The sequence below is a fragment of the Actinia tenebrosa genome, unplaced genomic scaffold (assembly GCF_029948245.1).
Source record: "Actinia tenebrosa isolate PJP-AT-01 unplaced genomic scaffold, QUT_ActTen_1.0 PGA_scaffold3__52_contigs__length_22856419, whole genome shotgun sequence".
NCBI classification, from domain to species: domain Eukaryota; kingdom Metazoa; phylum Cnidaria; class Anthozoa; order Actiniaria; family Actiniidae; genus Actinia; species Actinia tenebrosa.
The window spans coordinates 2,890,404-2,961,865 of NW_028292580.1; the positions used below are offsets into that span (position 1 = coordinate 2,890,404).

Genomic DNA, 71,462 nt, shown 5'->3' on the forward strand with positions numbered 1-71,462 from the left:
GTACAACCGTCAAACAAAGAAATTATGCTCAAGGGAGTGTCGTAACTCCAATTTCTCTTTCCCTCGAATGGCACATGATCTGAAACGGGAAATAAGTGAGTTCTATAAAGATTTTTCTTTCTTTTTCTTCATGAAAGGATTTGTTGTCAAAAGTTCTAATTGTTTCAAGCGGAGGTTTAATCACTGAGAACATTTTTCCCTTTGTTTTAGCGGTAACAATATTTTGAGTTACTTTGACAAGCCGAAAAGGAAATGTTCTTTAAACTACACCGAGAATTTAAATTCTCTGTGTAACAAAGGTACATTGACCTTTGAGGAACATGTAGTGTTGCACTGCGGATATTATTCAAATTGACGTAATGAATGCAATCATTGCCAAAAAAAGAACAAAGTGGCGTCCCCTTTTTTCCGAGATGCTGATCACAGCTTCAGCTTTCAGCTTGCACTGATTTAGACAAATAACATAGCCTGCTGAACAAGTGTCAAAAAAAAAAAAAAAAAAAAACGCCATGTAAAGCCTAAAGGGGATTTGATACATATGCATGAAGCTGCTGAGATACGCCAGCAATTTCTCTCGTTCTGGTAAGCTTTAACGCAGTCCTAGCTAATTTGTTGCAATAATCTACAGTGTCTATCATGCACATTACATGCTTGTATTTTAAACATCAATTTTACAGAAATATTCAAGGAATAGAAAATGCGCGCGTTTTTGATTGGCGGAACAAGAGGCACAGCATTATTTAAATCTACGATCAAACATGCTCTTTAAAGCTAAGAGTTTTAATTTTAATTTTCTATTTATTGCAGAAATAGGTAAAAGGGAAGCCAAAGCAAGAGCTGAAGATGAGTGGCCGAAACTAGAATGACGACAGGGAAGAATTTAAAAATGAATTTAGGGAAATGAAAAAAAAAATTTTTTTTTAAACATGGTTGAAACCGAACAGTTGAAAAATGAAGTAAGATATTTCAATGAAAAATCTCTAAGGCAGGAAAACGACTTGAACAGATACATGGCTAAAACTGATGAGCTTGAAAATCTCGAAATAAGCTGTGCATAGGTCAGTTGTGCCAGTTTACTTTGAGAAAGGAAAAGATTACAAGCAGCCACGTCTCAGATATATTGATAAAGACATTGAACAGCTGTATGAAACTAGAGACGATCAAAAAGAAGCTCAAGAAAGGTGGACGAAATTGCAAGCGGACAAGATTGATCCAGATGAAAATAATGTTAAGAAAGTAATTGACTTCATGGAAGACAAGTTGAAAGAGAGGAACATAGAGGCCCATCCTTGTCCGTTGAACGAAGAAGAATTACAGGATATTGCAAGTAATTCACCAGGTCAGGATCAGCAACTTTTAAGAAAGGTGATCCAATTACATTTCACACACTTAGTTGCCATGGCATTGAGTGAAAGAAACAAACTTTCAGCTCTTATCTTGATACTGCAGTCAGGAATCATGTATATGAATTTCATACTTGTTTTCTCTGACTTTTTTTAATGTTTGCGTATCACTCAATTGAAGAATCGTTGTCGGGTTCAGAAACATAGAACATAGAAGCTGAGACCGAAATGGCACATGGGAAGTACGTTATTTAGATGCATGCTGTGACCGGCGACCCGTGGCATCATCCACTGTTCTTAAAACCATTGAGGTTGTTAACGTTGTGCTGAAGGTACTAAAACAGAAAAACAAGAATACGTTTGATAGATACGAGATAACGCAAGTGCATAAGCGGTTTCGTCTAAGTTGCAACCTATAAAAATGCGAAGCCAAACGGCTTTCTAAACCGACTGCATGGATGGCGCAAATGAATACATTATAATATCAATATGTCATTTCACATGTGCCATTTCGGTCTCAGCTTTTATGTTCTATGTTTCTGAGTCCGACAACGATTCTCCAATTGAGTGTATACGTTTTTATCAATATTTCTATCATTCACAAGGGTGGATCCAGGGTAGTTTACGTGATTTCCGTAAACTACTCAATTTTTTTCAAAGCTACACATTTCTTTCTAAATAATGTCAAAATATGTGTATTACATTATTCTAGAAACTTCTAGAAACAACTCAGTTGGTTGTTTTTCAGTTAATTATTAAGGAAAAGTCAAACAAAAATGAGTAATCTCGTCATTTCTGCCGATTTATTACCGATTCCCGCAAAAATTTTCGGGTTTCGGATATCTCCGTCGGTACGCATCGGAATGCTATCGGAAAACAGCCTTTGTCAAATAGAAACTCAGGGGGTGAGCGTGCGTAGTTGTAGAGCTAGGCCGGTGTGATGATCGTAAACTACTCAAAGAATTCTCTGATTGGCTGGAAACACATTGATTGTTTTGGAAACCACTCAAACCCTTTTCTGATTGGCTATCTACTTTGCAAACTACCTCATAAACTACCAGCAAAACTATAAAAAGCTAGACCTACCCCCGTTGGGTCTCTTTCGTTCTTATGATTAGAGTCATAGATTTGCTGTAGTTTGAACGAAGGAATATTCTACAATGCGTGGCGACCCGATTTGCAGGAGGGAGGACTGTTCTCCTTTCGACATTGGCTTGAATTTTAAAGAAATTGGCTCTTCATCACCACAAGATAAGCTGGGGTTCATTGAGAATGTGTGGAAACCAGGTGAGATTTTTGATTTCCCACTGTCAATAGAAAATAGAAAGCCTCGTAAGTTTGTCTTTGAATGGCTTAGAAGATATCCCTGGCTTGCATACTCTAAATATCTCGATGGAGCATTTTGTTTTCCCTGCGTTTTGTTTGGAGTAGAATCTGGTAGAAATGCTTATAAATTAGACAAGTTGTTGAAGTCCCCACTCACATGTTGGACTTCAGCGGCTTCGAGACTTACAAAACACGCCAGCGGTAAATGTGAGATGCACAATTTTGCTGTAATTGCCATGGATAACATTTTGAAAACAATGAGGCAGCAAGCGGTCCCAGTAGATCAGCAGTTGAATAATATTATTCAACAGCAAATCGATAGAAATAGGACGGTCCTTAAGTCTTTGTTTGAAACGATAATTTTCTGTGGGCGAAACAACATAGCTCTCCGGGGTCAACGCGATGATGACCCAACAAATGCTAGTCTATCAGGAAACTTTCAGGCTCTTCTAGAATTTCGAGTGCAGAGTGGTGATCAAATACTGCAGAATCACCTGGAAACTGCACCCAGAAATGCAACTTACATTTCTAAAACCATCCAGAATCAGATGATAGAAACAGTAGGTTCTTACATTTTAACTAGTTTGTCAAAGGAAATCAGAGACAGTAAGTTTTTCTCTGTTATGGCAGATGAAGCTGCAGACATTTCTAACAAAGAAAATCTTTCTTTAGTGATAAGATTTCTTGATTCAAGAAATATAATTAGAGAAGAATTTATTGGGTTTTCTCTTTGTGATGAGGGAACAACTGGAGCTGCCATCAAAGATAAAATACTTACAGCAGTAGCAGAATTAGGACTTTCTATGGACGACTGCAGAGGCCAGTGTTATGATGGGGCAGGCAATATGGCAGGTTGCTTGAATGGAGTTTCAACACTTATAAGAAATGAATTTGACAAAGCAATTTATGTTCACTATATGAACCACAGGCTGAATTTGTGTGTTGCTGACACATGCCAACAACCACTTGTTAGAAACATGATGGATACTGTTAAAAGAATTTCTGATTTTTTTAACAATTCACCAAAGAGACAGCAGTATTTGGTAATGAAGGTTAAAGAGATAATGCCTCAAGCTAACCATACTGTTCTGATAAATGTATGCCGAACAAGATGGATCGAAAGAATAGAAGGAATGGACAGAGTTGTAGAACTTCTTCGTCCTGTTGTTGCTACGCTTGAAGACATATCAATGAACAACAATGATCTTGGAACTGGGGACTGAAATCGACCTAGTAGAAATGATGCACAGACCTTACTGAATGCAATAACTTTTTCATTTATTGTTGCTATTGTTATTGTTAGACACGTTAGATTTAACCCGACCTCTCACTGTCAAATTACAAAAGAAAGCAATGGATCTTCTCAAGGCAAAGGATGAACTTGTACTTTTAAAGTCAGTCTTAACAGAGATGAGAACTGACATTGATGCCAGGCACAATGCACTCTACCAGGAAGCTGTCACTTTAGCAGGTCAAGTTTCAGTTCAACCAACCATGCCTAGAGTAGCTCAGAGACAAGTTCACAGAGCCAATGCTGCAGCCCGAAACCCTGAAGAATATTATAGGACAAATTTAACTGTAGTTTTTCTAGACCATATAGTCCAACAACTGAACAACAGATTTCAAGATGATGTGTTTGTTTGCTACAGAGCACTTTCAGTTATTCCATCAATTATGCTGGCCACTGGTATTGTTTGGAAGGATAATGTATTAGCCTTTTGTGAACATTATAGGCAGGATATACCTAATTATGCAGGTTTACAAGCAGAACTTATTCTGTGGAAGAGAATGTGGATGAGGAAAGATGATCTAGGAGAGGAAATCCCTGATACTTAGAAGGGACACTTGAGCACATTGACAATGTTGCTTATGCTAATATACATACCATACTTCAAATCCTTATAACTATCCCTATGTCATCTGCTTCTTGTGAAAGGTCCATTTCAACCCTCCGTAATCTTAAGAACTACTTAAGAAATACTATGGCTCAAGACAGAATGAATGGACTGGCACTGATGCATTGATGCATTCCCACAGAAACATGGACTTAGATCTTGAGGAAATAATAGATTTATTTGCTACTTTAAATCCTAGACGAATGAGAATGGAGAATATCTTACAGTAATATTTTATATAATATTTTTTGGACCACCACTCCAGTGTTCTTAGAGTACTTGTGAGTTATGTTCCATCTGGATTAATAATTATCTGATTTTTAATCCTTAAACTGATGGGGAACAGTGCAGGAACAAGGTGGAATTTTTAAAAACTTATTCTTTTCTGAAATCTATAATATTGTTCACTGGGTTTTAATTAAGCTTGAATGGTCTTTACATATTCTCAACTGAACTCAGCAATGAATTCATCTATAGTGGAACACCTCAATCTAAATAAGGTAATGTATTCATTTTGTATAATTTGCTAGTACATGTAAATTCTAGTACACTGATATTGTGACTGTATGTTCTCTATCTTTCATAAAGTATTCAATTTGCTGCCATGCCACTTTTCCTTTAATAGCATATATTTTGCATTGTACTTTTACATACTAATACTTTTGATGTCATTTTTTTCACATGATGTCCTTTGATGTGCTAGATTCTTCAACTGAGATAAATCTGTACCAGGATCTTGACTGCAGACAGCATGCTATGGTAGATGTATCCTTTTAGGCAGTTTATAACTAATAGGGGTATGGTGGGTTGGGTATAAATTCAGAGTAAGCTACTCATGTCCAAACCCTGGATCCACCCCTGATTCATCAATTTTTATCAAATTATCAGCTCTTATTTCAATTTTACTTCGATAACACACAATGCAAAAATGCGTTGCCACAAAACTCAACAACCACGTCTTCAAATTCTTAATTTTAAATTCAATCATTACAATTGCTGAATCATGCACTTTAAAATAATTTATAGATACAACTTTTGTCTTTTTTTTTTTTTGCCATTGGACCTTGGACGGTGCCTTCGCGTGTAACCATTAATAGGAGCACCCAGGGCTATCCCAAGAGCCTTTAAAAATCTGACGAGTAGTCAGTTGTAGGATCTATGCTGAACCTGAAATATTCTAAAATGAGTACTCCAGTATTTATACCAAAATACTCGTCCACAGTCTCTCTCGTTCCAATATTGTCAAGATGGCGGTGAAAACGAGAGAGACTGTGGACGAGTATTTTGGTTCTCAAAGCACGCTGGGTCCAAGTTTTCGGGACCCGTAAGTCCTTTCGGTCATTGTACCGTTACAGTCTCTAAGCGTGGAGACGGAACGGACGAGGGAGAGACTGTGGAAGAGTCTATAAACGAAGGAGTTTTCCAATAGCTGTTATTACAGTTCCGCAAGTCATTCTTGTGGTACAGCGGTATCGGCATGGAAATACACGGAAACAAGGCTATCGGGCGAACACAATGTGAATTTCTGAGGTTGAATGCAATATTTCACTTCAATTTGTCTTTAATCGTCGTACTTTTAAAGAAAGATTTCAACCTTCTTTATTATGACGAGACACTGCATAGCATACGGCTGTGTCAACAGTAGCAATAAAACAAGATGTGCTGGATTATCTTGGCATTCTCTGCCTATCAAGAACAAAGCATTACTTCGAACCTGGTTGATAAAAATCAAGCGAGAGAACACTCCCGTCACAAAGAATTCCTACTTATGCAGTGCTCATTTTTCTACAGAATGTTTCCAGAAAGCTATAGGTGGCAACATAGTATATTTAAAACCAGAATCTATCCCTACGATATTCAGTTTCAACCAAGAAAGGCCTTCGAGGAAAGCATCTCTCGATAGATCGCAGTCTGGGAAATCTACACTTGAGCAAACATGCGCCAACCTTGCAGACCTTGAGTTAAATGAAACAGAAAAACACAATGATATTCAACATGATATTCATTCATCACCGCTTGAAACAACAGATTCTACCGAAGAAATGCTTGACGAAGAAGCTCAGCCAACTGAACACAAACTTACTGACATTAGTCAGGAACACTCTGCACGGATTGCACAGCTTGAAGAGTCGCTCCAAGCAACGGAGAACGAACTAACACGTACGAAAGAACTTCTTGAACGCCGCATTGCTGAACTTGAATTTCAAGTGAAAGAGAATGAAAGGGAACTAAAAGAGGAAAGAGAAGCCAGAAAAAATTTGGAACAAAAGCTTATGGAAAATGTTTTCAACATCGATAATATCAAGAAGAATGACAAACTTTTCAAATTTTATACTGGCTTGGAAAATTATGAAGTTTTCAGCAGACTACTCGACTTTCTTGGACGAGAGGCAGCTTTCAGATTAGACTATGGCAACAAAGAGTTAGAAGGGGTGGATTTAAAGGACAAACCAGGACCTCAACGGGCTCTTTCAGTGGAAAACGAATTCTTTCTCCTTTTGTGTCGTTGTAAAGTTGGGCTACTGGAGGAAGATCTGGCTACTAGATTTAGAATATCCCAGAGCCTTGTGAGTAAAATTGTCATTACTTGGGCCAAGTTTGCTTATTTCAGATTCAAAGAGTTGGACATATTCCCTGATAGAGATGTCATAGAACTTCACAAACCTCAGTGCTTCAAAGACAAATACAAAGGGACCACAGTTATCATTGATGCAACCGAAATCTGTATTGAAAAGCCTAGCAACCCTGAAGCACAGCAGCTAACCTTCTCCAGCTATAAGAACAGTAATACACTCAAGGCATTGATAGGTATCACCCCCAGTGGTAGTATCTGTTTTGTATCAGAACTGTATGGAGGATCAATATCAGATAAGGACATCACTTTGAAGTCTAGATTTATTGAAAAGCTTCAAAGAGACGACGAAGTCATGGCAGATAGAGGTTTCAATATACAAGAGATACCGGAAGTAGTTCGCAAAGGTGTCAAGGTGAATGTTCCCCCATTCATGAACGAGTCTGGTCAATTCACTGAAAGTGAACTATCAAATACTCGGCGGATTGCAACACTCAGAATCCACGTTGAGAGGGCCATCGAAAGAATCAAGAACTACCATATACTGGACTTCATTCCAGTTGCATTGTGTAAGAATGGACTAATTGATATGATTTTTTTAATATGTGCTTTGTTCACCAATTTCTTACCTCCCCTTGTAAATTGGCAACTTATACTTAATTTACAACACTTTTTATTTGAACAGTATCAATATTAAGATATCATATTCTGGACTTCATCCCACTTACATTGTGTAAAAATGGACTAATTGAAATGCAAACTTGAGCTCAAGTTAGTACTAATTTACTACTACATGTAAACAATGTTCACAGGTGAGCACTCTACAAGCAAAAGGTAATGTCTTATGTAGTTGCTGCTTCAACTTGAGAGTAATATGTTTTTTTAACATATTACTCACAAATGTTATAATATCTTTGAATTACAAAATATTATGATGGTAGTGATTGTTACCAAAAAAGGCATTTTGTTTATTTCTTGTTATGACCTTATGTTAGAGTCATTACATTTAACCCATGAAATAGTTAGGGGACTGCTAAGCTAGTTGTAAACCATTGTGATTGTTTGCTTTTGTTTTAATTGAACCATTACACTCAGTTACATAACTAACATTCACTAACATTCAGTTAGTGTTTCACAGGTTAAGTGTAATGACTATGCCTACACTGTATTAACAATATTTTGTGAGCAATTGAAATTCACTCAGCCTGTAAGGTTAAACAGTACTAAAAATAGTTTTGATACATATTGTTTAATTTGTGGGGGTGAATTATAGAGAATGGGCGGCGCCCATCGTGACTCCAGTAAAGAAAGACGGCAGTGTCAGGGTAAGCGGGGATTTTAAAGTAACAATTAACCCGCAACTAGAAATCGACGAATACCCCCTTCCACGCATAGAAGACATCTACGCCAGTCTTAGTGGGGGTAAACAGTTCAGCACTCTTGATTTGCGCCAGGCCTACCTCCAAATGGAGGTTGATGAACAGTCCAAGCATTACCTTACCGTCAATACTCACCGAGGGCTGTTCCAATACAAACGCTTACCGTACGGTGTGGCCTCGGCACCTGCCATCTGGCAGAGAGCGATGGATCAGGTATTACAGTGCCTTCCAGGAGTACAGTGTTACCTAGATGATATCGTAGTGACCGGTAAGTCTGAAAGAGAACACCTGGATGTGCTGGACAAGATGTTGCAGAGGCTGGAGGAGTATGGGCTAAAGGCCAACAAAGGGAAATGCAAGTTCATCAAAGAGTATCTGGGTCACGTGATTTTTGCGGAGGGTGTACGCCAATCGCCAAAAAAGACTAAAGCCATCGTAGATATGCTAGCACCCCAGGACGTAGCACAGCTGCGCTCGTTCCTAGGCATGGTCCAGTACTATGCAAAGTTCACACCAGATCTCGCTACGGTCCTAGTGCCACTTCATCATTTGCTTAAGAAGAATGTTAAGTGGACCTAGTCGAAGAAAGAAGCGGATTGCTTTGAGTCTGTTAAAAAGATGCTGCTGGAGGACAAAGCACTAACCCACTACAATCCCGACCTCCCGCTAGTTATGGCCTGCGACAGCTCATCGTATGGTCTCGGAGCTGTCCTATCTCATCGTATGCCGAATGGAAACGAGAGGCCGATCGCGTTCGCTTCTCTTTCATTGTCAAACACTGAAAAAAAATATTCGCAGATCAAGAAAGAGGCGTTTTCTATCGTGTGGGGAGTGAAAAGGTTCCAGACATACCTCGAAGGGAGGAGCTTCGAGCTAATAACCGACCACAAGCCGCTGAAATATATTATGGACCCTGGGAAAGGCAGTACCAGTTACCGCTGCCGCAAGGCTGCAACGCTGGTGTCTTTTCCTGGGAGCCTTCACGTACACCATCCAACACCGAAACACCAAACAGCACGCGAACTGTGGCGGACTTTCTCGCCTACCGCTGGCGGAAAGCCCTAAAGACAAACATGCTGAAACCGAAGTTTATTTCATGACTGCGGTAGAAGATCACCCAGTGAAAGAGAAGGAGCTCAAGAGACACACTCGCAGAGATCCAGTTCTGGCCCGTGTCCTCGAATCAGTGCAGAAAGGATGGGAGGACGATATGATTACTCCGGAAATCGCCCCTTATGATCATCGCAAGGATGAAATAACCTTACTGCACGGAGAGATCCTGATGTGGGGAACCAGAGTTATTGTTCCGAAGAAGTTGCAAGACAGGGTTCTGCAAACCTTTCACGAGGGACATATCGGGGTGGTTAAAATGAAAGGCCTCGCCCGAGGTCACGTGTGGTGGCCAAACATCGATAAAGACATCAAGCGTGTTGGGAGACAGTGCGAGGACTGCCAAGAACTGGCAAGAAACCCATCATCTGCACCCCTACATCGTTGGGAGTTCCCCACGCAACCTTGGAAGCGAGTCCACATAGACTTCGCGAGACCTTTCCAGGGGAGAATGCTCCTAGTCTGCGTGGATGCCCATACGAAATGGCCGGAAATAGTGGTAATGAAAAACACTACTGCTGAAGGGACTGTGGAGGCTCTGCGCTCAATTTTTGCTCGACTGGGTCTCCCAGAACAAATAGTGTCCGACAACGGGCCGCAGTTCACTTCTGCAGAGTTTAGGAAGTTCACAGAAGGGAACGGAATCCGTCACGTTACAGGAGCGCCCTACCACCCAGCAACCAACGGTCTAGCTGAGAGACTAGTCCAGAGTTTTAAACATGCAGTGAAAGCAGATAAGTCGAATAGAATGCTCCAACACAAGATCGATCGGTTCTTGCTGGCGTATCGCACTGCGCCGCATGCTACAACCGGTATAAGTCCAGCGCAGTTGCTGTTCCAGAGGAATCCAAGGACCAGGTTAGATCTCCTTAAACCGAGTGTCAAGAGCACTGTAGACGGAAAGAACCTACAAGATGAAACTAGGCCTTTCTCGGTTTTCCGCGAGGGTGACCGAGTCTGGATTCGGAACTATCAAGATGGTCCCAAGTGGGTTCATGGTACTGTTCTGGAGCAGGTGGGGCCGGTGTTATACAAAGTCCATACACAGGAGAAAGTGTGGAGGAGACATTTGGAACAGCTGCGTCGTGATCAGTCTCAGTTGTCACCTAGGCAAGAGCCCCCGGCTAGTACAGACGCCGTGAACTTGAGTGGTCATGATGTCAAGGTCAGCACTGACTGCCCAGCTGAAAGAGCGCCATCAACCGCTGATCCTACCATGGATGTCAGTCAACCCGTTGACGCTCCTAGGCCTCAGCAGAGTCAAGCAGCTGAAGGTCTAAAGACTACTCGCTCTGGTCGGGTTATTAGGACCCCAGCTAGGTTCAAGGACTTTGACTGTTCTGGACGATGAGCATAAGAACGCTCAATTATTCTATTTGTATTGTTTCGGTGTATCTTGATAGATGGAAAATCTATGTACTTTGCTTTTTAACTTTGGTAATAACAGAAGTCAATTCTCAGAAAGAAGAAAATTAATGATTAATTAGTAATTAATATGATCTATAACACTGCGCAACATCTACAACTATCAGCGTCATCACCTGTGGTTTAGCCAAACTATGTTACAACACGCAGCGGTTGAGTTAGCAGACCCCCGGATCCTTACCAGTGAAAAGGGACAGAACAACAACAACAACAACAGCAACAACAAAAAAGATATAAGATGAAGTGGGATGTGACGTCTTCTCATTCACAGTGTCACGCCACAAATGTAAGTTGACCTTTTTCTTGTCCTTTTTTTTCTGTATCCCTCGAGACTGTTTAGACAACTATACACATACGCAGGTAAAAAGTCAGAGTTGAGTGTTGAGGATGGTTGTATGGGTCTTGGCTAAACCAGGAATCATGTTTCCAGAAAAATATTTACCCCTCGCATGTTTCTTCAATGTTTCCCAGTTTAGCCACATGCGAAACATTGCTGCGTGCAATAAATTTTGCAAAATTTGCTTCCAAGACGTAAAAAATGTTTCTGCTGTGCGGTAGAAATATTGTATGCTTCAAAGACGCATCTAAACAATGTTTTCCGATATTTCCTGGCAGTTTTGCTACTTTGGAAACATTTTTTGGAAACATGTTCCCTCGTTTAGTTAGGGCCCTACTCCAAGGATCTATACCTAATTAAGCTTCGAAAATTAGCACCAAAGAGATGCAATAAGCTAAACAAGTATTAGAGGTTGAAAGGAAATACCTAAACAACAAAGTTCTAGCAAAAGAAAAATATATATATATATAATAATAATAACTATATTCTAGTCTGCAAACAAAGTAAAATTAATCATTATTGCCGAATAACACTCTGGTGGTCCAATTCCGTTTGAGGGAAACTGAGGGAAACGTAAACAACCAATTGATCCTACTGGGGCACATTGTGTTCCATTTGTTAAAGCCTGATTTGCAGCTTTTTGTGAACACAAAATATTAAAAAGGGATAAACTTTCTTGTAACCTCCAAGTGGTACATTGGGGTATCCGTGCTCTCTGCACTTTGCACAGGATCTAACCGAGGGAGCATGATTAAGAGACAAGATGAAAGTGTAGACGGGAAACGAAACCGATACTCAGATTGAGCGCAGATCATTTTACAATAATTACAATACGAAAACCTGGAAATTATATTGAATGTATCAAATTTAGGGAATTTTTAACAAATTAATAATAATAATGACTTTATTGGATAAACACAATTACTAGCGAACTAGTAGTTTTCATTGTGGTCCATATTACATGCCAGAAATCGGTTAAGATGGAAATATCAAAGCTCGTGGACTAGACTCATTGTATTATAAATGTTCCCAGAAAACTTTAGAAGTCATCAAGTTTTGCGATTTTAGCTTTAACTGTTCAAAAGTTACATACATACATACATACATAATCTTTATTTAAGCACGGATGTCTCATCATACAAAATGGCCTTCCTAAGAGCCGTGTTAAAATTTATAATAGAATAATAAAGCAGGAGCACAATACGACCTCACCTTAGTAAAATTGTTAAAAGGGGAGAGTACCTCCGCTGGCAGAGTTTATTACGAATTCTGATTATTGAAAAAATCATCCAGTGAGTTATGGAAGTTACTTAAGGTTGACACACTTTTCATATTATCAGGGAGGCTATTCCAAAAACAGCCCCTCTGTAGTCCCTCTGTTATACGAGCTGAATTTTGTAGTGGCCCTCAAGGGCTCCTCAAAACCCTCCCCGCCCCCCGCCCCCCTCTCCTCGCTACCGGAACGAAAAGGGCTAAGGAAATTTCCAAAAAACGGTGCATAAGCTATTCGATGTAAGGCGTCATAGACAATTCAAGGCTAAAGCCTATCTAAGCAAGTGCATATGTTACAATGGGCCATACTAAGGCAGATAAAGGAAGACTAATGCACTCTAAGGTGATCGATCTTATCGCTTCGCCATAAGCTGCACACGACTCCGACTTTGAGTCCGTGAAACCAGGCTTATTGCTCCCCTCCTCTTCTCCTGTTCTGCCCTATCCTCTGCACTCTGCTGTGCTCCGAACTTCTTTCCTCTCCTCTCTTTTCTTCTCCTCTCTCTTCTTGTCCTCTACTTTCTTCTTACAAATCGTACGCGATTCTTTTTTTTACTAAAAAAATGGAATTCGAACAGCAAAACGTTATCTGAAAGCAAATTAAGACTAAGAACTTCATTTTTTTTTTCCTCAATGGAAGTCTGTATTTCTTTATTTCTTCTGTAGAAACAATGGAAAATTTCTGTATTTTTTTTCGCTTCGAGTTCCATTTTTGTACTAAAAAAATCCAGCAAAATTTGCTAGCTTTCACTCAGCTAATAAAAGCTTTTGAATATCATTATCTGCTGGAAGTCTGTATTTCTTTCTTTCTTCTGTAGAAACAATGGAAAATTTCTGTATGTTTTTTCGCTTCGAGCATCAATTTTGTACTTAAAAAATCCAGCAAAATTGCTGGCTTTCACTCAGCTAATAAAAGCTTTTGAATCTCATTATCTGCTCCACATGGTAATCAAACACTGACCACCATGTGCTATCAGCCAGAAAGAATTATGTTTAAAACTTGCTATTCAGCTGATGAAAATTTCGCACGAGACAGAAATGACGTCAAGTGAAAGCCAGCAATATCTTGCTCCCGATATGTTATTTTTTATCGTGCAAAATGTCACGCCACCGGCTTTTTTCACGTTCTGATCACGTGCATTGGTTTATATTCACCATTCTATTCACGTGCGTTGGCCTTCCTCGATGACAAAGAGGTTTTGCCTATACGAAGCAGTAGCCACAAAAACCGTCGGGTGGTTTTAAACAACTTTATTCAATATTAAATCATTTAAAATGTTTTAAACTTTAAATAAAATCATATTTAAATGTGTTGAACCATTTTAGGCTTAGCAAATTTTATAAGCTTCAATTGTGACTAAGAATGAGTTTAGTTTGACTCTTTTACGATCAAAGGCACTGTAGCGGCTTGGGGTCACCCTTGCTGTCACTAGACCCGCGGTTACGCCGCTTGGGGAGAAAGGCTTAAACACTGTAATCCACACTCGATTCTTTATTGCAATAATGTTGGATCACGTAAAAACTAAAACATAATACAAAGGACATAAATAACTAACTATAATCGACTATAATCGGGTTACTAAGCTAGAATCACATGCGTAAACTTTGGTAACATTGTATAAGTTTGGTTCTTTAAATCATAACAAATTTGTATACGTTGAAGTATAAATCTAAAGATATTGATGGGTTTCTTCCGTAATCAGGTATAGGTGATTGTAAATGATCATGTAACACTATATATATGATATAAAAGGGGGGGGGGGGGGGGGAATAAGAAGGATAACATAGTATATACCTCTTTCCTCCCGTACAGTATTCAATCTAAAGCCACGAGGCTGAAACATTATACTACGCTAATAATAATTGACGAAGTGACGTAATCGAATAAACAGCAAATCATTTACAGGCACTGAACTATCAATGTCTAATAAATTCTACAGTTAAAATGATCCTGATAGAGACAGCATTTGCAAGCTAATGCAGTTTTAATTATTTATCAATATCTATTAACTACAATATGATCATTATCGTAGCAACGTTTCCGCCACTATCACTTTCTCTTAGAGACAATAAATGCAAGAAAAGGCAGTTGATTATTTACCAATATCTATGAATAACTACAAAAATTATGATTACGAGAGAAACGCCACTCTCACTTTCTTTTAAAGACAGCAAATGCTAGCGAAGGCAGTTTTAAATACTTATCAATATATTTTAAAAGCTACAAAAAATGATTATGATAGAAACGAAACAACGGTCATTTTTGCTCATATTTTTCAGTTTCAAGATTTTGTACATTTAAGGTCTTACAAGGGTGAAAAGCACTGCGCTTGTTCATTAAAAGGGCGGGAAAATATCAAACACGTGTTAAAACAAAGATTGTTTTAATCTCTTCAAATTTACTTTCTTCAGCTCGGCAAATCATACCAGAGTCATTATCTATGTCCTCCAATAATTCTTATTAAGGTTACTGGAGACCTTCAGGGGTATGTTTCGTTTAAGACTCTCTCTTCGCAAACCTTTACACAAAATCCCATAAAACTATATATCGTTTTCAAGGTCATATAATAAAGATTCAGAAAATAATATTATTTGAAAGTGACTTCTTAATTTGAAACAATGCCGGAGCCTTAAACACAAATCGGGCAAGTTCAGTTGAGGTCAATTAATGAACATAAATATAGCGCATATAGCCAAAGGAATTTCACTATGTGAATAAGCAAAAGATAAACAACAAAAGGGTCTGAGCGGTTTTTGATATTTTACTTCATTTAAAGTTATTGAATTTTAAAGTTGGAACGTCGAAAAATGTCAATGACGGTTAATATTTTACCGCATAAAAAAACGAAATACTCAAAATATCAAAAATCGCTCTCACCCTTTTGTAGATTATCTTTTGCTTACTCACATAGTGAGGTTCTTTTGGCTATACGCGCTAACGCTATTTCCATTAATTCACCTCTACGGAATGTGCCCGATTTGTGTTTAAGGCTCGGTATTGTTTCAAATTAGAAAATAATTTTGAATTATTATTATTTTCGAAATCTTCATCATATGACCTTTAAAACGATATATAGTACAAGGGGGTTTTGTTGACCTTGTTGCGTAGGGAGAGCTTAAAAGAAACATAGCCCCGAAGGTCTCCAGTAACCTTAAATAATCTGTTACTGATTTCATTTATTTGCAACGCTGAAAGACGCAGTGCGTTTTCCCCGTGTTTATTAAACTACCAGAAATGGTTTAATCTATAAGGCGGTGTCTTCTTTAAGATCACCAATCTTGTTACAGTGTTTTTACTTTCATCATCTTCAGCCTCCACCACTTATTGATGCTCGGTTATCAATATTTCGTTTTCAATCGTTTATTCTGCAGCAAAGAATCATACCACTTTTTAACAATGCGATTGAATAAAAAAAACTCTGAGCAATAAAAAGCGTTAAACAAGGGCTAATATGCGAATAGTAACATGTCAGGATAGCATGGTTTTCAGAGGAAAAAACCCTTAATTATTGGAACCTAAAACGATGGTGCAATTACTCCGGTTTCTGGAAGATGTTTTTGGATACCATATCTTTGATTCCTGTGTTCATATACGTCTATTGGATTCTGGGATGAGGGAACCGAAAACCAATTAAAACCAATAACAATACTTATAACAACTATGCAAAGCCTTATCACATTACTAATGTTTTGCATCGTCAAGATATTTGCTTTGTACTCACCTCAGAGGTTTGGAGTTTGTCTTCCAGGCAATTGGGTTCATGCACAGTATGAACAGCGATGGACAGAGTGCATCACCTTGTGGAATTCCTGTCTTGAACCGTATTGTTGGAGCGATCTCTTTGCCTTGGGCCGTTTGAGGAACAATGCAAGTATTCCAACTGTTAGCCAGCTTCTTCATCACTCCAGCAAACCATAGGGGGAATCTGTGTAGAGTGAACATTTTAGATAACCAGCAAAGATCAACAGAGTCATAGGCTTTAGTTACATCAATCCAGGCCATGCTGAGATTTCTATTTTCTCTCTGAGCATCCTCACTAACCATCTTCCATTGCCTCTTCGATCTTCTCGATCCATTCTACTTCCATATCTCCGGTTCCTTGTTCTTCGCAAAGACTTTTCCAAAAACTACTCGCTTCATCAATGTTAAGTTCGTGAACTTATTGTTATTGTCTTGTGTCGCTTGCATAGTTCCGCCGTACTTTGGTTGGTGAACATTCGTCTGATTTTCTAACATTTTTGCAAAGGTGGTATATACACTTCTAGGATCCGCGAAGAATGTTTGAATGAGATTCCTTGCATCTTCAAGCTTCTTTGCACGCCAAAATTTTCTCTTCAGCTTCCGCTTTGACTTTCCCCTCTCCATGTAGATAACTATTATTGTCATTATTATTTTTATTATGATAAGTTTTATTTGTCTGTATATATCATGTTTACACTGACCAGCGGACTAAGTGTCACGGAATAACTTAAGTAGATCTTAGGGGATTTAATTCATTACTGTTATCAGGTGTTAAATCATTTAGTAATATTAATCCTTTGCCTATGATTAGAGATCTTTGTCTATAGGTAGTTTGTTAGCTTAGTATTGTTCCTGAAATACTTATATACGCCCTTTCATAACAAATGCGGAGAAGAAAGCGATCAGTAGTTGTGAGCTGTGCAACGAAACACAGCGCGGTTGGTACAAGAAAACTGAGAAGAAAACGGTCGTCCAAGAAAGCAACTCACACAGAGTTCCACTAGAAAAGACGTATACGTACTGAAACAGTTGAGAAGATAAAGTTGAGGAAGAAAACCTTTGAAAGACAACCTCAGCAGAACGCTTGGGAAAAGGCTATTTGGTAAAGATAAAGAAAGAAAGAACTGAACTAGTACCGCAGAGAGGAATTCCGTCGAGAAGAAGACTGTACTAAACAAGAACGTCAACCGCTTGGGAATGAGAGACTTTACAGAAGCTTTGAAAACCAAAAAGTAAGCATGCTAAAATAAGGAACACTATTCCACCACGTTAGCTTATTTAGGTAGAAAAAAAAGAATAGGAAGATTCATAGTTTAGATATTTCTAAAGAATTCAAAGTTAAAATATTAGAAAATACAAACTTTACAAGATATTTAATAAGTTGCGTGATCTTTAAAACTTCACATTATTATTATCATATTATCATTTCCAAGTCTGTGAATAAGTTATCAATCAAGTGGTATCGAGTTAACAGTTTATTTAAGTTATGTAATTTATCTAAGAAAATACCAGTGATTAATTTGCAAAATCAGAGTGGAAAATAGCTTTAGGATGATCGATAATAAAAGTGGTTGTGATACATGCGTTTGTTGATTTCTTTGAGGGAAGGCTTAAGGTATGTCGGCATAACTAGGGTGACCTCCACCTGTTCGGTTACACTAAGTCTAGGCTGGTTAAGTTCATCATTTTTTACAATCCTTTTTTTCAGAACTTCTTGACTGTATTACCATTCTGGCTTACAATCCATTTTTGGCATCGTTCTATAAGAAAGTTTACTTCCCTATTATTATCATTATTGTTACTATCATCATTATTATGATAATAACAATAATAGTCAGGTGGCTAAGTGGTTAGATCTATACACAGCGGACAAAAGCACCAAAATTTGCATGAATGTAGAATAGAGTATTGTAATCAATATTAGGACCGGTGCCCACTTCAATCTCTTCAGGATCCCATATTAATTGGACTTTAATTTTATGAAAAATGTAAGTCATGGGCTCCCTCTGGTCAATATTTTATAATTTTGGTTTTTTGGCCGATGTTCTTTTTAAAATTCACATTTGTGATTCAAAATAGCTAGAACTGTTTGCTTTTATCATTTCCGTTAATAAATATATTTCAAACATCGAAATAATAGCGAGTTTTTAAATAAATACTTGTCAAGCTCGTACCCAGTCCTCAACTCGGTCATCCAAGATGGCGGCTGTCAAGTGTCACTACACGAAATGTAAGTAGACAAGAAAAATGGTAATTTTCTTCTTAAAGTTGAGCAATATTCCTATTTTTTCATTGTTTTGAATGTCTGTAGACTTTGATTCGAGATATGATGACTATCTGGGGGCATTTGTTTTAGAAACTATAAGATATGATTGTACGTGCTTTTTTACAGGTTTAGTTTTAAGGTGAGATGGTACTCAATTGGAACCTATGCATAATTTGCCAGGAATCAACTCGTGAAGCTTTAAGATGTCCCAAAAATGCACATACCTTCAGCTGCGATGTGTACAGCTCTTTTTTGGACAATTTAACAGGGTTTAAGAATATAGATTATCTTCCTGTTGAGATAAAATTTGACATCACAACAACAACTGTAGATGATCTTATCAGCAATGACGCGAAATGGCATCAATCATGTCACTTAAAGTTTAGCCTGTCAAAGCTCAGAAAAGCTCAAGCAAGAAGGAGTAAATTTAATAACCGAAAAGATGTAAGATCTGCTAAACGTCCTCGGAAGGGAACCAGTATTGATCAGAATGATCAGAAATGCATCATTTGCGATGAGGGGGTTGATACTGGTATACTTCACTGTTTCTCCACACTTGAAGCTGACAGGAATTTGCGTCGGATTGCCACGGATCTGCAGGACTTCCATCTACTTGCGAAAATATCAGGTGGTGATCTAATTGCCATAGAAGCGAAATACCATATGAAATGCTTGACAATATTGCGAAATAAGCACCGGTCTCTGGAACGCAAAAGTGCAATGTCGACAGAGGCTGAAGAGGAAGAAAAAATCAATGAGTCACGGGCGTTTGTTGAATTAGCTGAATACATCACAGATTCTGTGGAAAATGGAAGCGTGTTTTTTGTACTTTCAGAACTCCACATGTTGTATGAAAACCGTCTTAAGGATTTTGGAATAGAAAAAACAGTGAATCGCTTCAGACTTAATAATAAAATACTAGAACACTTCAGAAATGCTCAAAAACAGAATGATGGACGACAGACAGTAATCATCTTCCAAGATGGATTAAAAAACCTGGTTAAAGAAGCTGTAAAAGAAAGAGACTTCTCGGATGACACCGCAGCTTTGACTCAAGCCGCAAAGATAGTACGACGAGATATGTTCTCCCAAGAAGGATTTGAATTCTCCGGCACTTTTCCCCTTGGGTGCCAAGAAAATTCTGTACCAGCAAGTTTGAAGACCCTCATTTCTATGTTAATTAACGGTATGAACCTCAAAGATCAAGAACATAAGGAATCTCAGTCATGCCTTACAGTGTGTCAAACTGTGTTGTTTAATGCCAAGAAAAGATCGCCTTCCACTTCTATGCGACATTCTTTGATGCGTGAACCACCACTTCCCATTTACATCCGTTTAAACATCCATTCCTTGACGAGATGTAAAACGGTTATAGCCAAGCTCTATCAGTTGGGTTTGAGCATCTCATAAGATAGAGTCATGGAAATTGAGGAATGGTTGGCAGCTGCAGTTTCACAGCGTTACAATGAGGATGGTTGTGTGACACCTGCCTGCCTGAAAAAAGGGATATTCTCAGTTGGCGCTCTTGATAATCTGGACCACAACCCAAGTTCGATGACTGCAACATCATCCTTCCACGGAACTGGTATAAGCATCTTTCAGTTTGAAACCCAGAATAACCCTGGTCAGAGCCGACCGTTGATAACTGTCCCACCTCCTGGTATGACTAACCATTTCATCCCTGACAGCTATGCTGTTGTTCCTCCAATAGAGCTAAATAAAACAGCTAATTCAGTTCCAGAACGTAACCAGAGTGCAATCAATGACAATCTGGAAGATGAAAAATCACGAGAGAAACGTTGGGACGAGTATGCGCTAGAACTGCTGCACAAAGAAAATTTAACTTCAAAGGATTCCATAGTATGGGCAGCCTATCACTCAACCAATCAATCTCTCGAAAAAGACCCCCCAGCTATATCTGCTCTACTTCCCCTCTTTTACGAAAAAGCTGCAACACCTGCTATGATAAAGCATGGAATGGATGTGCTGAAACGAGCCAATTGCATTTTAAAATCCCTCTCAGCTTCCAGTTATAGCTCTTGATCAACCGTTGTATGCTTTGGCAAAGATGGTGCAGTGGAAATGGCCGCAATCCTATGGGGAGGATAAGTACGTGGTAATGTTTGGAGGATTACACTTGGAGATGGCACTATGGAACACTCTTGGTGATTTGCTCGAATCCTCTGGCTGGACAACCGCCTTAGTTGAAGCAGAGGTTGCATCATCTGGTGTTGCCGATTCATTTCTGAAGGCATCACACCTAACAAGAACACGGTAATTTTGTTGAGCGGTCACATAATCCATTTGCAATACGATAAAGCATGTTTTTCTTCTTTTTTAGCTAGATTTTTGTGACTAAAATATAAACTGTATACCTCTTTCCAGACATGCGCATCAAGTAACACTTTTGGCGTTGAGCAAGTTGAAGCGTGAAGCCTATTTTCTTGGCCTTGGTGAGGATGGCGAGACCTCAGTTAGTGATTGGGAGTCACAATTACGTAATAGGAGCCCAACATTTCTGTTTTGGGACATGATTCTTGAATATGAAACTCTCATTCTCATGTTCATCCGTGCTCATAGGGACAAATGCTTCTCCCTGTATGTTGAAGTCTTGGAAGAACTGATCCATCTTTTCTTTGCACTTGATCATGTCAACTATGCGAGGTGGGTTCCTATTCACTTGAGAGATATGCGATCTCTTCCCGCTTCCATCAAGGAGTTTGAGCAGGAACAGCATTGGGTGCTATCGAAGACAAAAAACAAATTCTCTGCAATTCCTATCGACCAAGCCCATGAGCAAGAGAACAAGAACGTCAAGTCAGTAGGGGGTGCCGTTGGACTCACTGAAAATCCAGTTGCATTCAGGTAACTCTTTATAGACGTCAGCCGCGTAACAGTTGTGTTAGTTAACAAGGTCTTGTTTGTTCTTTTATTCCAGAAGGTGGATGCTTTCAGGTCCGGAAACAGCAAGACTCATCGTCCAATTTGAAGACAATTATCTGGAAGATAATGATCCAGAAAACCCAAGAAACTTTCAGAACCATGAAACAGGACAGGCAGCCCAGCGAACCTTTCGACGTCAGGTAAACAGTCTGGCCGATGTTATCAGAAATCTTGGCAATCCTTTTCTTGATGACTTTCCGGAACTTGTGACTCTCGACAACCGAGATTGCATGGATAGTGCTGTTGCTGAAGCATTAGCATCACTAGAAGTCACTGGAAAGGCAAAGTACAAGGAGTACCGTAAGGCTGTCATCGAAGATCGAACAAAGTCGATCCATGATCCCATCAACAAAAACAACCTGCCAGTTTTCAAGAAACCCCAGCGAAAATCAATCTCTAAAACAGGGAAGAAGATTTCAGCTCTTCAGAATAATGTGGCCCTTTTTGCACATCTATATGTTGCAATGCAGAGTAGAGAAAGTGACCTGAAAGACTTCTTCTCCCATGAAGTACAGCCCTTTCCTCCATCCCTTTCTGAGTTTGGTAATCTACGTTTGCCGACAGCTAAGTCAGATTTGCTTGCTTGTCTGCCTGGATCAACTGAACAAACGAATCCACCAACTCACTTTGACTGCAGAGTTCTCGATGGTGCTGTCATTGTTCACTGCCTTCCCACGACAGGTGCTGTGACGTTTGATGATTACTCAGACAAGGTGTTTATCCCATATTTAGTGAACCAGCTACAATCGTCAAGTAGAGTTGATGTTATATGGGACACATATGTTCCTGGTAGTCTAAAGGAGTCGACAAGGGAGAAAAGAGGAGCTGGCATTAAAAGGAAGGTTTCAGGTCAAGCAAAGTTACCAGCCAACTGGATGCAATTCCTCCGAGATTCACAGAATAAAACAGAGTTGTTCCAGTTTCTATCACTAAAAGTATCACAATTCAACTTCCTTGATAATAAGAGTATCCACATAACGTCAGGTAACTGCAGAGTGCATTAGGTGTATTGATTTTATTGATAAGTGTGTAAATGATATAATGTTCCATAATGTCTATTTTTGCGCAATCACAGGGCAAACAGTATTTGCAAGTGGATCTGCAAACCCGATGCCAGACTGCAATCACGAGGAAGCAGACACCAGAATTGTTGTCCATCTGCGTCATGCATTGAACACTGAAAATACCGTCACAACTCTTGTCAGAACTGTGGATACAGATGTCGTGGTGATTCTTGTTGGGAAGTTCCACGATATGAAAGCTGTCAATTCAGACGTAGATATCTGGGTAGCCTTTGGAATGGGAAGAAACTTCAAGTTCCTTAGCATTAACAGGATTTGTGATTCCCTTGGCGTACAGAAGTCGCGCTCCCTCCCTGTTTTCCACGCTATTACCGGCTGCGACACTACGTCTGCATTCTGTGGGAAAGGCAAACGGTCGGCCTGGCAGGCTTGGGTACTTCGTAACGACAGTGTGACACCCACTTTGGATTTCCTTGCTACGCATCCATTTCAGCAGCTGACCTCAGATTCAACCCACTTCCATGAGCTTGAAAGAATGACTATCATCATGTACGATAAGTCAAGCCCTTTGAGCTCCATCAACGATGTAAGAATGGATCTGTTTTGTAGACACAACAGAGCAATTGGCAATATTCCTCCTACTCAGGTAAGACAATTTAGGCAAAATCAAAGAAATAGAAACTAGTTTTAAAATAATATAACTTAGAAATATAACCGATTTAATGCCAAGTTTTGTGTCTCTAGAATGCACTACTGCAGCATTTTAAGAGAGCTATCCTCCAGGCAGGTATCTGGACATCGAGTTACATAAGCAACCAGGATATTCCTTCTCCTGATCAATTTGGCTGGCACAAAATTGACGACGTGTGGACGCCTGTTTGGATGACCATTCCAGAGGTGTCTAAGGCTTGCCAGGAATTACTCAAGTGTGCATGCAAGGCAGCCGTGTACCAGATGTAAATGTGTGAAGGCTGGCCTAGATTGCACTCCTCTTTGCAAGTGTCAATGCAATGCGAGTAATAGAATTTTGGCGTTTGTATAAGGAATATCTATTTGCGATTCCCTTGAATCGAAGATACATGTCATACAAGGAAGTATTTAATTGCATAAACTATAGGTATGAAAGTTTAAAAGTATCGAAAATGGAGAAATATGTAAAAATCGCCATACGTTTAGAAGAAAATTGGTATTTTTTGTCTGTTATCTTGGATGACCGAGTTGAGGACTGGGTACGAGCTTGACAAGTATTTATTTAAAAACTCGCTATTATTTCGATGTTTGAAATATATTTATTAACGGAAATGATAAAAGCAAACAGTTCTAGCTATTTTGAATCACAAATGTGAATTTTAAAAAGAACATCGGCTAAAAAACCAAAATTATAAAATATTGACCAGAGGGAGCCCATGACTTACATTTTTCATAAAATTAAAGTCCAATTAATATGGGATCCTGAAGAGATTGAAATGGGCACCGGTCCTAATATTGATTACCATACTCTATTCTACATTCATGCAAATTTTGGTGCTTTTGTCCGCTGTGTATAGATCTGACGAAAATTTCGCACTTAGCCACCTGACTATAATAGTAATAATAATAATAATCGTCATCATTATCATCACCGTAATCTTCATCATCATAATGTAATTGTCATCATCATCATATTCATAATACGGAAGTAAATCAAAAAATTTCTTCTTCATCTTCATTTCTCCCCTCTCCCCATTATGACTTCTCCCGGATATAGGACCATCAATAATCCAAAACAAATTTTGATCTGGTTAGGGGAGTTCGACTGCGGAACAAAAACAAAACACAAAACGAACATACTGCAAACACAAGCATGACATTGCATGTGAAAGGTGCGACGGTTCTCTTGAAACCGTTCTAAAAGAAATGGAATCTCAGATCCATGTCATCAAGATGACGAGTAAACAAAACAGACTAAAGTTCGATTTCAAACAGTGTGAAACAAATGAAGATATAGAAATATAAATAGGTATAGTGCTTGGGAACGAGGTTATTTCCGACATCGCTGGGAATCGAATTATTAACAGATATCCCTCAAGAGAATATAAAGTAAGAGAGCTCATCCCTGTGCCCCATGAAAGTTTTTTGAAAATATATTTTTAGCTCCGAGCGCAAGCCTGAGCTATTTTAGCATGCGATTCCTGATTGGGCAGACTGTAGTTACGTCATTGACACACAAAAGAGCGGCAGTGACAAGCAAGCTTCATGTAGTTGACAAACAAAACTTTATTCAATTTTACGACAAAATGTGTTAATAGAGGAATTCCTCGAGAAATTCTGAAAGGGTTTTTGAAGGAATCCAGAAACAGGACATGTAAAAAATACTCAGCTAAGACAAAATCATTCAAGCTTGTCTTTAAATCAAAACAATGGAAGCTCCATTGAGACTCATTTTTTGGAGTTGATTGCAGTTATATATGAGACTGTATGTTGTCCAGATTTCTCCAGCTGAACTGAAATACTGATTCGTGTGTGAAACAAAATACTCGTCTTATTCATCATCTTCTTAATGTACTATCGAAAACGCTACGATAAATTCTTTTTTCGCTGTCTTCACTGTAGGTTCTTTGCTAAAATTTTCAGCTCAATTTTTATAGCTGTTTTCTTCCCGGGCATTTTCGCTGTTTAGCTAATTCGTAAAATGAAAACCATACTGATTTGATCTTTTTAGATGTTCTTTTACATCAATTGTTAAATTTAATAATGTTTATTTCGTCTATGAAGTTTTCTCGTCGGAAACTAAACATTTTTCGCTCACATGGAAGTCACTAAAACTCTGAACCAAGCATCAGTAATCGCATGCTAAAAATAGCTCAGGATTGCGCGCGTAGCTAAAAATAGATGTTCCAATGTTTCATGGTTACAGACTCATTATGGGAGATTTGATTTGTTACTTAATATTCTCTTGCTATCCAGGCATGGAAGGCGCATTTATTGCGCGCTGTCGTACAGAAGGAAGCGAAGCAAGATGCTCTAAGTAAGCTTGACAACGAGACTTGCTTGATCGCAGTTGACTGGGCAAAGAAGTTTCTATCACTCAAATACCGAGAAAACATGAGCCATATTTTTTGAAAGCGTGGACGAAGCTGGAATGTTAGTGCAGTAGTCACTAAGCAAGGTGAAAACTACGAAGTTGAAGGTTACGTCCATATTTTTAATCCATGCACTCAAAACAACCATGCAGTTGCCTCTATTTACGAGCACCTCATCCCCACCGTAAGAGCAGAGTACCCTATGATTACAAGGCATATTTACGATCAGACAATGCAGCATGCTACCACAACGGCCCGCTGCTGATTTGTCTCTCTGAAATTGGCTAACAAACTGTCGTCACACCTAATCGCTATGACTTTTCTGACCCTCAAGCTGACAAAGACATTAGCGATAGGAAAACTGCTGCAATGAAAGCCCACATCAGACGGTTCGTGAATGACAACAACGACGTCTTGAGTGCAGAAGACATGAAGAAAGGTCTGGAGTCTCATGGAGGAGAAGACCTTCATGAAGCTAATGAAATTTCAGACATAACTTTGCGCTACAACTTTAAATATGAGCCCTGTGGAATACGAGTTTGGAAAGGCTACGACATTGGGAAAGGTAAAGTGCTAACCTACGAAGACCTGCAAACAGATCGACAAGACATTGAAAGTTTGAAAGAGATTCAACCATATGGACCTCGTCATAGAGAACTAGGCGTTATTAGCACTACAGCATCGACGCAATCAGAAATCTTGTCATACAGTGAGAGTACCCGTATCTTGATTTTTCAATCTGAGCACTAGCCACAATCACACATGGATACAGGCAGGGATGTCAGAGAGTTGGAATCTGTTTCTCTTTATCTGTTTCTCCATTAGAAAGACGTGAGTGGAAAGAGTGACGGGAATTAGCAATGTTGTTAGAAATTCGAAATTCATACGAGTAGTGTATTTCCCAGCCAACACTCATGTCTATATAATAAATTTAAAAAATTTACGATGGTTTAGCGTGGTATGTCCTCTTATTTACCACGATATGACGTCAAAAGTTGGTCAAAATGTTATGGATTCACGAGGCGTAAACCGAGTGGGTCCATAACTAATTTTGACCAACTTTTGGCGTCATATCGTGGTAAAAAAGAGGACATACCACGCTAAACCATCGTAAATTTGTTTTTTTACTACAAAACTCACAAAACTCTAGGAAATAGACGGCGCGAAATCGAGAGGAAGAGAAAAAAACAAGGAAATTAATGCCAGAAACCACTCCATTCAAACTCTAAAATAAAAATAAAATAAAACGGTTTTTCTTGCTCAAGCTGAAAAAAAAGTTTGACTTTATTTGATGGTAATTTTTTACAAACATTTTTGTGAACAAACTTTTTGATTGGTTTACAAGTGACAAATTGGCTTTTCAAAAGCACGAGGTGATGAAAACTAGCGAAAGATTGTTAGAAATACATTTCAAGAAGAATGAAATCATATTCAATTAAGAGTTTGTTGAACTTAAAAGTTTCACTTGTGATAACTCTTTGGTGGAACAACAAAGATTTGGGCTTGCGAAATATTGCAAGATTGGAAAGCGCCGTTCGGATAAGCAACGGACGAGAATGAAGAACTGTACTGGCGCTTGTTTTGGTAGCCGGACGATTCCATTTCACACCCAACAGCACTGGAAATAATCTCAGAAAATCGCTTTATTTGGCTTGTGGATGGTCTGGAATTGTAGCTTACCAGACTCTGCTCACTCTTATGGCCAGAAATGGCCATGATATGCCTTGAAGGAACTCCTGAGTTTGACAGCGTTGTGATCGATGTGCTTCGTACGCTATGGTTGGTGTAGACCTTTGACAAATTGGCACCAATGGAGATATTTTTCATCATTTTTGCCAGACTGTTGACACCAAGTGGCTTGTTTTCGTACCATACTGGGTCTGCGGCATTTATGAGTTGCTTAGGCTTTTGGAAAAAGGCTTCTTGCAGAAGGTTTAGCTTTGAAATGTAGAGCTTGAGACACCAGTATGCATCTCCCTCGGTGTTGGTGCTGTAGAGCCTTGTTAGTACTTCGTTTGTGTCTCCATAACCTCCTTGGTGGTTTCTGGTGGCTTCTTGGTGAGACATGAGTGCATAGTCACAGCCCACGGCATCTTTCTGAAAGATGAAACTGCTTTTGCTCACATCCACGCCGGCACCAAAACAAGGTCACATAAAACCATACTATACGCAGCAATCCATCGGGAGTAGTTGGACTCATGAAAGGACTTTCTTTAATCTTGTCAATATCTGCTGCTTCGACTACTGGTTTGTGCTGGACTTTTTCTTTGTTTTCACGCCTTAGAGACTTCAGTTTGGATTCAAGCATCTTGTTGCTTTTGTGAAAACTCGGGTTTTTGGTGATTGATACGTATCGACCTTCCGATGCAAGATGCCTTTCCATGGCATTTCTAAAGCCAAGCAGTGTGGAGCGGCTATATCCTTGGCCAGCTTTCGATCTAGCTTCGGCATAAAACCGGTAGAGATGGCCATCTAACTCTTCATCTGTCATCTCTGCTGTGTTTTTCGAGATGCCTTTTTCGTCGCACCAATCTGTTTGAAAAGAAAGCAGATTTTCCTAGCGTCAATTTTGATAATCAAGGTAAGCTAAATATATATAGTTTTTGTTATTTTTCTTAGACTAATATGTTCAAAACTGGATTCCAAAAGTTTTTCTAATCGATAAAATACATGATATTTACCTCCAAAAGCTTTTAAAGACCACCTTGTTTGCTTTTTCGTTCCTTCTGCTTGTGCGTTGGAAACAATTTCGATGAGCTCGCTGTCTTGCAAGGCTAGGAAGCGACTTTTCGGCTGTTTTTGCAAGTCTTTTTCTGCTTCCACACAAGCAGACAGTAGTAGTCTAGAAGTTAAACCCAGAATTTTTCAAGTTGCCTGCACCCCATGGGTGGCCAAGGTTTCTTGGTATCATTTTAAAGCTTGAAGCCTGTAGATTACGAATTTGCTTGTCGCCACTTGAAAAAAGTGTCCAAACAGCTTGGCGACCTGGCCTAAAGTACATACTTTCTATTTCCCAATATTTTCGTTATTCTTCATTTTCTTGACGTTTTTCACGTTTCACACACAAATTTTCGATAAAAACAGCTTTGATGTGTTTATTATATGCTAAGCTAATGCACACATATGAAAAAGCGAGGAAATTTTCAGGAAATGTGGAATTATTAGCATTTTTGGGCCATTAATCACGATTTTAGATTCATTGAGCGGCAAAAGTTTTTTTTAAATAATTTTAAACGTCGCTAAACACGCATTTTTCTTATAAAGACCTTAGTTTGACCTTATCTGATTAGTTTTCAGAGAGAAATGACAAATATTTTTAATATTAGCTATAGAAAAGACAATTTCCGTACTATTCGTCAAACCGGAAGTTGATAGCTAAACTACTTCCGGTTTACGTTTTTCAAGATTTCTTGAATAAAATCGGAAAATAACTCATTGCAGACTCTGGTAGTCTTTTATTTATAACGAATTAACACTCTTATAGACGTTTACTACTTGTGTGTACTCTTTTCAAGTAGTAAATAGGTAAGAATAGAACATATTTATGGAAGGAGAAATACTAACTGTCTGTGTATAAAGAGGAGCTGAGATTTATAAATTTATGCTTGAAATCAATGTAAATCATTATGTATATCTTTAAAATAATGCAAAATTAAAGAAACAAATGAAAAATAAAATCTCAAGTGTTGCAGATGTTGTTTTGATTGGTCTTCCTGTGTCTAAATGAGCCTGCAGTCCAGTAGTTCCTAATCCAATATGGCGTACTTCACGTGTTGAGATCTCTTCAAATCCTGTAAGTATACATACTTTAGTAGCTCATACAGTTTATCAGTGAGTTATTTAACACTAACACAAGGTCTATCTTATATAAAGTGATTTCAAAACTTGACTTTCAGTAAAATTCTTCGCATAATCTTGGTATATAAATCTTCGTATGAGCAGAACGACTTGAGTGAAAAATCTCCGTTTAATTATCGTAAAATGAAGGGCTAATAATTGGTAAGTATTCACATGAAGGTGTACTGAGGCTTGTTTCAAGAATCAAGGAATCACAGAACACTAATAATAGCTTTCTTCTAAGGTCGGCTTTGAAGAAAACTACTACCTGCTATAACAGGAGCCGAGTCCTTAATCAATCCAGGTGGGAGGTCGTCGATTCCCGTAGCTTTTGATCTTTTAACTGATTTTAAAAGCCTTTCGACGTCCCTTTGATTTACAGGTTCAAATTCAAAATGTATTTCGACTTCAGTTCTCTTTCGAGTCAATGCAGGTAGACGCCATATGAAGTTCCTCAGAGGAATTGTTTTTTCTTTCAGAGCAGAAATTGTTGTGGTGAAGAATGAGCAGAAGCCATTGGAAATTTTTGAGGGATCACTTGTCTTAATACCATGGAATTGAAATGATCGCGCTGCACATGACTTCTCAGATTTATTAGGATATATGGATTTGAGAGTCTTCCAGAACTTTGATGTATTGGAGGATTTTCGGCCTTAGCTCTTCGTATTTCAATATTTACTTCATTGCGTTTTTTCTTATATTCTATTCCATCAGAGCCTAATTTGTCTTTACGATATTTACGAAGTAATTGATCCCTTTGATTCATAAGTGCCTTGACAACAGATGTTAACCAAGGAGCTGGTTTGCCTTTAACTTTTTTCACTATCTTTGGGGCATGTCGGTTAAACACGGATTCGAGGCAGTTTTTCATAAAATTCCAAGCTACATTAACATTTGTTGATAAAAATACTGGTGACCAATCGAGATTGCGAAGTTCATTTCTCAGCGATTCAGGATCATAATTTTTATAATCCCGACAGTTTATCACCCTTGAGTTAAATTTCCTTGAATTATTTTTCCTAACACAGCCAACCATTTCGTGGTCAACAATAGACGTTGGAATTACCCCAGAATCACGCAAATTTTCAGCACAGTTTGTGGCGATGACATCAATGAGACTTTTTGAAACTTCAGTAATTCTAGTTGGTTCTTTAATTATTTGCTTTAGGCCATGTAGATTCAAAATGGATTTAAATTCTTTGTTATCTCCTGGGACCAAGTAGTTGACATTTACATCTCCCAGTAAGATAATTTCTTTACATTCTTTTGATGCCAGAGAAAGCATTCCATCAAGCTCTTTATTGAAGTTACGGTTGAGATGATTTGATGAATCAGGAGGAGGATACATTATGCAAATTAAAAACTTTCTTGCCAAATTTGGTTGAATTTCAATCCAAATACTTTCAACATTTTTGTTTTCCAAATCGTTACGACGTTCCCACTGAATTTCATCAGATATATAGGCTGCCAATCATGACAGTTTACCCAAATCCCTCACCTTAACACCCAAAGAAGCACGCAATCGAAATTCATTGAAAAAACTGCCGCACTTTCGAAATTTTCAATCTTAAAAATCACTAAATTTCATGCCTTCCACCATGTCTGACATGATAACGATATTTAACTGAGCGTATAAAAAAAAAATCCTATATAATTAAACTATTACAACGCAAACATATTATTTAGAAGGTATCTCATCTGATAAAAGATAAGTTGTTTATAGTAGATTATAGTGTGTAATTTATTTATGCCGCGCACAATATTTTATGGGTCTCCATGCAATTTCATGGCCCGTAAGGACCCAAAACTGAGGGGGGTGGTGATATCTTGGGAACCAAAATCTCGTCGAGCTTGATAATTGGTCGATCGTAATCTTATCAGATACCTATCAAATGGTATTAATATGAAGAGAATCGGCCGAACCCATCTTTTATCCACTCTGCCCGGTTTTCTCAGACAATGACTCTTAATAGATGTCTATTAAATAGAATAACATACGATAATATACTTTTTTGCTCGAGCAAGAACAGACTAAAAAAATTAGTACATCGCTATTTAATTCCATAGCGAAAAGATTTATAAAAAATCGAGCAACAACACTTTAATTAATGAAAAATAAATGTCGAATAGAAGAATATCCGAATAACTAAATATCGGATAATATCAAATATCGGGCTGGTAAAAGAAGGAAAAGAGAGGTATCTATTAAGGTATGTAATATAATTCTAATAGAGAAAAATAAACATAATCTATTAAGGTATCTAGTGAATGATTTATATGCGAGAGTATCTATTGATAACTATCATCGGATATTTGATATTCCGTCGATACCGCGCATAACTCAAATTTCAGAGACCTCGAGACGTCAGCCTTTTAGAATTGTTTTCGAAAGTATTCGTTTACGCCCGTCATCACGAAAGCGCGTAAACGGCGTTTTCAAAAATATACACTTTGGAAAGCGTTTTCGTAAAAACGTTTGACGGTTAGCGTTTTTGTCATTTACGCGTGGAAGGAAGTGCGCTAAACGCATCAAAAATTACGCGTTTACGAAAGATTACTTTATACGTGTGGGCGTGGTGTAATGCTTTTCATTCAACAAACAAATGTTCTCATTTATCAAGGGGAAATTCTATTTCGTTCCGGTATTTCTCGCTATAAGCGATTGAAACATAAAGGTTGATTTCAATTTTAAAATAAAGGAATTCAATGCAAACTACTTGTTCTTAAAATTGCAATGACACAATCTTTTTTCGTCATTTACGTGTGTAAGAAAGTGCGCTAAACGCATCAAAAATTACGCGTTTACGAACGAATACATCTTTTGTATTTAATTTCTTCGGCCTCGAATATAAGATTATTTTGAAAGGGGTCTACAAACTTATGGACAGACGGGTGAATGGATGGATGAACTGTGAGAAAAACTGTGTTAAAAGTTACAAACTTCAATGTAAATAGAATAAAAAGAGATCAGTGATAAGGAAAATCGATAGAAGGATGGATGAATGTGTGAATGGATAACCACCATATCTACTGACCTAGCTTCTTTCGCCCATATACTTCCACACGTAGTGCTTTCCATACTTTGTACTTTGTTGGTATAAACCTTATAAATCTGGCGTCAACTGGACTGTCTAGGACATTGGTCTTCACAGCATTTTCGTCTGTATTACCGTGAAAAAGCTGAAAAAAGAAAATTATATTGTGGGTAATAAAGGAATAACTGATAAATATTAGGTATAGAGCACTTTAGAATCGAACAAGAAAATGGGGCGAGAATTGTCACTTGAAAAAGCATCTCAAGATTAGTCTTGAAAATTTGAACATGATTGGATGAAACGAACCATAATCATTAATTGTTTCAAAAGTGTTGAAAATTTACACAGAATGTATGGTTCGCGGAAAACTTGTCCCTTGTAAAAGTACATTCTTCGTAAAAAAATTGACATTACTAGCGACTAGGTCGCCATTGTCCAAGCCACGTTGAGGTATCCACTGAGTAAATAAGTAATTAGATTGTTTAATCTACTTTTCGTCGTTCCTTTTAGTTTATTTTGACGATGACTGATAATGATGAAAATAAACAGGAGCGCCGAAAGTCTTCTCTGTGATACTAAAATCCTCAGCAACTGTTTAATGGCAGCCACCAGCTATTACAGTTGTGCGTCCCGTCCCCGAGGGAATCTGACATTTTAAGGATTGTTCCCTATTAATTTTAATCGATTCTTTGCTCTACAATTATATGTTATTTTTTATTCGTAAATGCTATACAAAATACGCTGTATCTTACACTGAATTATTTCATTGATCACATATTAAAATGCATCTTGCGTAGAAAAAACCCTAGAAACTAGAATGTTCTTGTTTATTGACGTCATCACTCATTATGACGTCGAAAGCCAAATAAAAACCTAGGTTTTTTATGAGAACATAGATTTTTCCAAGTCCGCCTGTTCTTATATAAATTGTGCTTAACTTGAAATCAGGCTATCTTGGTTCTTAAATGGGTTCTCAAGTTTTGGTAAGAAAATGAGTACTTGTATTGGTGGGCGTGGCATTTTTTACATTAAATAATTCAGGTAGTAATTTAATTAATTAATCATATCCCTTTGTAATCACTACCAAATCCTGCAATCTGATTTGTTCAAAGGAGTGCAATTAATAACAAAATCATTAATCGCAAATCTTTTTGAAAGAACCAATATAACAGAACAGAATTCTTATATTCAGCTAATCAGAGAAGGGAATTATTAGCATTATTATGATTATTTAATAATTTGCTGATAAATCGTTTATTTTATACCAGGAAAAACCTGATTGATTTACTTCTTCTTCTACTTTAAATTGATCATTCTGCAATCTTTATTGTGTCTTTTTCTTGTGTATGATTACAAAAAGGAAATGATTAAGTGGTAACTGAACTTCGTGTCGTGCAAGTTGGACCGAAATCATACTTTCAATTAACAAATTGCACTCTACGCGGTCGTGCAATTTTGTAATCACACGTATGATTTTGATCCTTATAGTACACTCAACAAAATTACTCGACTCTGATTGGTCGAGAGGAGTACAATTATAGCGTTAATTGTACTCCGTAGGAGTACTGAATTAAGTCGCTATGGCAACACGGCCAAAACAATGTCAAAACAATTATTTTCTATCATTTTGTACTTAAAAAACACATAAATAAAATTTTAAAGCCGTAAGAACTAATCTTTTTTATGCATTTCAGTTGCGCGATGGACTGAAAATCGGCCGCCAAACAGAAAAAGATGAACGGCGTCGCTCCGCATTTTTTACACTGAAATTTTGTTGAGTGAACTATAAACAAAAAATCACACGATCTTCTCGTACAATTTGGAATTAATAGACACTCGTAATGTTTTGAAAGTTCTTTAATTGCACTCGCCTAAAGGCTCATGCAATTACAAGAACTTTCAAAACATTACTCGTGTCTATTAATTTCCAAATTGTACTCGAGATCGTGCGATTTCCTATACAAATTGCACTCTGCGCTCAGTTCAATTACCATCATTAATCATATCCTTTTGTAATCACTACCAAATCCTGCAATCTGATTTGTTCAAAGGAGTGCAATTAATAACAAAATCGTATCCTTAGGAGCTCTTATTCCCATGCTTTTGAGCTATTAACCGCATCTTTTCGAAAGAACCAACCACAGAAAATGAGATAGGATAATCACTGAGTTAGGGGTCGAGCTGAGTTTGAGTTGAGTTTGAGTTGAGCTTCCTAAATGGTCTTGTCACATAATTTTTTGTATTTGTTTATTTTTCTTTTTTGCCTTTATTTACTTTGATATTTTTTTGACACATTTAGTCGTTTACTGCTTCAAGTTAATTTTTCTCTAGTTCGAAAAAATGAAAACCACTTCCGGCAGCCCGAAATAACTCATCCATATTATAATAAAGCAAAAGCGATACTTTGTGTTTATCGACAAACTCATTCTGACGATGATACACATTAAGAGGAAATGTTTTTTTTTAAATAATAAGCAAAAATGGCAATAAGCGCTAAAAACTAGACTTTCAGATGAGTTTTGATCCCAATTTTCGATTTTGGTTAACACTCAAAACCATTTTTAAACACTTACAAACTGATGTACTAGAGTGCAAACAATTAATCCGTGAAACACTAATTAGTAAATAGTACAAAACATTGCTAATTAAACAATAGAAAACAATGGAATTTGCAAGAAATTGTGCTATATTTTAGTATTATTAAAGTTTCATGGTTATATTGTTTACACTATGAGAAAATGCCTGTTTGAAGCGGTATTTTCACTATTGTACAAAGATGTTTTGTTGCATTTCTGCTAGAATGTAGCTTTGTCAGGCTTTTTCATAGGAAATATACGGGAAATAAGCAAATGAAGGCCTAAACATCATTTTCGAAAATTATTTTTTTTGCCCGTGTTTTAACACTTTGATTATACTTTCATCGGTCATCTCCACTTCCAATCAAGTTAAACTTTCTGAATAACAAGATTTTAGCCTTGTACAACAGCCTTTTTTCAAGAAAATAGTTTTTGGCGCTCACTGCTTGAATACGAGAAGAATTCTCTCTATAACTTGTTTTTAATATTTTTAACTCGATCTACCTACCAAGAGACATATCGGTAAGACTTCCGGTTGAACTACGTACCGGTAGGTCACACTGCTTGCTTATTACTCTATATTGTGAACATATCCAAAAGGTTCACGAGAAGAACACGAACCATATTTATGATGGTAATATAACATAATGATGTGGTGCTCATAATAACGCTTTTCACATTCGCCTCAATTCTATTACAATGTATGTTATGTATGTGCGGAAATCCCTGTATTTGTAGCATTGGGCTTCCTGTGCCAACCAAGATGGCGTATTGTTTAAGATGTCTTTCTGCAATTACAACTGCAGGTTTTCAATGATTTTAAGCTTTAAATTCCAAAAAATCGCTGAAAACCAGCTCTCACTTGCTTCAAAATAAGGTAAGATTACAATATAATAAAGATGCGGGGTGATGGCCAAACGAATGACAACTCATCTTGTAAGGCAATTGTTTGATAAAAAGACTTATGTGAAGTGGAATGGTAAACATTCGGCGATTTCTCAATTTGAAGCATATTTTGAACGGAAAATGGAATTAGAAGTATTTTCTAGACCAAGTAAAGTCCTCCCATCGCGCAACTCAAACTCAACTCTCAACTCAAACTCAACTCAAACTCAACTCAAACTCAACTCAACCTAAACTCAACCTCTAACTCAGCAAATAGCCAATGCCACAGAAAATCAGTGAATGAAACAAGCCTATTCAAAGCGTTTGCATAGCGTTTTTCTCCGTGAATTGGTACATTTTTACACTTTTTGATAGATTTTACAACAAAAAAGAAAAAACAAATTGTATTTTTCATGTAGTCATGGAAGAAAGCATTAACTTACAGCTTATTAATAATGATAACATCCAGATGAGCCTTTAGTTTACAAATTTTGAATTCAATGATGATAGTTTTCACGGAAATTCAACAAATGGTGATAACAGAGTTACTAGTGCTGCCATTGACGACGATGAATCAAACAACCAAGAAACGAGCCATCTGCAACAAAATTCAAGTTCTACAGCTGTACCAACTAATCCCATTTGTGATGAACAAAGATTTCCTGTTGTTACTGAGAACGACATCGCTGAATTGAAGTCCAAAGCTGACAACGTAGACACTAAAAGATCAACGAAAACCTGGATGAAAGTTTTATCAAGCTGGTGCAGTGCCAGAGGAGTCAGTGACAAAATTGAGAAAATTAATCTAGTTGAGCTAGACAGCATGCTGACAAAGTTTTATGCAGAAATGAAGAAAGTAAATTGCGTGACTATGAACCGGAGTCATTGAAAATTATGCAATTCAAGCAGCCACTGATCGACACTTGAAAGATGCCGGCTACAATAGCAGTATCACAAGGTCACGCGAATTTTTCCCTGAAACGAACTCTGGGGTGATCAAAGTCAGAACTACATATTCGGTTTAGCTTTGACGAAAAAAGTCACAAGAACCAGTGAAGTATGTTGCAGTGGCCTGTTTTAGACGAAAAGGCAAAAGAGAGACTAAGCGAGGGACAGCAAAGCCAAGCCGAGATCGACAAAATAAAAAAGGTTGGCCAAGGGCGTTTAAAGAAAAAAGAACTTGTCTGTTTATGAACTTTAGTTTTATTAGTAATTCATAAGATAATAAGCTATCGTCTTCTTTGATGACTTAGGCTGATATTATTTTAAAAAAATAAGAAATTCAGAATGTTTTATTTCTTTCATTTGAAAAGCAAGTAGGTTTTTTTTTCTCAGAGAGATTCGCTTTGTCACAACTATTTGACATCATAACTATAAAATAATTAATCGGTTGTTTTTGTTGTTGTTGTGTTGTTTCTGTTGTTGTAGTCGTCGTTGTTGTTGTTTTTGTTGTTGCTGTTGTTGTTGTTTCTGTTGTTGTTGTTGTTACTGCTATTTTTGCTGTTGCTGTTGTTGTTGTTGTTGCCGTTGTTGTTGCTGTTGTGTTGTTGTTGCTTTTGTCGTTGTGGTTGTGGTTGGTTTTGCAACACAAAATGAAAGGCAAGGAAGAAAAGAATATAATTCTGTCAATTTCAAAACTATCAATTTTTTTCGATAATTCCCAAAGCGATCGAGAGAAAAAATCGTTTCCAGTTTTCAACGTTTTAGAATGTCAAACTTTTCCATAACAATAAAATATAGGACAATGAACAAGTGAGTTCCAAGTTAAAATTTTTTAAGTAAATAAGTAAATCTAGATGTACATTTCGCATACTATAAGAATACACTGGACTAAATATGTTCTTACCTTCACTTTGCCACTACTCTGGTACATTGTCCAAGTGTTACTGTCAATAGATGTTGAAATCTTGTATTCTTTAGTACAAAATGGCCACTTAGGATGGCCTTGTGTAGCTACAGCACGGATAACAAACACCTCACCCAAGTCTATCTGTAGACAGTCATTAGGGTCAACATTGGTGTTTGGTATCCATGCACTGTACATTCCATTCAGTCGTGCATAGTGTGGTTTCGCAGATGTGACCAAATATGAGGTAGCCGTAAATCTGTCATCTGGTATGATGTTACTGTTAGATACACCGATGGGGTTCAGATTGATCGTACATCCACTACTCAGAAAAGCTGTAATAATAATAATAGTAATACTAACAATAATAATAACAATTATAAAAATAATGATGACGATGACGATGACGATGACGATGATGATGATTATGACACCAGAACTTGTGCCTGCCCCACCCAAAACCGGCTTAGTTTACTTGATACCAAGATAAAACTGATGATATTGTCATGATTTTTTGAACTAGATTCATTCGACGATAACACTGTAAATGTTAGATATTTTGTTCTTGGAATAAGAAATCATACTGTGCTTTACTTTTCATTTATCCTTGTATTTTGCTTTCATTTTGACTTGATTTTATATTGAATTTATGAAGAATTTGTAAATTGTTTCAGTTTATTTTGTTTTGTTTTTTTCAAATTGATTTCATTGAGGTTTTTCATATTTTTAATTTAATTAGTTTTTTTTAATTTTGTCATGATTTTTTGAACTATGATTATTCAACGATAACACTGATGAATCCAGTGTTCTTTGAACTAAAGGGAAATCATGCTTGCATAAAGTCTGTGCTGACGAGGCCCAATACAGGCCGAAACAGCTGTCCACGGTATTTAGTTGAGCTGGCTCATTTTTTACGCGACTTGAAGTTGTGACAGGCCCATTGGCACTCTTCGGACGTTTCATACAAGGCTCGTAATTTACCTATTACGCATGTTCTTATATGGCTTCCGAGCCCTTCCCACACGGCTTACCGCCTCATCTATCATGACCTACCGCCTCATCTATCATAAAGACTGTTTGGTTTACTCATTACCAAGAAACTAGAAACATTCAACGATAACAATGATAAATTTGTAAGTGTAAATAAATCATAAAATGACGTAAAATGTCTGACGTTCTCAAAACTATAGCTTTACGAAAGTATAAAAACGATATAAGAGTGGATAGCAATCACCGCTTAAAGTGCATATCACCCCTAAAATGATAAAAAATAGGAGTAATCTACAATGATCAAATAAACCATTCTCGGTGTCAGAATTTGATTCTGAACAATTCTTAATTTTTTACAGATTTTTAAATATTTTTTTGGTCCCGCCCTGGCCGAGATTTTTGGGTCGGGGACCGAGCTACCGGAATGACGACAAGATAGGCACCCTTGACCTGTCAAACACTAAGAACACTGTTGATGAGAACCAGGCATACACGCAGATCTAGAATATTTGACCTCTTTGGAGTTTCGTTGTATTTACTGTTTTTATTCATGGCATTACTATCAGTCTTCTGATTCTAAATTGGGCTATGACTGGATGGATGTGAATACAGTTCTATTCCTGGAGTTAAAAAATTTTACTTATTACAGCAACGAGGACCAGCATTCGAGAGGACAGAATAGTAAGTCTTGAAATGCGAGAACGAGTACCTTCAGATCATGGATATGTTTGAAGAAGGGCCAGACTAGAAGCGAACCGCTTGACGTGCGATAATGTTTTAAAGAATACATCATAAAGAAGGACAGTGTAAAATTCATCGGACTGAGGAAAAGTTTTTCATGGCTTTCTCATAATTTGTCGAGCTTTTGACTTATAATCATTCGAGACTTATACTGTTTACGCTTGATATTTTTAAAAATCAATTATTAGTCTATTATCTTGAAATATACCTCGAATGAAATAAAATCTGGTACTCTACGAGATCGAGAAAAACCATTTCTTGAGGTTTTGCTTAGAATCGTTCGATGTTTTGGAGTTCTTAGAGTGCTTTTATTTCGTGAATTGAGTAAGCGTCGAGCATCAAACACAAACTACTACTAATTTTTATACCCTCGCCAAGGGCGGATCCAGGGGGAGGGTCGGGGGGGTCCCGACCCCCCTGTCATTCCTGAGGTCAAATGGGCTTCCTGTGGTAAAAAAGCGACTGGGATTCCTTTGCCCACAATATTTACCCCTGAGACTCCCCCTTCAAAAAATCCTGGATCCGCCCTTGATCGCCATAATCAAAGTACAAGTGCTAACAGAATCGCTTAACTCAGTCGAACAAAAGCATCGTATTTTCGATCTATAAAAAGAAGGCTTTTAATTTAAAGAAATCCTACAAAAAAATATCGAATCCCGTACGAATAAAATGCAAGTGTGTGGGACATCGTGTTTGTGACCGTCACAAGGTTGATGGCGGTATACAATCGTACGAAAGTTCGACTAGTTGGGATCAGAGGAGGATACACTAGTATCCCAAGTTACTTTGCGAGTTTCGTTTTCCAATATGGCGTCGCTTTCTACTCGTCTGTAGCGGTGTGCGACTTTCACTTTCCGTAGCAGCCATTACGTGACCTGTACGAGGTAAAAACTCATGAACTTGTATTGTTTATTAAAAATACTCTTAATCTACATACATATTTGTTTGGATTTGCGGCAATTGTCAGAGTTATATCGCTTGAGTTCAATTTGTCACGCGGTGTCATACCTGATGTCATAATGGATTTTATATGGTACATCAAGTAAATGCTGCTTTTCACATATTTGAGTATTTTAAGTTTAAACAACAAATATGTGTAATTCAGATATTTAGGAAAAGCAAAACCTTGAAATGACCAAAAGTGACCCATGATTTATAGTCTTTTGAACAGTCACAATTGAAGTATATTTACGAGAATTTATCACAAACGTACGGTGGCCCACAAGGGACACAAATCCCTCTAAAATGAAATTTGTTCTGTACAAATAAAATACTTTCTTTTCTGGAAATCGAGGTGTTCTCTGCTAATATCTACCATTTCTATGCAAAACTACAAGTTCTTTCCACAGAAACAATTTTCTCTTAGTAAACAAGATGATATTTTTTTCTAAAGCTTAACCTTTCTCTGTTGAAAAGCACGCGTTCGCCCTATAAGAAACACCTTCTCCGTAGAAGTAACCTTCTCCGAAGAAGCAAAGACCTTCTCCGTAAAAGTGATAACCTTCTCCGTAGAAGAAAACCCAACTCAAATCTAAAGTTTTTTTTGCCAGCATTGCAGACAAAAACTACCAGCAAATCAGGATGCTTTCACTGTGGAGCAAGGCTTTCTTCAGGTAAATTTAAATGCTGACTTAATGGGATTGGAATCCATACTGTTCTCCTTCCTCCATAGAACCAACTTCGTGTTTTGGCGCGAAAACTACACGAAAGTGGGCATGTGTAAACTGAATTTCCGCTGAGGAAGCATCGCAGGCTATATGTAAGTATTATCATATTGTACGGGATACCTGTGGAAATAATAAAGCTTTCTTCTACGGAGAAGGTTTACTTCCACGGAGAAGGTTTTCACTTTTACAGGGAAGGTTACTTCTACGGAGAAGGTTTTCTTCTACGGAGAAGGTTTTCACTTTTATGGAGAAGGTCTTTGCTTCTTCGGAGAAGGTTACTTCTACAGAGGTGTTTCTTATACTGCAAACGCGTGCTTTTCAACAGAGAAAGGTTACGTTTTAGAAAAAAATATCATCTTGTTTACTAAGAGAAAATTGTTTCCGCGGAAAGAACTTGTAGTTTTGCATAGAAATGGTAGATATTAGCAGAGAACAACTCGATTTCCAGAAAAGAAAGTATTTTATTTGTACAGAACACATTTCATTTTAGAGGGAAGTGGTGTCCCTTGTGTGCCACCGTACAAACGCGACTCGTAAAAGGTGTGATATTTTTTGCCCATTTCATACAAAACAAAAATATTTAATAAACCTTACTTACTCCCATACTAGATGTAGAAGTAACGCGAATAATAGCTGGGCTACGGACGTTATTGAATGAACAAGTAATCCATCGAAGAGTTGTCACTCGTTGTTGTTGGATCAAGAGCGACACGTCTCTCTCTCAATTTCTCCAAAAAACTGACGTGAACGAGTCTAAAAACGACTTGTACTCCTTCAAGCCGGGTAAACAAACAGAAAAATCATCTTTTGAAACACGATGAACATACAATAATGAAATATCTTGAAAAGCATTTGCCGAGTCTGAACACCGCCATCTTGTTGTGCACTCTAAGCCGGTCAAACCAAAGTGATGACGTCACTAAAAAGTGATAATATAGTATCAAACAATGCATTCTGGGATACTAGTGTGACCTCCTCTGAGTTGGGATCATATTTCTGTCATTCAGTAACTGAGTACCTAGTACTCATGCTCCGTTAGCTTGGTAATTCGTTCGCATGCTCCGATACCTATCTTGACGTCACAGATTACTCTCGTTCTCAGATCTCTTTTTCACGTCCACCCTGACACAGGAAGCCAAAAATCGCACTGTAGCGGCCTACTTCCGGTAGAGCACGTGATTGCCACGTGCCCGCGCGTGCCAGTAATTTTACTGACCTCAAGGGCACACAACACACAGTTGTGAACATTGTTTGAGTCCACATTTGTTTGAGTCCACATTAGTTTGAGTTCTTTAGAAGACTCACTGAAGCAGCAACAACAAGCTTTATTTCTTGCCTTTGAATTGGGATTCATGTGGATTTAGTGTAATTCATGCAGTAGAAGTTGAAATGTATGGATAATTCGCATGTAAAGGAAATAAATTCGTCAACTCAGTGAAATATGGTCTGAAATTGCCCATCACCTAGTTTATGGAAACTACAGTAACTTCAATCGTCTTTGAATGATGTCTATCCAAGGAAATGTTCAAGACCAAGAAACTCTGGTGGTTCAAGCCGATGTTGGACATGTTGAGGATCATTTTGGAGATCCTTCGGCGAGTTCTACCGAAGTTGAGAAGCGAGAAGGTGGAGTTTTGAACGAAATTCCGCCGTCGACCACGAGGCCCGAAGGGAAATTTTGGAATGGACAGGAAGACTTGGAAATCGGAATGACAGTTCATGAAAATCCCTCAGAAAGGCCAGATAATGAACGGAGACAAAGGAAATTGACCGAGAAAGGTAAGACTTATCGTTTGACTGAATTGAGACGTCAGCGACAGAAGTCTAAGAGAGAAATTGAAATGCAAATCAATAACATTGAAGCCCTCATGAGTCTAGACGAGAACTTGAAGTTGGTGAGTAAAGAAGTTATAAATTTAAATGGTCTCTTTAAGAATTTTGGCGACATTCATGAAGAAATATTAGAACTTCTTGATGAAGACGAAGCCGCTTCAGACTCAGAAATGTATAAGGGTTTATGTAATGAAATATTAAATATTCAAACGTCCACCAAGAACTGGACTCTAGAAGTCAATCGTCGTACGAGAGACGATAAATCAGAAAAGGGTTCTTCAAGGTCGAGAGCTAAGTCCGAACATTCTAAACGCTCTAAAGCATCCAGCACGTCCTCTAGAGTTAAGTTTCTCGAAGCAAGGGCGAAGCAAGTTGAGCTGCAAGCAAAATTGGCTGTGTTCGATAAAATTGAAGCCGCAGAAACTGCCGCCAATGAAGCAGCGCGCAGAGCCAGTAGGGAAGCCGAGAGAGTGAAGCTGATTGCTGAATGTGAGGTTGCAGCAGCTGTTAGCAAGGTATATGAGGATGCGAATAAAGAGGACGAGGAACAAGACTTAGGTTCAGACGACCCAGACGATGCGCCAAAATACGCAGAATTGCCACAACCACGAAACACTTCCCCGATTAAACCCCATGAAAAAGAGACTGTAATAGTCGTGTCAAGTAAACAGCAGGGACTGGGTGAGGGTAAAGGGAGAGAGAGCAAGTTAAATCCAGATGCAGATGATTTTAAGTTAGCAAATGCGCCATTGCAGTCTACCACTTACCAGAGTAATAGAGAGTGGGATCAGAAGTTTGTCTCTACTCGTTCTAGTCCAGGAACTAATTTAAAGAACAATCATGTATGCACCCAGGATTTTAAAGGTCAAACTCGTTTTGCTACGTCCTCAGTAAATGAGCCACCCTCAGCTCTTTGGGAGAAAATGGAGCTAAGAATGTCGCAGCCTCCACCAAAACCAACCCCCTTTGACGGTGATCCCGCCCGTTATCTGCGATTTAGATCGAATTTCAGAGATCAAGTAGAGAGTAAATCGACGTTATCTGATAGCGAGAAGATGAATTACTTAATGGCCTACACAACCGGGAGGGCTAGAGAAGCAATTGAAACCTATGAAGGGTTGCCTAACGGATACCAACTAGCTCTTAATGTCCTACAACAGAGATTTGGACAAAACGCTATGATCATACAGGCATTAAAGTCATCGGTAGTTGCAGGGCCAAGGTTTAGAGCAAATGATAGCGCAAGCCTTCTAGCCTTTTCTGATAAGATAGAAAATTGTTATTGGTCTATGCTCGAATTGAACTCGAACGAACTAAACTGTACTACAAATCTGAAGCTAATCTATGATCGACTACCTGATTCATTACAAAGGAAGTGGCGTAAGGAGGCAAGCATTTACCGTCAAAGATCGGAGGGTAGAGAACCATCCCTGAAGGAACTTTGTGCATTCATATCAGCAGAGTCACAAATTGAAAATGACCCCGTGTACGGAAGTAATGAAGGCACAGTGATTAACCGGGAGAAATCGCACCACATTAGGAACACCAAGATCCCGTGGAACAAATCAGAAACGCATCTGAAATCGAGAATTCCTACCTTCACAACCCAGGTAGAAACAGAGAATAACAAGGCAAACCATGCTAGAACAAGCAAGACTCCTGATTCCTGTAAGGTATGTAAGAAGGATAAACATGAACTCGCAGATTGCCCCGTATTTGCGTCCAAGAATGTAAAATGGCGCAGACGATTTGCAAGATACGGCAAACTGTGTTATAGATGTCTAGCTGGACTGCACAAGCAAAGTGAATGTTCATCGAAAGATGGCTGTAGAGTAAAGAACTGTAATTTTCCCTTGACCCATCACACTCTCCTTCATGTTGACATAAGGCCTGATGACCTCAGTAATGAAAAGGAAAGGGAAGGGGCAAGTGGCATTAGTCAGAATGCTACCTCAAGTGTTACAGGAAGGAACTTTGTTATGTTGAAGGTAGTACCACTGAGAGTAGTTGCTGAAACGGGCAAGGAAGTTACAACCTATGGTCTTCTGGACACTGCTGCTGTGAGCTCGATGATTACCTCACACCTGGCGCAAGAGCTACAATTGCAAGGAACTCCCGAGAGGGTGAACATCAACACTGTCGTCCAAAGCAATCATGAATGTGTTCTACCCAATGTCAGTTTTGCTGTTACTTCAACCACCCAAGAGGGCCCAAGCCTTCAAGTACGCCGCGCGCTAGTAGTCGACGACTTGAATGTACCAGAACGATACTGCCCAAGTCAGATAGATCTGTCAACTTGGCCACACCTTGAAACGTTGAAGCTGTCGAATGTAGGTGTTGGCTTGGAGAAAGTATCAGTTCTGTTGGGTCAAGATGTACCACAAGCGCATGTCGTCTATGAATATTGCTGGGGAGACGACCCTCCAAATCAGCCATATGGTATGAAAACACCATTTGCGTGGTGTGTGGCAGGGCCAACAAGGTGTACAGATGAAGATAATCAACCTATTGCTTTGTCCATCTTCAAACATTGTGATCCGAACACGAGAGACACTGACGTGATGCTGCATAAACAAGTTGAAAGGTTTTGGACTCTTGATAATCAAGGTCTTTTAAGTAATGATGACGCAAACAGTGTTGAGGATACAAGAGCTCTAGACATTCTGGAGAGCACTACCAAGCAAACCAATAAAGGAGGATACGAAGTCGGCCTCTTGTGGAAAAATAAAGGTGTGAGCCTACCCAACAACAGACGACAAGCAGAACAGCGGTTGGAGCAACTCAAGAAACGTTTTAAAAGAGATCGGAACTTCGCGGAGAAGTACAAGATGGTCATGGAGGACTACATAAAGAAAGGCTACGCCAAGAAGCTGTCAAAGGATGAAGCTGACAAGACAAGCGACATCACATGGTACCTTCCACACCACGGTGTTGTAAATCCAAACAAGCCCAAGGTGAGAGTTGTCTACGATGCGGCAGTTGAATACAAAGGAGTCTCTCTAAACGAGGAACTGTTGCAAGGACCGCAACTTAACAACAGTCTTATCGGAGTGCTGCTGAGATTTAGAAAGGAAAGGGTCGCAGTAGCCTCTGATATTGAAGGTATGTTTCATCAGGTTAAGTGTTTAGAGAAAGACACCGATGCACTTCGTTTCCTGTGGTGGAGTGAAGGTATCAACGAACCACCAAGCGATCACAAGATGACAGTCCACCTTTTTGGAAAGGCTGACTCACCTTGCATAGCAGCATGGGCGTTAAAGAAGACGGCAACTGACCATGGCCATGAATTCAATAAGAAAGTTTCTGAAGCTGTTAAAAAAAACTTCTACGTCGATGACTGTCTCGTATCAGCATCAAGACCAGATCAAGCGATTGAACTAGTGCGAGGTCTGACCGAGTTGCTAAACAAAGGGAACTTTCATCTCACCAAGTTTGTGTCAAACGACAAGGAAGTGCTTGCTGCAATTCCTGCTGAAGAGAGAACTACCAAAGACCTGGATCTAGATAGTCTTCCCACCGAGAGGGCTCTGGGAGTACAGTGGAACACTGAAACTGATACCTTTGGAGTTAAAGCGATGTCCAATCCGGGAAAGTGCAATGGTCTTTCAAGAAGAGACTGTCTGTCAGTACTTAGCTCAACGTTTGATCCTCTTGGAATAGTAGGACCAGTCCTTCTACAAGCAAAGAAGCTCGTGCAACGGACTTGGCAATTAAAACTCGGATGGGACGACGAGCTTCCAGAAGACTTACGATACGGCTGGAATAACTGGAAGAAAGATCTAGCACTCCTTAACCAGGTCAGCATTCCCAGATGCTACTTCCTGAATGGCAGTGACAGGTTGCGGTCACTACAGCTTCACCACTTCAGCGATGCGTCTGAGGTGGGCTATGGGACGGTCTCATATCTAAGGAAAGAATCAATTGATGGCAACATAGAATGTGCCTTTGTGATGGCAAAGTCTCGCACAGCTCCTGTTCAGTATGTGTCTATCCCACGGTTAGAGCTACAGGCGGCTACGGTCGCGGTAAGAGTTCACAGTCTCATCATGAAAGAAATTGATCTGAAGATTTCTGATGCGTACTCTTGGACGGATTCCAAGATTACCTTACAGTATATAAACAATGAATCTCGGAGATTCAAGACCTATGTAGCAAATCGTGTAGCAGAAATTAGAGAGGTGTCTTAACCTAGAACGTGGAGACACTGCCCCGGCGACCTAAACCCAGCGGATGATGCATCCCGCGGACTCTCAGCAAAGGAGCTCCTGACAAATGGAAGATGGCTACAAGGTCCTGATTTCTTGTCAAGGTCAGAAGAACATTGGCCAACTAACGAGATTGGCGAACTGCCTGCTGATGAAGCAGAGATCAAAAACGAAAGACCCGTCTTTGTGGTAACAGCTCCTGATGAGCTGCATGAATTGCTGACACGCTACTCCTCTTGGTCCATGCTGTTGAGAAAGGTTGCATGGCTATTGAAGTTTAAGGAGTACCTGAGACAGCGCTGCACAGATCGTGATTCGTGCAGTGATATCGAGAAACACTTGACAACCAAGGACCTAGAATGTGCTTCAAAGGCCATAGTGAAACTTGTACAACGCCAGGTGTACTCTGAAGAAATCCGAGAGTTAACAAGGAACAAGGCGGTCAAACTATCTAGCAGCATAGTCAAGCTTCATCCAGTACTGATCAACGACGTAATCAGAGTCGGAGGTCGCATCACAGAAGCTCCCGTTTCCTTCGACTCTAAATTTCCGATGATTGTCCCCCCAAGTCATTACGTTACAAGGTTACTCATCGAGTACTTCTATCAAAGACTAGCTCATGCAGGACAAGATCACATCCTGGCCCAAATGAGAGAAAAGTATTGGATACCCAAAGGTAGATCAGCGGTGCGAAAGGTGGTGAGATCGTGTTTGTCATGCAGAAAGTACAAGGCTACTGCAATGGAACAGATCATGGCAGCTCTACCAGCATTCCGCACAACCGCATATGAGCCGTGCTTTACTCATACCGGTGTTGATTATTTCGGGCCCTTGAACATAAAGAGAGGACGAGCAGTTGTAAAGAGATGGGGCGCGATTTTCACCTGCCTGAATTCAAGAGCTGTACACTTGGAGCTGGCTAGTTCATTGGAAACAGATTGTTTTATCAACCTTTTGAGAAGATTCGTTAACAGAAGAGGAGCACCAAGGTTCATCTACAGTGATAACGGGACGAACTTTGTTGGTGCTGAAAGAGAGATCAGAGAAGCAATTGATCAGTGGAATCAGCAACAAATCAGCAACGAGCTTCTGCAGAAAGGAATTCAGTGGGTGTTCCAGCCACCAAAGGCTTCCCATGCAAGCGGAGTATGGGAAAGGCTCATACGTAGTACTCGAAAGGCTCTGAAGGCAATACTCGGGGAGAGCCTAGTCGACGAAGAAGTGGCCACCACAGTATTAACAGAAGCTGAGTCAGTACTTAACTCCAGACCTCTTTGTGCGGCATCGGATGATCCAGGTGACTTCGAACCATTGACCCCCAATCATCTGTTGCTGCAACGACCAGTCCAAGCTCTACCACCAGGTGTCTTTGTCAACGAGGATATCTATTGCAGAAAGAAGTGGAAACAGACTCAGGTTCTGGCTAACCATTTCTGGAAACGTTGGCTGAAGGAGTACGTAGCAGCACTGCAAGAAAGACAGAAATGGAACAGAGTCCGCCGCAATGCTCAAGTCGGAGACATCGTCCTCCTAGTGGACCATAGCCTTCCTAGAGGCAAATGGTCATTGGGTCGTGTTCTAAAGACCATCCCCGGAAGAGATAGATTGGTAAGGACAGTGGAGGTGAAGACCCAGAACTCGACGTTGGTACGGCCGATTCAGAAACTCTGCCTTCTGGAGGAAGCTGCCAACATTGGCTGATAACCAGGACAAGAACATTGAACTCTTGAACTTTATCCCAAAGGGGATCGAACTTATTATGTTACGTTCATCATGTTAAAATTATTGTATTTTCTTAGGCCTTTGTATCTGTATATGCTGCACTGTGTTGCGCATGGGGTGGGGTGTAGCGGCCTACTTCCGGTAGAGCACGTGATTGCCACGTGCCCGCGCGTGCCAGTAATTTTACTGACCTCAAGGGCACACAACACACAGTTGTGAACATTGTTTGAGTCCACATTAGTTTGAGTTCTTTAGAAGACTCACTGAAGCAGCAACAACAAGCTTTATTTCTTGCCTTTGAATTGGGATTCATGTGGATTTAGAGTAATTCATGCAGTAGAAGTTGAAATGTATGGATAATTCGCATGTAAAGGAAATAAATTCGTCAACTCAGTGAAATATGGTCTGAAATTGCCCATCACCTAGCTTATGGAAACTACACGCACCTTTAAGCCTCAATATCTCGCCCAGGAATTATCCATTCGAATTTGAAAGCTGTGATGTCTAGAATATGATAAAAGTGGTTCAATTTTAGGGGTGATATGCACTTTAACCTATGAAAGTTATTTTGAATCCGAGCAAATTAAATGGAGAAACCGCGGACCACAATGACCCAAGGATGGCTAGTGAAAATAGCTGAATTGTGCTTTGCTGTTATGCTGCAGGGTTTGCCCAAGGATGGCTAGTGAAAATAGCTGAATTGTGCTTTGCTGTGCTGCACGGTTTGCCCAAGGATGGCTAGTGAAAATAGCTGAATTGTGCTTTGCTATCTAACCTGTTTTTTAAGAAGGTCACTATGCTGGGATGTCCATCCCTCCCAGAACTTACTCTTCACTCTTGGTCCAGGACTTGCCCGAAAGAGCCTTGGGTGTCAGGAATTCGGTTTGATTTTAGAATAGGCCTTTTGCAACAATAGATCACGTGTCAAATTCCCCCATAGCAAAAAGCCTCTGGCGGGCAAGCTTTCCAGACATTCCTTGACAACAACAAGAGTTTAAGTAGCGGAGCGTGACCTTTCCAGAACTATAGTGTCTGTTTTATCCTTATATTTTTTCTCAAAGCCGTTGATTTTCCAGAAGTACTTTGTTCAGATATTTTTCTATCTTGTGAACGTGTTTTAAACGTTTCAAATCAAAAACAGGTTTTTTAGCGACTTGAAGACGAAGCGTCGAGGGTGAGACGCACGTGAAAATGGCGGATTTCACGGGTAAGTTGTTTATATGAGTTTTCTGTTATTTCAGGAACTAATGTTGATTATTTCATAGAAATACTTACAACTATATCATACGAGTTTATTTTCGGACTCTTAACTATGGTTTTGCTAAACATCGCCGAGTTTAAGCCATTTTAAGTCCCAACAAACTACCTCTTGTGCTTGTTATATTCTCGGCGTAGCTAGAGGTGTTATATCAGTGATACACCGGATAGCCAAGATCTACAGTATATATGAGGCAGTTCTTTTTTTAATATTGATATGCAAAGAGCATATTTTAATTTTGTTTCAATATTTATTGCGTTTTAGCTGAGTATATGACGTACGAGACCTCGAATACGGACCATGGAAGCACTGAGTCCAAGACACGATTTCACTGCAGTGTTCCTTTGTGTAATGGGAATTCGCGCTACAACCCAGCACTTTCTTTTTATCGATTCCCTAAAGACGCAACACTAAGAAGTGCCTGGATTACAAAAGTAAGGCGAGACGAAGGGCCCTATTTCAAGGTAAATATGAAAAATTGAATGGTCTTTGCTTTCTTCAGTAAGATAATAATAGTTTTGGTCTCCTTTCAGATAACACACAGCACGAGGGTTTGCTCGAAACATTTCTTAGACAGTGGTTACCGTCCCCCAAACAACTCAGGAAAAAGACTTCTCAAACCTGGCGTCGTTCCTACAATGTTCGACTGGTCTGGTAAAACCACTCAAAGGAGAAAATTGATTTGACAAGTTGACAGGTATATATATTTATATATAAAAAAGGAAATGTGCCTAATTTACCGTTGTGAAAAATCCAACAAATAAATTGTATGGATATGACTGTTATGAGGGGAAATAATGATAATTCATTCAGAGTGCTGTCTTTGCCATTAATTTTACTTATTACTTCTGTTTTAGTGGGACTCAGACTGACGAGAGTGAAGATGAGAATGATAATAATGTACCTGAGCCCTGTCCTGATTCTGAAGCAGCACCACAGCCTGAAAGAACTCCTGTTGAAGCAGAAACAGAGGCCCTGAGAGCAGCATATGGTGCAGCTCAAGTTGAAATAGAAGCCCTCAGAGCCCAAGTTGCAGCCTTAAAATTGCACAAGTTTGGTATAGAAAGATTTTCCTCTGATGATGACCTCATAAAGTTTTACACTGCTTTTGCTACCTATAATCATTTTTACAGTTTTTATGATTTTGTCGCACCTTCTGCTCAGTACATGAAGTATGTTTATTCTGCTGGTATTCAAAAAAGCAGGCCTTCAGCTCGCACTATGATTTTGATTGATGAGTTGTTTTTGTTTTTAGTTAGAATAAGACTAGGTTTGTTTGAACAAGATTTGGCCGATAGATTTCTTATTAGCACATCATCTGTTAGTAGAAAAGTGACCACTTGGTCTAATTATTTATATTTTATCCTTGGCACCCAGCCAGTTTGGATGTCCAGGGAGGCAATAGATCAGTACATGCCACAGTCTTTTAAGTACATGTACCCAACCACCAGAGTTATTTTAGATTGTACTGAGTTGTATGTTCAGACCCCTTCCTCACTTTTGCTACAGTCACAGTTATATTCTTCTTACAAAAGTAACACCACTCTAAAGGGTCTGATTGAAATAGCACCTCATGGTGCTATTACCTTTGTATCTTCTCTGCACACAGGGTCTATTTCAGACAAGGAAATTACACGATGCTCAGGTATACTAGATTTATTGGAAGATAATGACTCGGTAATGGCCGACAAAGGCTTTGACATAGAAGACCTTTTATTAAAAAAGAAAGTCAAGCTAAATATCCCCCCATACCTTCAAAGCAAGGGCCAGTTTTCCATTCGTGAAGCCCAACAAACAAAGTCAATTGCTAAATTACGAATTCATGTGGAAAGGGCAATACGTAGAATTAAGGAGTACCACATATTTGATTCTGACATTCCATTGAACATGCTTGGTACAATCAATCAGGTTTATACCGTTATTTGCCTATTGACCAACTTCCAAGGTCCACTTATAAGAGACAAAAACAACACCTAATAATATAATATATACTACTCATACTTATCAGTAATGGAATTGTGAATGTAATTACCAAACAAGTAACAGAACAACAATAAATATTTCTTAGTGTCACCATATTCTTTCATGTAAGTTTATGTAATAATTTTAAATTCTTCAGAGCTGCAGCTGTATTTATTTTAGAAAATAATTGAAATAAAAAAGATCAACTTTATCTTTACTTTGCTCAAAAAATCCTTTATCAAAGACAATTCTTTCACAATGAAATACTGATTCATTGATGAAACTAAAAAAATCACACCATGGTAGCCCTGTTAATGCCAGCTGACACTACCTGGTAGTAGTAATAATGTGCTCGTTTGAGCTGTAGATTACCATTTTGTCCAACAGTCATAAACTGTACAGAACTGAAGTCAGTTGTACCCTCTTTAGTAGTATAGGGGATGGGGGTTCCAGCGCAACGACCACCGGAGGATTACCCGTCTAAAGTGAATTCCTCGATTCGTACCGCGATTACCCGCATCCCGTGTCTATGTAGTTAAATATGTTAGTCTATATATGGAGTGCGAAGAATGTAAGAGAACTTTTAAGAAAGAAGTGGACTTAAAGAAGCATTTAAGGATGAAGACGAAATGTATGAGCAGCTATGATTGTGGATGTGGTAAGAAGTTTGAGACTAAGGTTAAATTGTTTTGGCATTGTCAGGATTGTGAGTATGACTACGACGATCTGAAAAGGGTCTGGAATTAGGTATAAGATATTTCCTATTATATAGATGGAATCCCAAAGCAATTTCGAAACGGTGTCAATACCCGGTAACGGTGAGATTGACGTTAGACAGTTTTGGCGTCAGTCAGAAAGGAAGGTCAAGAGAACGCTTCGAAAAGGTATAGAAGAATTAGGAGCCCTGAAAGCGAGTATAATGGTAGAAGTAAGTTTGTCAAAAGATGAGGTAACGACGACAGCAATGCTGCGATCAAAGTCACTGGTTATATTAGAGTCCACGAATCTGGATAGGTCACTCAGCGAAGCCTTAGAAGCAATAATGGAGTCGCTGTCTAACTACACGAAAGAAGGATCAGGTTGGACAGTGGAGGAGGTAGAAGGTATGGAGGTTAGCATGGCAAGGTACGTGCCAATACGAGGAGGAAGTTACGTGCCCCTACCAACGTGGGTAGAAAGGAAGAAAGCCATAGTCAACGTAAAAAGTGATGACAAAAGATGCTTTATGTGGGCAATACGATCCGCACTGTATCCAGTAGATAAGGATCCATGTAGACCAAGCAAGTACCCAACAGATGATTTGGAGTGGGATGGCGTAGAGTTCCCAATGCAGTTGATAGACATACCGATATTCGAGCAGGAAAATGACCTAGCCATTAACGTTTACGGAGTCAGAGACCAAACGATAGTGCCACTAGTGCTGTCAAAGAGTAAAGGAGAACGAATACACCTCTTTTACCACGGCGGACATTATTCGTGGGTTAAACATGTTAGCAGACTATTTTACAGACACACCAAACACAAAGGCAAGAAATACTTCTGCGACTGTTGTTTGTTATCCTTTACCAGCGTTAAAGCTCTAAAGGATCACGACGAAATATGTCGCGGAGTCGAAGAAGTGGCGCAACGGATCCAGATGCCCACAGATAAGAACCTATCGTACTCAGACCATCAAAAGCAGATGCAGGCGCCTTACGTGATATATGCAGACTTTGAAGCGTTGATAACTAAGGAAGAGCAGAAAAGTGGTGCCACGAATAAGGTGGGATTACACGAGATCTGCTCCTTTGGTTACATAGTTGTCAGATCAGATGGCAAGGCCGACCCTCCTGTGATTTACCGAGGTAAGAACGCAGCTAATGAGTTTCTAGAAGCATTGCGAGAAGAGGAGGAAGAGATAAGAGAACAATTAAGACGCCCAAAGAAGATGGTATTTACCAAAGAGAACCAGGAGGCTTTTACCAAGGCAAAGAAATGCCACATTTGCCAACATACGCTTCTCCAGTTTGGAAGACGAGCCAAGAAAGCGTGGGACTAAGATAGAAAGTATCTATGAGAATCTCATTTCAAATGTGGCAGGTATGCAAGGAAGGGGGGAAAGCCCAACAAGCCTTCCACCCACTGCATTCATTGTCATAAAGCATTCGTTGAGGATTTCTACGTGGATAAGGTTAGAGATCACTGCCACATCACGGGTAAATACAGAGGAGCGGCTCATTGGAAATGCAATATAAACTTCAAAGTAGATCCAGAAATGGAAATACCAGTATTCTTTCACAATTTAAGGGGTTACGACGGTCACTTACTTTTACAAGGAACAGACGGCTCCGAAGTAAAGTGCATACCCAACAACAAAGAAAGGTACATGTCCGTAACCGTAGGCAAACTAAAGTTCTTAGATTCGCAGCAGTTTATGGCGGACTCCTTAGCAAACTTGGTTAAATACAACACCGATTTTCCCATTTCCAGCCAATACGGCGCGGAAAGGAAAGGAGTGTACCCATACGAGTACATGGACTCCTGGGATCGATTCAAAGAACCCCTACCACCCAAAGAGAGATTCTACAGCACCCTAAACGAGTGCAGCATAAAGGACGAAGAGTACCAGCACGCCTTAGACGTGTGGCAGAAGTATGATTGCCAAACGATGGGCGACTACCACGACATCTACTTAAGGTCTGACGTCGTCCTACTAGCGGACGTCTTTCAGAGCTTCAGGAAGATGGCAATGGAGTACTACAGCCTGGATCCTGCAAACTTCTACACAGCACCTGGGCTCTCCTGGAGCGCCCTGTTGAAGAAGACGAACGCAGAACTGGACCTACTAACGGAATACGACATGTACCGGTTTATGGAAGACGGTATCCGCGGCGGCGTTTGCGGGCCCAGTAGGCGACACGCAAAAGCAAATAACCCTCTGGTAGAGCACGACCCCGAGAAGCCAACCACCTACATCTTCTACCTGGACGCCAACAACCTCTACGGCTGGGCAATGTCACAGCATTTACCAGTGAGGGACTTTGAATGGGCGGAGCCACGGGAGATAGACTACTACCTGCGTGTGAGGCCGGACAGCCGCAAAGGATTCATCCTTGAAGTGGATCTGGAATACCCCGAGCACCTGCATGACGCCCACAACGAGTTTCCCTTAGCACCAGAGGCCGTGGAGATACCATTTGCGCAGCTGTCTCCGCTACAGCAGCAGATGTGCCCCAATTACAAGCCCTACAGGAAGCTAACGATGAACCTGATGGACAAGCGAAAGTACGTTGTGCATTACCGCAACCTGCAGTTCTATGTGCGACACGGAATGCGCGTAAAGAAGATCCACCGCGTGCTGAAGTTCACACAGGAGCCATGGATGCACCCCTACATCGACTTCAACACTCAGAAGCGCACAGCAGCAAAGAACGACTTTGAGAAAAATCTGTTCAAACTAATGAATAACTCCGTCGTTGGTAAGACGATGGAGAACATCCGCAAGCGGGTAAGCATAAAGATAGCCAGCACCAGAGAGGAGGCAGAAGCATACGTGTCACAGCCTGGATTCGTCAGATACGTAGAAATGTTAAACTTCTACGTGATTCACATGAAGAAAGCGAACCTATTTCTGAACAAACCCGTATATACGGGGTTTACAGTGTTAGACCTATCAAAGTTGCTCATGTATGATTTTTACTACGACAAGCTAAAACCGAAATACGGTGATTAGTGCCACCTTCTGTACACGGACACCGACTCTTTGATCCTCGAAGTGCAGACGAAAGACGTCTACCAGGACTGCCTTGAGGACCTCGATGAGTACGACACCAGCGCCTACCCTAAGGAACACTTCCTTTACTCCGCGAAGAACAAGAAGGTATTAGGGAAGATGAAGGACGAGATGTCCGGCAAGCCCATTGTGGAATACGTGGGCCTGAAACCCAAGATGTACAGCGTTCTCAAAGTGGACGGCGTAGAAAAGAAAGCCAAAGGCGTAAAAAAATACGTGGTTAAGAAGGACATAACCCACGATTCCTACTTAAAGGTCCTGCGTACGCGTAAGGAACAGCGACATAAAATGAACAGCCTGCTCAGCTACGGACATCAAATACACAACGTTACGCAGGAGAAGGTATCACTGTCAGCATTTGATGGTAAGAGATGGATGTGTGATGATGGTATTCATACGATAGCATTCGGACATCACACGATAAGCAGTTCTTCTTTGACGAACCCACGAGTGGGACCATCATGAAGATAATACAAGATGGGCTGACCCTTCTTAGCTATCGTGCTTTGGATCTGGTAAGTTTCCAAAGACCAATTAGGATCCGTAGCTCTTTTGGATCCTCCTTCTAATTCACCCCGCTCATAGAGATATCGAACCGTGACATCGCCTAATCTCTTTTCCTGAGGGAAGACCGCCCTCGAACTTCTGACGTAGGACTTGTGTTCCACGTGTTTCTTTTTTATGGCATCCTTGGATTTCATTCCCGTAGCCCTGGCCGCCTCGTTGTTCAAAGCCGCGACGACCTGGGGGAGCCTCTGAGTCCATTCCCTGTTGCGTTTGGAGGGATCTTCCAGCTCTTTCCAGTACTGGTATCCAAAGAGACGCTCTGCCAGGGTCTTATTAAATCTTTCGACAATGCTCTGACCCCTGTGGTACTCAGCTTCAGCTCTCCTAATTTTAGTGCTGTGGTCTTTCAGGGTCTTGGTAACCACGCCCATGAACTCTGTCCCCGCATCCACTTGCAGCAGCTTAGGCCATTTCAAGACGCGCTTATAAATCCTACCTAGGGCTTCTGCGACTTCCCCAGAATCCTTGCTGGTTATGGGTTCGGCGTCCTTGTATCTGCTTGCGATATCAACTACGGTCAAAGCTTATCTATAGGTCTTTTTTCTCACCTTGTCGTGCGGCAAGAAAAGCAAATCCGCCTGATGAACTTAATTGGGGGCATTTACGGTAAAGCTGGGCCTGGGAATGTACTTGGGCACGGGAAGATAAACCTGCCAGAGGGTTTGTTTTTTTAACCAGTTCTTAGCCGTTTCTTCTGATACCCTGGCCGCGGCTGCAAGTTTCTTGATAGCTGACGCTCCTCTCCAATAGCCTTCAGGCCCATAGTAAATCCTCTTAAGTTTGTCCTCTACGCGGCCCATTATATGAATAGAATCGCGCTTCGCTTGAATCAAGCGAAGGATAGGACGAGATTGATCTTTTGCCCGTTGAAATCCACCGCCTTTCCGTCCACTTTGATGGTAATGTTTATGCTTTCTACCAAATTAGACAAGTCATAGCTTAAAGAAATGGGAGTGTATTCTACTGGGTCAAATGGATTACCTTTGGGCAGAAATTTGGACATGAGAGAAGACTTTTCTCCATTGTTGTAACTATGGACCAAGTCGCAATAGACTTCGTAAGAGGATGCGACTTTCCATTTCACAGGTATGGCCGTGTCGGTAATCGTCTTGCCCGAGGCACATAATAAAGATCCCAATGGGTCAAACTTTCCAAAAGTTACTGAATAGTTTGGCATATTATGTTTGAGGGTCATTTCGTGCGGCAATCCTGTGGTGAGAGTATAACCGCGCTTGGCGAGCTCCTTAGCAAGGGTGATTGGCGTGTAATGTCCATTGGGCAGCATTTCACCTTGATATTTGCCAGGCGCCTTAAGTACGGTGACCAAGGCATTGACTAAATTATACCAAGAATTGTACAAAGAGCAACTAACCAGCCGAACCTTACAGGCTTTAATGGGGGGATTCAGATAAGTGGTAAAGTTATTCTTGTCGCTTTCCAAAAAGACGATCATTATATTAAATACGCCAAAGCTACGCCTCCCGCCAGCCCTGCAACTCCTACGAAGACCAATTCATTGTCTTTTTGTTTCTTAGAAGGCTGGTAGTAATTCTTGAACTGAGGCCTTTTCAACCCCGTCGATGCCGCGGGGTGTGCTTGCGCATAGAGCTTAAAGGCGTAGTCTGTATTTTCGAAGTTCTTATCCGCCTGCATCTTGTCTTGGTAGTTCTTGTCCAACCAATCCCTGTAAGCTTGTCTTTTTTCATTCCAAGCCGCCACGTCCCTTTGATACTTTTCCAGCGCTAAGTCGTGTCTCTTCCTTTCGGCTTCGAGACTACTTCCGCCAGTTACCGCTTTTTCTATGTACTTACCTGCGTAACTGGCGCCGGTGAATGCTAAAGCAGCAATTAATGCACCTCCTATCGCAGCCATCTATACATTAGGCAGGTACTTTTCCTTCCGTAAGTAATCCTTTACCATGATAGCCCCGCCTACGGCAGCGGTCATCTTAGCAAAGTTAGCGAAGCTCTTACTTGGGTCTTCAGTAAAGTCTTCTTTGAGCACTTTCTTACCTACCCAACCAATACCCGCAACGATGGAAGTAATAATAGCTGCCTCTTCAACAGTTTTTAATAACGCGGTTGACATTATATTACAGAGCGAGAAGGTTATTCCATTACGGGTATTTTGCTTGTCTTAGGGGGCTCCTGCGGTACGTGCACGGGTTTTACTTTTGGCTTCGTAGCCCGCCATTGTAAGTACAGGCTGCCTGCTGCTATAGCAACTCCTAACGCGCCGATGACGTACCCCGGATTAATAAAGGATTCCTCTTCTTTTTCCTCCACCTTTTCTTCCTTTTTGGCTTTGTTCTTCCTGTTCATCTCCGCGAGCTTCTTCCCCGCCACGACTCTGCCTGGAGATTTAGCCTTGGTGATTCGTTGCTCCTCTACTTGAGGGGTTTCCTCCACCTTCGATTCAGCTTCACTCATTTATATCTAAGGACTTGAAGGACTTGACAAGTAACTTAAGATGACTTGATAAGTACTTAAGAATGACTTGGGAATGACTTGACCAAGTACTTAAGGATGACTTGGGAATGACTTGACCAAGTACTTAAGGATGACTTAACTAGGTACTTGATCAGGTACCTCGGCAAGTGCCGCCTCGAATACCCCTTCGACTTCTCTATTCTTCTTGAAGTCCTTCCAAGACATCGTAAGTTCCTTCAAGTCGACATGCTGAGCTACGTGAAGTGCCGCAGAGGCGACTGCCATTAACTTACCGCACTTCAAAGACAACCACCCACAGGTTATCTTAAGTTCTTGGGCGATGACATAGTCCTCGCTTATGTCCTTCTGTAGTTGCTCCACGTCGTTTATGGGCAGCGCAAGTCCAAGCAATTTAGTGGCAAGTTGGATAGCGGAGTCTGCTACGGCGTCCGTGGTCTTACTTGCAAGGGCGGCCTCGTACCTCTTATGGAACTTCTTAACTTCCTCTTCTGACAACTTATTGACCTGCTCATGGGTAAGTTCCTTGCCTATCATTTCCTTGCACTTCCCAGATGACACAAGGATGTTAAGTTGTTCCTTAAGGATACTTTCATCTAACTGTGTGGGGACTTCTATCAACTGCTCAATCTCCATATACATTAGGAGTTAAAGATCGCAGATCTTTACTAAATACGGAAACCTCAAAGAGAAGATCATCTTGGAATGTTGGTGCGTCTTTAAGTGGCGCATGTATTCGTGTAACTGTTCCGTGGATATTTCGCCGCCGTAGTCGCTTAAGATGGTTTCCAGGTCTGACTTGCTCGGAGTATAAAATACGACAAGTGATCCTATGTTTTCCCTAAAGGGCTTAGATACGCTGGTAAGTTGCTGGGAGAGCAACCAAACGCTAATATTGTCATGCCTGCCGCTAAAGGCGAGTTTAACGAGCTCGGAAGTGCGTCTTTTTACGTCGTCCCCACAGGCAATGTCATCTAGTATGAGCAAGGTTTGCGTATCTTTAGGGAATTGTTTGTGCCAGAACTTAAGATGCCCAGATAACTCGTTAGGGTCCAATATGTCCACGAAGAAGTCGTCGTCTTTCACTCCTATGCCCGTCCAGGTGCGGTTATTCACGTAGGTGGGACAAAGCAGCACTATGTAGTCGAAACGGTATCTAAAGGGTCCTAATAGCTGCTCTACTACGAATTGGGTCTTTCCGCAGCCGGTGGGTCCTACTATCAGAGCGTTACGAGGCATGTGATCTGGGTTCATTTATATCTAGAAGGCAATTTATTGCCTGATATATATGGAGCCCGTGGAAGCAGTCAAAGCAATGGTTAACGTTGTCAAAGAAAAGTCAGACCTAGAGAGGACGGTCGAAATGCAAAAGAAGGAGATAGACCGGCTGAATGGACGCGTAAAGGAGCTTTATGATGAAATGTGCGGTCTGAAGCGCGCAGAGCGGTTTGGCGCGCGAACAACGATGGCAGGTTGGGCGAAAGATTCCATTAAGGATTTCATGAGATATCCCATGTAGAATGTTGTTAAGGAAGGTCGGAAACTCCTCCAAGAGATGCCTCAGAATGTTAAGATATGGTTAAGACTTTGTTAAGGAAGGTCGGAAACTATCTCAGAAACCGCCTCAGAATGTTAAGATATGGTTAAATTATTGTTAAGGAAGGTCGGAAACTCCTTTAAAAGATGCCTCAGAATGTTAAGATATGGTTAAATTATTGTTAAGTATATATGGACTGCTTGAAATGTAAGAAGGTATTTAGTACCAAGCAAAGACTGCAATACCATGTTTGGCATGGGGTTTGCACAAAGAAGCCGATCAGCAAGGCCTGCAATGACTGTAATAGGGAGTTCAGCACTCTTCAAAAGCTGCAGCAACATGTCAAGAAAGGGGTTTGCCGTAGAACTACGCAGTGTAGTTACTGTGCTAAGGTTCTTAGTAGCCGCTAACGTCTTCAAACGCATAAGAAAAGACACGAGAAGAAATACCAATACTTTGCAGAGAAGTACAACCTTGAAGGAGTGGATTGTTACCAGTGCGGGGATCTCATTAGTCGTTGTAAGCATAAGAATGATTACCTAAGGAATCGAATAGACTACTTTAGAAAGATCAGCAGAACGATACCCCGTTTTGACGAGTTAGAAGGTGTCCCATGGACTAACAGGGAATACTGGAGGCAGCAGTGTGAGAGATGTGGATGCGTAAGAGAGGAGGAGCACATATTCAACTGTCTCTTAACAAAAACTTAACCTCAGCTTAACATTCTGAGGCATCTTTTTGGAGAGTTTGATGGGGTCCTTAACAATAATTTAACCGCATCTTAACATTCTGGGATGGATATATGATAGCCTACGCAGCAGTACTAATAACCCTTTCAATATATGGACTGTATTACATGCGAACCCCCTGCTGACTGCGTTAAAAAAGAGTCGCCGACCCCCATTGTCGACGAACCCCACTTAAACGACGCACTTACCTGCATAGGACCGAAGGAAGGATGCACTTTGCAACGTCAAAGGCCCAGCGGCCATCCTTCTTACCATACGACCTCAGATGCGTAAACTCCTGTCCTTCGATGACGTAACGAACGCGATCCGGCGCCCACAGCCTGTACGTGACACCCTCGTGCGCCAATAACAACCGTAGCCTGTCTTCAAAGGCTACATAATTTTTTATTTCGTAGGTAACGCCCTCCTTTAAGTCTCGCCAGTGTATCTGCCTTACCGCGTTAAACGCCATATATTCTATGAAATATCTTTAAGTGCGTCTTTAAAGTGTCTGTGTTCCTAAAACGCTTGCAGCACCACCTACGAGGCAGGCGAATTCCTCGCGCATACTCCGTGATGGCTCTGCAGATGTCGTCGTAGTCGTTGCTTATCAGCACCTTAAATCCATTTTCCTCGTAGCCGTCTAAGAGGCGGCGCTGATCCTCAGACAATACCCCGTTGCCTTTCAGAGTCTTCAGCTCGATGCAGAATCCACGGTATCGCCTGTGAGCATTAAGGATGAGCAGATCAGGTTGACCGCGTTGATATCCTTTCTGCCAGCACTTTATGCGCTTGCCGTCGCTGTCCTGCAGTTCGCCTAGGCCAGGGGTCACGAGCATTTGAGGGTAATACTTGCGAATGTATTCCACCACCTTTTTATGCAGGTCGAATTCGTTTTTTATTTTGAATACCAACTTGTTAGGACTGTTAAAGCGCTTGTCTAATTCGTACTTACCAGTCTTCCTTAACGCGGGTAGGACTTCCTCGAATACCCAATCTTGTAATTCCACGGCTTTAGGTAGCTTGGAACTAAATATTAGTTGATACAGACCAGGCTCTGATATAAATAAGGAACGTGGGTGCATATTAGAAGCATAACGATTCGTTATGTTCATCTCGCCCAGCCTTTTCTTGTTTTTCTCAGATACGTGGTCGCTAATAGCCTTAGCCGTGTTCTCATAGTCCAACGCAGCAGCCACTTCCTTCGCTTTGAAGTACAAAGTTTCGCCTTGCACTATGCATTGCAGTTTGGTATCGTTGTTTTCGAATACGCGTAGCATCGTATATCTGAGAAATATTTTAACTTTTTTTTAGGGTAACTAGGATGAGGGAGCGCAGCGAGCAAATCAGTATGCAACGCTCTTTAGCTGATTCATTTCCACAGACAGCTGAGCGTCTGAAACTACAAAGACGTAGCAGTTTATCTTATCGCCGTCACCCGCGGAGGCATTCTTGGTGCGCTTGATCTCCAATGTTATACCATCCTGCGTATTTACTAGGCGTAAACCCTGGCCATGTAGGTCTTCATCGTTGGTCGTGCGCATGTCAATCCATAACGCATACTTATCCTTAAAGAATTCCTCAGGGCTAATTTGGTCGCCAAACTTGCGCATTGCCTCCCTGTACACGTCTGCGGGCTTTATCCCCTGGGAGTAGACCTTGTTTGGAACGCCGTTGACATTCACCCCCACGTTAGTGATGTTGGGGTTATGAAAGGCTTCTGAGTCGCGCTTGCCGGCCTCATAGGGCTTAGCAAACACCAGCATCAACCCCGTGAGACTTCTTCGGGGGAGGTTAATACTTTGATTGATAACCTCGTCCGTCTTATCCAAGAAGCTAAATGTCTTGTACATCACTACGTGGTCGTATAAGAATGTCTTTCCGGAGCTGTATTCCATGCCAGCGCTACGGGCCAGCTCTTCGCTGTATACCGTTTCGTACTGCAGCTCTAAGTTGGTGATAGAATAGGGATCAACAGCCCCGCTAATTGCGCTGTCCATGCCTCCAATGATGTTCGTAGTGACCGCCAAGGTTACTTCAAACTGTAACTCGGATAACTGCCTGGGGTAGTACGCACCATGGTTCGTGATTACCTCGAAGTCCAAGGGGATAACGTACTTGCTACCATAAGCGGTCTTTACCCTTGTTGCGTCTGCTACTGCGGTTGCTCCGCTGGAGTCCGTAGGCGCCGGTTTGGTGTCGCTGCGAAGCTTACGTAGGATAACACTACCAATTCCCTGCTCTATCTTTTGTGCACGGTCAAAGGCTGTTAGCCACAGATCCTTATACGTGGTGTACAAATCGTACCTGTTCAAGTCCAAGAGGGATTCCCCGGCGAACTTGATTCTCATCTTAGAGACGAGGTTCCTCCCCACGTTATTGACGGTATAGCGCTTGTCCTTGCTGCTGGGCTGCACCGCTAGGTCAAACCTTAGCGCTAACGTGCCAGGAACCAATACTAGGTTATCCGTTACACGGGGAACGCCCACGTACAGCGTCTCCCCTGGCTTTGCGCTACTGGGCGTGAATGTGACCCGGTGAAAGGTGCGTTCTGCTTTCAGCCCGCCAACCTGCTTAGGTAATACGTTGGGGTTTAACTTTGAGCTTATCATATATAATGGAAGTAGAAGGAACGGATTTTGACCCCCTTACCGAAGAAGGTCAAGTCGACATTAACGATGAAGAATTTGATGAATGGACTAAAAACGCGGAGGCAAAGCCTTTGCTTTACGACATGGCCTTGGCAAGCAAGTATGGTAGTAGGTGGAGAAGCTTCAAGGCAGCCTTGAATCGCATGTGGCAATCAAAAAACCGCGGCCCCGTTCCTGAGTAATTGGAACTTCAAAACATAAATGAGGAACCCGAACAAGAAACCGTAGAGTGGGCAACGCAAGAGCTAACGCAGCGCTATTCCCGCTTTGAGGCTGACGACGTAAGGCTCACAGAACGCGGAAACAAAGTCCTCATAAGCGTCCAAGACCTGAGATTTCCCGACAAAAACCGCTGGACAAAACCACAGCTCCTTTTCGACGAAAATGGTGACGTTAGGGATGACGTGGCGAGATTAAAAGGCTTTCAACTAGCTACCCGAAGTGCGTTAGAAAGGTTGGCAACCCTGAATGAAAAGGTTGCGTTAGAAAAACGCGCCGAGGAACTACAAGAAACGTTGGAGGAAAGGGAAGCAGATTACATGAGACAGAACCAACTGCTTCTTGATGCTCAAAAGAGAGAACTTGACGACAAGAATCAGCGAATGATGGAAATGAGAAAACAAAAAGACAATGCCCTGCGCGATAGGGACCAAGCCCAAAAGGCCTTTGAGCTCGCCCTGCAAGACCTGGACATGAGCAAGGAAGAAGCTAAAAACTTGCATATCACCATAGCCGGCTCTTTGGAGGAACGGCGGCAGTTGGTTGCCGAAATTAACACCAAAGAAGAGCAAATCAGGCAAAGAGATCAGGCCATTGAGGACCTGGAGGGGCAAATAGAGCGGCAGCAGGAAATAATCAATGACCAAACTCGTCCAGAAGAGGAAAGGGAAGCAGCCCAAAAGGAAGTAGAAACCCTTAGGGAAAGGGTCGCGGAATTACAGGCGCAAAAGGAAAGCTTGGAAAAGGAGTTGGGACTTACCACCAAGGAAAAGGTAAAAAGAGCTCTCATGAAGTATGGCGTTCTGCTGGCATTCGCGGTCGCTATTTCAAGCGTAGTAGGAGTAATCTTGTCCGTGCTTAAGGCTACGGGCGCAGGCGTAAGCAAGTTAGGTAAGGGACTAACGGACTTAGGGGAAAAAATGGCAGACGGTCTTCCTGGGCTGCTTGGTAGTGTTCTTGGCCTGGCACTTAGGGCCGGCGGAGAACTGCTGAAGTTCGTGGGGAATAACATTTGGATCTTGGTAGTAGCTATCGGGGTGGTCCTCTTAAAGAAGATCAGATGATTCCTTGTCCTTGTGTATTACTCGAGGCTTATCATCGTTAGGCATCCGAGGCATCCTCGACTGGGGATAAGTAAAGATAGTATTCGCGCTGCCTTGATAATTTGGCATCAGGGGCAGCACGCTCATAGTGCTAATAGGTTTATGATTCCAAATAGCATCCGGTGTAGGTTTGGTTGCCTTACCCGCAGCATTTATTCGGACAATGCTGGGCTTGGCGCCGCCTCCACCAGCATCGCTGGGGCGAATCTGAAGCTTCGCATATTGGCAATTGGCTATCATGTGAAATGTCAATGGTACTAGGTCATCAAAGCTATATAGGTTGATCTCAGATGAAAAATGAACCGGGTGCCTATTATTATTTTTGGTTCTGTAAGGCAGCAATGGGGCGTTGGTCTCGTCGACAATCCTAAATCCAATATTACATGAATACCGCTCTGACATGCTAATAGTGCATATGATTAATCCTAAACCCCCAACCTTCACCCACAATCCGGTGTCATGCCATTCGTCATTTACGTAATCCTTTTCCTCCAGGTAATGAAGAAACCAATCTTCCTTCGTGTGTGGATTCATATATTACAGGGAACAAGTCCCCTTCTAAAGACTAAGCACCGTAAGAGTGCTAATGGTCGCGTGATTATAAGGCTGATCTCGTTGGTCCTCTATGCTATTTATTGTGACCTTTCCTGTATCGTCTACTCTTATTTGCAGCTTTACCTTCCCATGGCAATCAGCAACCATATGAAACGTGCAAACCGTAAGATTTTGAACGCTGCCGGGGTATGGCTCTGCGGAGAAATGTACGGGCTCTCTGTTGTTCGTCTTCACACGCATAGGCTGCAATACGCCATTCTCATCCAGAAACCTGAAGCCAACGTTGGCGTGACCAGTCGTGCCAATGCAAATGCTGCACATTATCAACTTCTTCCCAGAGTAGTTCAAATCCACGGACATCCCCATGACGTCCACCCAAGATGCCTGGTTGTATTTTTTCTCACCTGTGTAAGACGTGTAAACGCAATCTACTCCAGCTGCGTAGGGGCTGTTCATCGCCATATATAATAACTCAGACCGATGCTTGCAGCTGCTAGGCCGGCTTTTAGTAAATTATGGTCATATTCCTCAGGTATCGTGGGCAAAACCTTCTTTGATGGTTTCTTAACTGCGGGTAGCTTCGTTTCGTGTGACTTTTTTGGCTCCTCTACGAAGTGAGGAATGCCCTTGGTAGTATCAGAGTTCACGTCATTCACCCCAAACTTCATATCCTTAGTAGCTCGCTGCAGCTTGTTGTTATAACCCACAACGGAATTAGTTTTGATGACTAAATTACTTGGCATTAACCAACAACCAGGACTCAACGCGTAATCCAGCCGCACTTTAGATTGCTGCACCGCAAGTTGATACCTTTGAACTGACTTAGAGATCTCATTCTCGATAACAGCGCTTTCGAAGAGAACAAGGAATACTTGTTGCGTTTCCTGCGACGCACCACTGGCATCTACGATGGGGCTGCGAGTGCTAACCTGTGCTCCTAGAATGCAGTAAACAAAGGCTTCAATGCTGCGGTTAATCCTTGCTAGGTTTTTCAGTCCAATGCCCTTTGCGGCAAAGAAAGGCGCCCAAGTATACTTCTCTTTGCTCTGAATGAAGTAGATTAGATTTCCCTTTGTTCCGCTGCCTCCCAAGTCCGAGAATTCGTAAGAGCTAGGATATCCCATGCCCGGCGTTTCTATGCTGGCACCAACATACGAAGCATAGGTGTAAGTCTCTCCTAAATCATGGGCGGCACCCTCTTTATTGCGAAAATCAGGGTTGGTAAGCTTAAACTCATTCTTTAATCGCTCCCATGCGACTTTGTCATATTTGTTATCCTTTGGGTTAAAGACAGTGTCACCAGGAAGCGGCGCTCCTAACTCAAACAATATCCTGCGAATAGTAAAAGCAACGTGGAATCTTAGGAAAGGAATATGGAACATGTCCGCGGCTATGCCACATCCTTTAGTAGCAGCCCAGACAGCAAAGTTTAACTGCTTCGGCCAATACCACATGTTGGGACCTGATAACCATTCTCTGGATTCTTTCCCTGAGTTATGTTTCATGGCAGTTTCTCTAAAGATGTCTCTGACCTTTGTCTTAAACCTCGCAGGACCCACGGGGATTTCTAAGGAGGTAACCATCTTAGCAAAGTCTTCCGCATCTTTGTTGTCGTAAAATGGGTAATTCTGGGTGGTCACTAATAGATTTTTTGGGAAGTTTGGCTCCTTTTCTACCGTCTTAGGATGCTCGGCAGTCGCCTTTGGCTCCAAGTCCGCATTGCTGTACATCCTGGAGCCGTTGAAGTAAACCCCATCGGGTCTACGCTCAAACTTACTAGGGTCTGCATGCGGAAACATCTTCCTAAATGCTCTCCAATTCGCATAATCCCTGTTGTCATGATGTGGCTGCTCCTCAATATCATTCCCAAAAGCGTCGTACATTAGTATATATAATGGATGTTATACCATCAGCACCACAGTTGTACCCAGATGTTCCCAACGAACTAAACGCTGAAAACTTTCGTCTGAATAAAGCAAACTTGATACTGGCTTACTTGGAAGGGCAGACAAAACACTACGAAAAAGTTAGGAAGAAATACGTCAGAGCCCGGAGTACTCTACTTAAGATTTCGATAACTTCAGGATCCATATCCGTTATGTTAACGGGCTCCGGCATTGCTACTTCACTTACTGGACCGGGAATAATTGTTGGAGTTCCTTTGGCCGGCGTTGGGGCAGCCTGTGGTATCATTTCGGCTGTTGCTACGGGCATTATGAAACAGTTGTCAAGCAAAATATCAAAGCATGACACGACAATAGCTCTGTCAAGGGCTAAAGTAATACCATTACCGATCTTGTCTCAAAGGCTTTGCGTGACAGAAAGATAGACGACGTTGAATTCTCGCTTATCTTAGCTGAAGAGGAAAAGTACGAGAAATTAAAGTCGGACATAAGAAACAAAAAACAGTCGTAAAAGATCTTTCTGAGGAATCTCGCAAAAAGATCTACCAAGAGACAAAAGAAGAGCTTCAAAGAAAGCTCGCTCAGTAAATATTTGCTTTGAGAAAAGCGAGACAGGATTCTATTTACATATCGAACGTCAGTCTGGAAATTACACGTAATATTTATGCTAATTGCTCATCTTATGCCATAAGATTCACTATCTTCTCGGAATCCATCCTAACAGTGGGTGGTTGGGGTCTATTTTGTAAAATATTTCGTAAATTACGTCAGGGTAATAAGGAATATCCTTATCCAGACGACAAAACATCCACTCGGCTTTTGTCATATCAGAAACCTCGGGAATAGACTTACCGGTAATTTCAGACAAAAGATAGGGAATAGCTTTGTAATATTTCCCTAGTTTTAATTTTTTCAGCGTTTTCCGTAGACTTTGCGGGGTTGGCTCTTCTAAGTGGTCTATGATTTTCTTCTTTACTTCGTTGTCTAAATATACCGGTCGATAACCTTGGATATGGCTCATCCAGTCTCGGAAGTATTTTATTCTCTTATAAGGTGTTTTCTTACGACCTCCATTGGCGTAATACTGCTCTCTGGTAGCATTTGGTACGGCATTACGAATATTCTTACCACACTCGTAACACTGTGCTGACGTGTCATCTTCTATTTGCATTTTCTTACCACAACAAATATACTTATTTGGCTTAGTAGGTACAAACTTGGGTTTCAAGCACTTTACACAGAAATCATAAGCAAACTCTTTACATTCTTCGCACTCCATATATAGACTAACATATTTAACTACATAGACACGGGATGCGGGTAATCGCGGTACGAATCGAGGAATTCACTTTAGACGGGTAATCCTCCGATGGTCATTGCGCTGGAACCCCCATCCCCTATACTACTCTCTTTAGTGACTTTGACTTCAAGAAGACCGAAAGGCATGTCATGTTGTTCCTCTACATGCATGTCATACACCTTTCGGTCTGGGGTACATCCAAGCCAGGGGCATGCAGGGTTTATGACCAGTCCTGATGGATACAAATTCACTTTTCCATCCTTAGCAGTGCTTGCATATAATGAGGCAGCAGTGGCCTCCATGTCTATACCACGCTGCATATCTGCAGTCACAACCCTTCTCGAAGGATGCATTTGTTTTACAAGATTTTCAAAACCTGACAATCGTTTTGCTAAAAGTCCAAACTTACTTGCAGTTATGCGTTTCTCTCTCAAAGAGAACCAAAGTTGACTATCAGATTGTGATAGAGTTGCATTCTCCAGCTCAACAGCTTTATCATGAGATATGATGAGAGAATCTAAGCTTGCCTGTTTCTCTTGTGGTAAACAGATGCTGACTTTGTTTTTAATCCTATCTACAGCGCTCTCCAAAGGCAATGCTGGAAATTCTGTGCATGAAAAGTCATTAATTACATACTCTTGAGAGAGCTTTTGTTGATATGCAAGAACTGAATTTCTAGGGACATTTCCAAATTTAGATGGTACCATTTCAAGATGTTGCATATCTTCTCTCTTTGGTGCCTGGGTGAACATCAGTGGCTGAGGATCTAGGTTCATTAACATGTTCCAACAAGAGTGATGGCGATCTCAACTACACAAGCACAAGAGGTAGTTTGTTGGGACTTAAAATGGCTTAAACTCGGCGATGTTTAGCAAAACCATAGTTAAGAGTCCGAAAATAAACTCGTATGATATAGTAGTAAGTATTTCCCAACACTCAGTCAGTGCATGCGCACCTGAAAAACTGACAAGATTATTAAGGTAAGAGACCCATTAGTGCTACATAGATGGCTGACATTTTGGTTCCCAAGAGTGGAGGGGGAGGGGGGAGGGAAGGAGGGGCGGAGCTAGGGGTGTGCACAAGGCGCCAAAACAGGAATTGACCTTTCACTTGCAAAGTATTGCAGTGTGAAATTCTGACCACCTAAGCAAGCTCATGTTAGGGGGGATGTGTGGGGGGTGGGTTACCTTTTCATAAAACAGGTTAGAATGCTGCAGGGTTTGCCCAAGGATGGCTAGTGAAAATAGCTGAATTGTGCTTTGCTGTGCTGCACGGTTTGCCCAAGGATGGCTAGTGAAAATAGCTGAATTGTGCTTTGCTGTTATGCTGCAGGGTTTGCCCAAGGATGGCTAGTGAAAATATCTGAATTGTGCTTTGCTGTGCTGCACGGTTTGCCCAAGGATGGCTAGTGAAAATAGCTGAATTGTGCTTTGCTATCTAACCTGTTTTTTAAGAAGGTCACTATGCTGGGATGCCCATCCCCCCCCAGAACTTACTCTTCACTCTTGGTCCAGGACTTGCCCGAAAGAGCCTAGGGTGTCAGGAATTCGGTTTGATTTTAGAATTCCAAACCTACTTTGAGGCATTCGAGTGCAGTTAAGGCTGAAGGGGTTTCCTCTAGAGCTGCCCCTTTTGAAATTCATGTTTGATTTCTTCCTTTTTTACCCAGAATAGATGATTTTCTATCAGTAAATTTGCATGAATAAGCCAATTGGGCCAAGCATGGCTGGCCAAAACAATAATCGGTGCCTTTCTGTGGGGTGCAGCTTTTTACGGATTGGCCTTCCGTTCGGTGAATACGCCACTTGAAAAGGCAACGTTTCGACGTGTGGATGGGCCACAAAATTCAAAAACTCAACGTGCAGATGATTACTTTTTAAAAAACCGTACGGATTAAAATATTTCCGTTTGTGCCGGTGGATGGGCAATCTCTTTCAGCCACACGTACAGCTAATAATATATAGTATTGCTCTTTTGACTGCCTAGTAAATTAACTGCATGAAAAACTCTTTGTTAATAAAATGGATTCGGGCCCAGTTCCTTGAGAAGCTTGAGACCATATCAGTCACTTTACTGATGAGAACACCTTTAGTGTCTCTATACTTATGAGGAATCTCGAAGTAGCTACAGATCTCCCTAAGCATTTTCACGGTGAAGGAAGTAAGCTTTTGCTCATCTGTCATCTTGCATTAGTCAAACACATCATAAATCATAGGGTGGGTGATGTCAATATCAGCGAGTACAGCTTTACTAGTCGCTCTTATCTGTTCTTCATCTTCAAGATAAGCATATTCCTCGTCGCTATCATCGTCTTCTTCGCTTTCAACATCATCCTCTGTTTCTTGATTATCTGGTAAAATTCCCTTCTTCGCCTTTGCTGCCATTCTTGAAAAGAAACCCTGTATCTGCGTTTTATTGAGCCATTCGG

General features: G+C 40.6%; 6 protein-coding genes and 4 pseudogenes across 6 annotated transcripts; 8 read left to right on the plus strand and 2 right to left on the minus strand.

Annotated features, from left to right (window-relative positions):
- Positions 1–2,246: 2,246 nt before the first annotated feature.
- On the plus strand, positions 2,247–4,904 carry LOC148907738 (52 kDa repressor of the inhibitor of the protein kinase-like; annotated as a pseudogene).
- Positions 4,905–6,168: 1,264 nt separating this feature from the next.
- On the plus strand, positions 6,169–9,094 carry LOC148907739 (uncharacterized). The gene is made up of 3 exons (XM_089035733.1): positions 6,169–6,655; positions 6,734–7,820; positions 8,410–9,094. The coding sequence occupies exons 1-3, from the start codon at positions 6,169–6,171 to the stop codon at positions 9,092–9,094; spliced, it is 2,259 nt and encodes a 752-aa protein (XP_088891859.1).
- Positions 9,095–15,747: 6,653 nt separating this feature from the next.
- LOC116306341 (uncharacterized) lies at positions 15,748–17,482 on the minus strand. The gene is made up of 2 exons (XM_031716382.2): positions 16,382–17,482; positions 15,748–16,025 (listed from the first exon to the last, which is right to left on the minus strand). Exons 1-2 carry the CDS (start codon positions 16,702–16,704, stop codon positions 16,013–16,015), a joined length of 336 nt encoding a protein of 111 aa, XP_031572242.1. The 5' UTR covers positions 16,705–17,482; the 3' UTR covers positions 15,748–16,012.
- Positions 17,483–19,747: 2,265 nt separating this feature from the next.
- LOC148907740 (uncharacterized) lies at positions 19,748–20,528 on the plus strand (annotated as a pseudogene).
- A 101-nt stretch (positions 20,529–20,629) lies between these two features.
- On the plus strand, positions 20,630–22,445 carry LOC148907741 (uncharacterized). The gene is given in 5 exon segments (XM_089035734.1): positions 20,630–20,665; positions 20,667–20,941; positions 21,053–21,532; positions 21,606–22,323; positions 22,404–22,445. Coding segments are annotated over 5 exon segments (1,551 nt in total).
- Positions 22,446–22,485: 40 nt separating this feature from the next.
- LOC148907742 (uncharacterized) lies at positions 22,486–23,674 on the plus strand (annotated as a pseudogene).
- A 100-nt stretch (positions 23,675–23,774) lies between these two features.
- Positions 23,775–27,133, plus strand: LOC148907743 (uncharacterized; annotated as a pseudogene).
- A 5,425-nt stretch (positions 27,134–32,558) lies between these two features.
- Positions 32,559–40,471, minus strand: LOC116306344 (lactadherin-like). The gene is made up of 3 exons (XM_031716384.1): positions 40,390–40,471; positions 37,874–38,208; positions 32,559–32,711 (listed from the first exon to the last, which is right to left on the minus strand). Exons 1-3 carry the CDS (start codon positions 40,469–40,471, stop codon positions 32,559–32,561), a joined length of 570 nt encoding a protein of 189 aa, XP_031572244.1.
- A 2,305-nt stretch (positions 40,472–42,776) lies between these two features.
- Positions 42,777–49,010, plus strand: LOC148907744 (uncharacterized). The gene is made up of 2 exons (XM_089035735.1): positions 42,777–47,215; positions 47,297–49,010. The coding sequence occupies exons 1-2, from the start codon at positions 42,777–42,779 to the stop codon at positions 49,008–49,010; spliced, it is 6,153 nt and encodes a 2,050-aa protein (XP_088891861.1).
- A 1,917-nt stretch (positions 49,011–50,927) lies between these two features.
- LOC148907745 (uncharacterized) lies at positions 50,928–52,266 on the plus strand. The gene is made up of 2 exons (XM_089035736.1): positions 50,928–50,938; positions 51,147–52,266. Exons 1-2 carry the CDS (start codon positions 50,928–50,930, stop codon positions 52,264–52,266), a joined length of 1,131 nt encoding a protein of 376 aa, XP_088891862.1.
- Positions 52,267–71,462: the final 19,196 nt, after the last annotated feature.

Bases quoted from the DNA above. Each gene is read 5' to 3' on its own strand.
- LOC148907739 (XM_089035733.1), top strand. From the start codon at position 6,169: ATGACGAGACACTGCATAGCATACGGCTGTGTCAACAGTAGCAATAAA. The intron at 6,656-6,733 runs GTCAGGAACACT...CACGTACGAAAG, and splicing joins ACACAAACTTACTGACATTA to AACTTCTTGAACGCCGCATT. The intron at 7,821-8,409 runs GTATCAATATTA...GGTGAATTATAG, and splicing joins CAACACTTTTTATTTGAACA to AGAATGGGCGGCGCCCATCG.
- LOC116306341 (XM_031716382.2), bottom strand. From the start codon at position 16,704: ATGGTTAGTGAGGATGCTCAGAGAGAAAATAGAAATCTCAGCATGGCC.
- LOC116306344 (XM_031716384.1), bottom strand. From the start codon at position 40,471: ATGGCTGCTACGGAAAGTGAAAGTCGCACACCGCTACAGACGAGTAGA. The intron at 38,209-40,389 runs GTAACTTGGGAT...TTATTATTACAG, and splicing joins TGGAAAACGAAACTCGCAAA to CTTTTCTGAGTAGTGGATGT. The intron at 32,712-37,873 runs GTAAGAACATAT...TTCTTTTTTCAG, and splicing joins AGAGTAGTGGCAAAGTGAAG to CTTTTTCACGGTAATACAGA.
- LOC148907744 (XM_089035735.1), top strand. From the start codon at position 42,777: ATGTCTATCCAAGGAAATGTTCAAGACCAAGAAACTCTGGTGGTTCAA. The intron at 47,216-47,296 runs GTATATAAACAA...GTCTTAACCTAG, and splicing joins GATTCCAAGATTACCTTACA to AACGTGGAGACACTGCCCCG.